The 72,089-nt window shown below is 40.5% G+C and overlaps 1 pseudogene; it reads left to right on the plus strand.

Annotated features, from left to right (window-relative positions):
• The first annotated feature begins 26,209 nt into the window (after positions 1-26,209).
• On the plus strand, positions 26,210-28,751 carry LOC110284713 (polyadenylate-binding protein 1 pseudogene; annotated as a pseudogene).
• Positions 28,752-72,089: the final 43,338 nt, after the last annotated feature.

A 72,089-nucleotide genomic window follows, 5' to 3' on the forward strand; every position in this document is an offset into this window, starting at 1 on the left:
TGGATAGATTATATGTGACTTTCTCTATAGAATGGTAAAGTAACTATTACTAATTTCTAATATATATAAAAGTTGATCTTTGAGGAGACAATGAATACAGACAGAAAACAACATCTAACTGATATTTTGACAAAAATATTTTTTCTCTTTGTGCACATAGAAGAGATTTCTTGTAAGTCCAGGTAAGAACAGAGACAGCAAGATTTTCAACAAATGTTATGGTACAAGAGGTTGCTAGGGGGTGTTCAACTTAATGGAAACTTAATTTAGCCAGCAATAAATCAGGGTATGCTTAGCTTGTATTTACTATATACTTCTTGAGAGCCTTCCAGATTCTTCACTTTCTAGACATAATGTGCCTTTAGGAACTTTGTACTAGGACCATCTAGAAGCATTCACAGTGCCCTCCCGGAGGTCAAGTTATAAATACGGGTGCTCCATAAACTTGACATTTACAGTATGGCACCCATCACATCCAATGTTGTTTCTTAGACTGAAGTTCTGACATGCCCCAGAAATATTCAACATCAACAAGGTGGTTGTCATTCAGCTCTGGGGTTACCTAACTAGTCTGGGTGCAGAAAGGAGAGAGGAAAGAGAGGGAAGGAGGAAGAGAGAGGGAGTGATCAGGATATAGTTGGGTCCACCCCTTGATTTCCCCCCCTTTCTGCCCATCTGCTTCTTGAGAAGGCAAGGTCCATTCTCTGTAAGATGGACATAAAATCATCTGCCATTCTGGACTGATTTGAGGATTTAGTGTGCTCACAAACAGAAAGCCCTGAGTAGAAAATCTGGAATCCAAAGAAGTCCAAGCCAAACTCCTCCATCACCTCTACCCTTTTTTCTATGTAAACATCCTTTGCTATTATTTAGTCTGAGTGTAGCAGGATATAGTTGATGAGGGGTGAATCTCAGGACTCAAGAATGGAAAGAGACTTGTAGATCATCCTGTTAGATGATGGTGTGCTGGGCTCCTGCTGAGAGCTTTTTATGTCTGTGATCTTGTCAGATCCTGGAGCCATGCATGTCTTCCTCTGCATACAGTCAATGGGAAACTACAAGCCACACTGGTTCTATAGTTTTTATTCTCTTTATCAGTTTGTGAGTTGAGTATCTTAAGTGTCACAAAAAGATAAGAAAACATCGGAAGATAATTTTTTAAAATTATAACTGCCCCTCCTGACTACAACCATCTCCATTTCACAAGCCAGGCAAATAAAAGGAAATCACAAAATCAATGGGTGGCCAGCTCAGCTATGATATCTGTTATTATGGATTTGCCTTTTATTATTTTAAAGCTCAGTACATTAGGAATGAATTGTTCTATAGAATGCCCTCTTAGTCTCTTTGTATCTGAGTTTAAAATAATGAAGAATAAAATAAAGTAGACTGATTTATTCTTTGCTGCCCATGCAAAATAATTTATGGTAAAATCCCTTTAAGATTTTTCAAAGATCACTAAAGAGGTCTGGATGGTATTGAATGTGGACATAAGCATCCTTCATCACGTTACCTTGATAGCAAGGGCAATAACTCCCTCCTGAAAGAGGTTCTGCCAACAGGTTAGTTCCTATTTCCCCTGATGAAAACATGTGGATTTTTGCCTTGAAGAAACAAAACAAAAGAGTTAGTTAGGCTTATGGATCTCATATGCTCTGCCTCCGATGTCCTTCTCTTTATGATTAATCTATGTTGTCTCTAAATGAAGCCTCCCTGAGAAATACAGTCATCAATAGAAGATATTCAATGGAGAAGTGGAAAGACAGTGCAAAGAAAGTCACTGGGCACATGAAAGCTGTAGGTGACTTCATGAAGCACTTTTGACCTAATGTATTTGGGGTAATAATCCATTTTTTCTGCTTAACTAGATCACTTCCAAAAATGAAGTAAATTCATTGCTTATCATGGGGATATGTAGAATGCCACAGTGTAGTTGCATGTTATCCAATCTGTATATACAGCAAAATATTATACATGACAGTAATAGGTTAGAGAAGTCCATGATACTTAGGAAAACCCAATGATATAGAGACATTGGTATGCCTTTTAGTATGGAGTCTTTTTTAGGGAGCCAGAAACTTGATAGCTACCAAACCTGCTCTGAGCTAGTGACTTTGGGGTTCTTATCTTGTGAATTTGAAGAATTAAATTCACAGATCAAGTGGGGTGAGATTTAGAGAGAGGAATATTATAGACTCATAGGCAGGAGGGATGGGGAGGGAGCCAAAGCTCCTATAGAGCAGCAGAGTGTTCCAGGGCATAGGGTACCATGTAGCTGATAATACAGCTTTGGGTGCTTGGCCACTGACTATAATAAAAATGGGGAGGGGATGAGTTGGTCAGTTCAGTTGGCCCACTCAGGTCCTCTTGGTTCCAGTCACATGGGACCTGCAGGCAGAGTACTCATAGAGGAGAGGACACAGAGACAGGGGGCAGAGCTCTCTTTGGATATGCTCAGAGCTGCTGCTGTGGGGTTGCTCTACCTGGCCAGTTTCTCTCTCCTGTTCTCAACAATGAAGCTCTTCTACACCACTTCTGAGTGACTTCCTCTAGTCTTCCTTTCAGTTAAGCCTTTGTCATTTTGTGATGTAGCTCCTTTAGCCTCATTATGCATACTGCTTGTATACTGAATCTTTGAATATCTGCAGGCTTTCAGCCCATGCCTGTCTTAAAGCATGTCTCTTATAGGTAGAATGGTATTGAGTTGTTTCATTATCCCCTTTTGAAGAAATCTGCCTTTTAATTGGACTTTTCATTCCTTCGGTACTTAATGGAATATGTTTTAATGGTTTGAAGCATTGAAGAAAATGGAGGCATCTTCTTTCTATTTCTATTTCTGTTCACTTATTTTTCCCTTCATGTATTTTTAAATTCTTTGAGTTATTTTTAGAAACCCATTGTTTTTATTTTTCTAGTCATGTTTTTTATATTGTTAAGGTTTTGTTTTTGTTTTGTTTTGCTTTTTGTTTGCCTGACAGGGATCACAACATAGGTCTTTGACACACTGTCTACATGCAGCTAGTATTTCACTCACTTATATAAGCAGTAGGTATGCTTGTATGTCAGCTGGTCTACCTTCACTGTTGCTTTAGCACTAGGATGCTTGTTTGCCTTACATCTAGATACACTACAGATGTATGACATTTGTGGTTTTTTTTTTTCTTTCATCTGCTGTATGATTTGTAAATTTGCTAAAAGGGACAGGCACTGACATTCAAGTAGTACATTTGTCTTCCCATATATGCATTAGTTAGAGTTGTTATCACTGTGATAATGCACCATTGTCCAAAAGAGCAACTTTGGAGGAAAAAGTTCGTCATCAAAGGAAGTTAGACCAGGAACGCAAGCAAGCAGGGCAGGGACCTGGAGGACAGAACTGAAGCAGAGGGGTGCATACTGGCTTGCTCTTCATAGCTTATTTAGATTTATTCTGTTGATAGCCCCTAGAACCATCAGCTCAAGGGTGGCATCAACGACAATGAGCTGAGCCCTCCCATATCAATCATCAATCAAGAAAAGGCACCACAGGTTTACCTAAAGACCAACCTAATAAGAACATGTTTTTAATTGAGGTCTTTGAAAACTACTGTAGCTTGTATGGAGTTATGGAGTGGACATAAAAATAGCCAACTTTTGATCATGTATTGGTCATTGATTCTTTAAATATTTGGGGGGGTCTATTTACTCATGCTTCAGTCCCTTTTATCATATCTAACAGCTCCATCTGATGTGCACTTCAGGCCATCGTAACAACACATGAAAGTTAAAGACTTTGTCTTTCCGCTTCTGCACTTGCTTCTTCTCACAATAGAATCAATAAGTTTTCTTTGATCTTCAAAACATGCCTGGCTTTTTAGGTGGGTGATTGTCTTTCCATGTTGAGAAATTTTGGGTTGTGTCCTAAGCTTTATGAATATTGATTATTATTTCAAGTCATGGAAATTCTACATGTTGCTTTTGTTCTTGGGTAGGAATTGCTTCTTCCATTGAAGCTGGCTCTTATTGCTTAAGGACAAATCGATTCCAAATTAGTTATTACTGAGGCTGACATCTTTGTTAAGATCTTTGTTTCAAGATCATCTTATCTGAGTCTGCATATATCATACTCACAACTGTACTTTTAGGAGGCAGAGGTATGAGCACATAGAATTTGGAGGCCCTCTCTCAGGATCTTTCATTTTGGTGGTTGCTTCATTAATTTCAGTGTATCTTGGTTCCTCTTGCTTCATCTTGAAATTTCTTATTACAATTAACCTTAGGCTATGTAATCTGTGGACCTGGGACACATGGGATTTGATTTCCACAGTATTCCCACCCCACCAGCACTCTCCTAAGTGTTGACTTGATGACAGATCAACTTTCTCTCCAGTAACTCCATCTTAAATCAAGGTAATTGGGTTTTTTTGTTTGTTTTTGGAAAACATATCTTACAAAAAATTACTCTCTGTGTCTGTCTCCTTCTGTCTGTCTCTTCTCCCCATTGCCCTGTCTGTGTGTCTGTGTGTCTGTGTGTCTCGCTGTGTGTGTGTGTGTGTGTGTTCATGGAAGCCAGAGGAGGATGGAGATGCTCTGCTCTAGCACCCTCTGCTCTATTCTCTTGAGACAGTGTTTAACATTGAACCCGGAGCTAGGCTAGCAGCAAGCTTGATTCTCCTACCAATGATTCCTGGCTTACAGGCTCATAATCAGCTATACCCATATTTTCTGTGGGTTTGGGGGGCTTAACTCCAGTCCTCATGTGTGTGCAGCAAGTGCTCTTTATCCATTGAGCATCTCCTCAGCCTCACGACTGAGGTCTTATTCCTTTATCTCCAGAAGCAGAAGAAGCTGCCACCTAGCATCTCATTACCCAGAAGTTGTGCAGAAAACTGTTTCAAGTCTGAGCTATTTTTTTTATGACTTTCATCTAATAGTCTTCTCTTCCCAGATCAATACTGCCACTTAAAGCTAACTTGCTCTCTTCTTCATTTCCTATCTCAATTTGATAGGACTTTGCTCATGGCAAAGTACTGGGTTCATGGGTCTATTTCCTAAAGCCATCCCGAGTTACTTCAAAGCTGGGGTGGGTGGTAGTTTGAAATTTCCAACTCTGTTTCCCATGAGTATCAGCCTATAGTTTGAGAAATACATATGAAAGAAGACTTAAATGAGTTCACATAGCCTAATCCCACCCATGCCTTCTTCTTAATTGGATTTAAAAAATAAATAAATAAAACCACTGGAACTTTTCGGCCCAAATTTCTATGCCTTTTGGTTATTTACTCCCTAAAGCCACAATCATCAATGACATATAATCATTTCCACAGTCGCTAACTTGTGTGTCACAGCTGAGAAGCAATACAGTTAGATGAAAAATATAGAACAGAAGATGGGCTGCTAGCTAACAACCTGTTTTTAATCACATAGATGTCATTTGTAATAAGACACAAAGGATAAGAAATATTAAAAATAGAAATAAAGGGGAACTTTTCTCTACTGGTTTTCCATTTGGCCTTAGTAGTCCTTTGAAAGTGATTGAATTGACTTTTGTATTAAAGTCTAACTTTGGAGGGTCACATAGATGATTGCTGAACATTTATAGAATGATGTCTATTTTATGACTTGGGCAGCAACATCAGTATCTATTTAGATTAGGGCAATTATTATGATTTGAAAATAAAGGTATTGAGAGAAGACTATGGACCTGTTGAGATGTGGAGCTGGCATCTCTGAAGCAGGTGGATAGAAGCAAGAGGCTGATGCTTTTATTTCTTCACTGTCAGGAAAACAGTTTTGTGCTCATGATCTTGACAGCAAAGTCAAGACTGGCATCCCCCTAACAAAAGGATAGTGTGTCAGAGTTAGGGTATAGGCTGCAGGGACTTGGTATGTCAAGACCCCGTTGGGCTAGAAAGAGAGGTACCAAACAGAAACTCGCCAGCACTAACAACTTTTTCCAGCATTCATCTTTAGCCCCATCTCTGTGCCCATCTCCCCTGTTCCTGCTCTGAAAAACCGGTAGCCTTATAAAATGTACAAGTGTTCTAGCAGAGTCTTAGGAATGAGGACAGGCCTGCTCAAGGCTCTAAGATAGAGTGATGAGAAGGACAGAGTCACCTTCCCTCAGAGCTTCTGCTCTGGAGGAGGACATTGTTAACACAGAAACATGGATAAGTAGAGACATAGGGCATTCCCCAAGAATAAAACAGAACACGGGGATGTGACAAAGTGTAACAGGGAGGGAGGGTTTGGGATGCTTTGGAAAGGTGAGCAGGATGGTTTATCTGAGGTGGTGTTAGTCAAGGCAAATGTCAGGCTCACAGGTTAAGACAGTGTTGTGTTTTTACAATAGAAGCAAGAAAAAACATTTTTTTAAAGGAAATTAACTCATGATGCTTACTCAGGGTACAGACTAAAACCTGGAAATCCATTTGTCTTTGGATACTCCTACACATTTTTGAAAATGAGAAAAAAATTTAAAGGAGAATCCAACACCTATCCAAAGGGGATGGTGGAGACCCCAGCAAAAGCAACAATACTATGTCACTGTAAGTGTCATCGAAGTACTGTAAACAATTGTGCATTGGAGGGATCACAGAGTGGAGCTGCAAGAGCCCTAAAGAAGAAGCTTCGTTAGCAGGAGCCCAGGCAGTACAGAAAGGGCTGCAGGGTCACCCAGGCCCAGCATGGCTGTCTCAGTGTTGAGACTAGCCCCTGTTCACATTTGTAAGGATGGCCACCCATACAGCAAGCCCCCACTCCCACCCCATGAGAAACACTGCTTTCTCATGGATCCTAGTTGCAGGAAATTCTGTTGTCAGTAGAGAGAGGAGGGAAGAGAAACAGAAGCTCAAAGGAAGCAAGTGGGAGAAACAGGCTTCCAGACAAAGAGCTTGGTCACATTCAAGTTTCATGACATGTGCTGAAATATTTTAACCATGAATCTTTAGTTTAACAAAACTCACTTGCCTTTAACTTAAACCATAGCTCTTTAAAGAAAATGAAATGAAAGAAAACACATTCTTTTCAACAAACAAAAGCTTGCGGTATGCAAACAATAGATTCTCTTTTGTCTTCATTTTTACTTTACAGTTGGCATTTCATTCCAGGAGTGCCCTAAGACTGAAACTTGGTGGTGGTGGGAAGCATCTGCTTGTAGTTCAGTTTTGACATAGGCCTAAGGATACATATGCCAGAGGTTTGAACTTAAGCCTAAATTTAAACAAAGAAGTCTTACTATCTTAACATAGGGCTAAAACAATTTTTTACTGATAAAATTCACATTTATTTTCCCCTTCACTTCCATAGTCAGGAAATTCGTTAGCCATATGGAAAATAAAGGCTGGCTATTTTTGTAGTTAAGCCATATACTTCTATCTATTCTGTGTGTCATAAGATAGAAAATGACCTGAACGGGAAACATGTTTGACTGCAGTAGAGGTTAAGAGCAGCAACTCAGAAGCCCCACTGGCTGTAGCTCTGCTCCAAATGTGGAAGCTATTAATGATGTTCTCTGAGGACATCCTATTGCACTGGCTTCCTTGACTGGACTCTTGTGACTATGACACAGTGGCCTTGGATGGATAACCCATAGGCCCATTCTGGCCTGGTAAACACATCAAACATGTTCTACCTACCCCCTCCCCACCCCTGACCTACCTTTAATTGCCCCAACATTTAAAACTTGGAAGAGTGGTCCAGACTTCTGTTTTTTTTGTTTTGTTTTGTTTTTAATTGGAAGATTTGGCCATTCTGGGCCTACATTGTTATATGGTCATAGTTGGCAAGAATAGCAGTGGCTGTCCTCAATTGCAAGCACCTCCCACCTTGCCCTGGCCTTCATTTAATGTTATTTTGTAAGCACTTTTGTTTGCTCCCTCTGCTGGAGCTAGGGCCAGACCAAAATAGCCTTTTTAACACTGGCTCACAATGCTTGTTATATAAGCAGAGAAGCCTTGGCGGTGGCCAGCTGAAATGACTGAAGTTCATGTGTGCATCAATTTGGTATCTGCTTTCTGAGCAGGAAAGACATTCTGCTTCCACATGAAAGCTGAGAGAGAGATTTTTAAAATGCTAGAGAACGATCTGGTAGCCAGGAAGGAGCTCCAGGTCAGGGGGAAGCATGAGTTAAGGAGTCGCTGTCCAAATTTCTTCCCTGTGACTCTTTCCTTTATTTAGGACACTTTTGTTTGTTTGTTTGTTTTCTAATGTATCCTAGGGAGAGGGGGAGTTAAAGAAATATTTGGGTGGGAGCTTTAGCAGTGTGCCCCTTCTTTCTTTCTCTCTCTCTCTCTCCTCTCTCTCTCTCTCTCTCTCTCTCTCTCTCTCTCTCTCTCTCTCTCTCTCTCTCTCTCCCTCCCTCCCTCCCTCCCTCCCTCCCTCCCTCCCTCCCTCCCTCCCTCCCTCCCTCCCTCCCTCCCTCCCTCCCTCCCTTCCTTCCTTCCTTCCTTCCTTCCTTCCTTCCTTCCTTCTTTCCTTCCTTCCTTCCTTCCTTCCTTCCTTCCTTCCTTTTTTTCTTCTAAATATTTTAGGCAAGTGCCAGATTATATTTTAACTACATTTCCTGGTCTGAAAAAGGCTGGGCAAGCGGCCAGCGCAAAGCAGGGGATTGTCAAGAGTGGAAATGACTCATACACTGAAGACTGCAGAGAAGATAATCCAAAAATTTAGGCAAGCTAGTATTAACGCACAGTAAGAATTAGTCCCAACCTACAATGTACCTGTAAGCTGTACACGGGACTTTCTAAGGTGGAAACAATGGAACACATTTCATAGAGTTGGTTAAATTCCTGCTTAAGAAACATCACATGTGAGTTAAAAACTCAGCACAAGCTGATCTTGCTTGGCTTCCAAGCCCTCAGCCAGATCTTTAAGTAGATGTGAACTCAGTTATTTGGCAAGGAGAGCAGGTAGGAATCTACTTTCTCCTGTTTAAACAGTTAAGTTACTGAGCTGGTTCCATTCAGAGTGGCAAATTGGCTGGAATTATTAGCAATTTTTGTTGGCAATCCAGTTACATATTTAAGTATAAACTTTACCCAACACTAACAAAATATGTTATCTCTGAAGTAAGTCATGAGTTATAGATAGAAGTAAGTTAGAAAGGAAGTCTTTGTGTATTAAGAGTCATATTTTAAAGTCCTATAAAACAATCCCTTAAGCCAATACTAAACCAAAAATGTTCCATACATTCATCAGTCAGCAAATAGCTCTTCTTTGTGTCCAGAGATAAGAAATATAGTGTACCAGAGTAGCTGAGGTCATGATGAAGCGTACTTTCTAGTGGGGCAGAGATTGATAGTGGAGAAGTAGAGAGGTAGACTGAAGAACCCAACGAAGGAAATAAAGCCAGAGAATGGATGTGGGTTCCCAAGGCAGATGAGGGACAGCAGAGCACTCCCTATACCCCGGACAGCTCTTAGAATGGCCTTTAGAACAGCTCTCAGGGAGCATGGTAAGAGTGAGACCACTCCCTACCCAAAGCAAGCCTACTGAACTCATAGAGACAAAGGCTACTTCATGATAAAGTCCGTTAGGCTTCTGTTTTCTCCAGCAGCTCTTTGGCTTCTCAGAAATCACATCATCGGCAGTCTGCTAATCTAGTTGATACACGTGCAAGGTCCTTGTCTCTGCTGTCACACCTCTCTCCTTGTCCTTTTTCCTTCCTTCTCCCTTGACTCAAGCTATAGAATCTAGCCCCTTTATATCAATAAATAAGCTGCCTTCCAACACAGTCTCTGGGTTTGTTTATACTTGTCACAGCCACCTGAGAAACTCTGCTTTCCAGCTCCTCCACACTGGGGTGGGGCCCACAAATAGACAAGATGAGTGTCTGGGAGAGACCAACGTGCTCAAGGCTAAAGTGCAGAAGGAAAATCTCCTTAAGACAATGGCAATTATATTTACTCATGAATCCCCAGACAAAGCTACCATGTCATGCCATGCCAAGAGAAACTATTGAAGGCAAAGATCTTAAAGTTTGGTTATGCACAGAGGTATAGGAAATCCAGGTTGTAAGTAAAAAGAAGGCCAGCATGGTTGACATCAAGAATGGTACAAATTAAAGGCTAAAAGGAGATAGGGCCCAAGTTATATGCGAATGCCATCAGAGGGCTTTAAAAATATTAAATTAATGCATTTGAGTACTCTAGACTAGGACTGGCAAACTATATCCTACAACTGTATCTGAGTCTCAGTTTATTAGTAAATAAAATTTTATTGGAAGAAAGTTATACCCATTCACTCATGTATCATGCCTGAGTGCTCTTTCACTATACAATGGTCATATAGCATGACACATAAAGCTGAAATGGTTGCAATCTGGTCCTTCAAGGAAAATGTTTGTCAGCCTTTGTGCTAGATGATGCATGTTTTCATGGATTTGGAGATGTTTTGTTTGAATTAGGCTGAATTGTCTCCTGTTTAGCTCCATTTTCTCAAAAGACAATTGGGCTTCATTACAAGAACCAGAATTTTTGTGAAAATACAAGTTGGTTTCAAAATAGGAGTCAGGCTCATATATATGAGACAATCAAGTAAATTATTTTTCCAAAAATTGCTTAATTGGAGCTAGATGTGACCAGACACAGTATGAGGCCTATAAGCAAGCTTAATTATTTCAATAGTATAACATGGCCACTAAAGACTCTGGTACTTTCTGTTTGTGCTCTCCTGCCCTCATGGTGTGGATGTCACTTCTCATTGTATCAAGAAGGTTGTGATAATTATAGATGCTAATGTTAACAAAATGCTAGGTGTGTAGCAATTGAGTTATGTCGAATAGTTTTTCCTTTGACCTCCTGACTACAAATGAGCACAATCTTCATAGTTTATAGCTTCTGTCTCCTCATATCTTGTTTGTTAGACTGTCCTACAATCATTCCGGTGTCTGGTAAGGAAAAGAGACTTACTAGAGTTGACTCAGACTGACATCTATCACCTGGGATCCTGAACTCAAAGTTATGGAGAATGAAGACCAAGCAGAAGTCAGGACTCTGTCCTCAAGAACAGACAGAGAAGACAAGATGTTCATTGTGGGACAGAAACAATGTGTGTAATAGAAACAACTTCATGTCTGTCTTAAGATATTCAAAGAATAAATATGAAAGGTGGCAGTCAGCAGACTAGGAACTGAGTGGCTCTGCCCCCCCCTCCCCCCCCCCCGCCTGGGATGTAGGATGGGAGGATATAGTTGATGACATGGGTGTCATTTTTTTTCTATTGCTCTTACAACAGGTTGAGTAATTCATTCCCACATGTTGATAAACTCTCTTAAGGCAACATGTACAACACATTTCGCCTCTCTAGTGAGTCATTTTCCAAAACAGCTGTCAACTGAGCTCGAAGAAACCACAATTGTTTGAACATGGACTTAGTTCCGTTGAGTTCAGCAAGTAGGGGCTTGATCCAGTGTTAGGCTCACCTAGGACTCTCAAAGAGGTTCATCCCAAGGCATCCCTAGTTATTTGCATTCTCTGCCTTCCTGCTGGCTGGAAACCACCACCTCCTCTAATTGTTTCATGGCCTATTATTTTGCTTTGAAGGGATGCCCCATTGAGAAAAATTGCACTTTAAAAAAAAATACTTTGTATGTATCTGCTCCATATGTTAAGGGACCAGTCCCTGACCCCGGAGGGTTTGAAGCCTAGTTCTCAGGAGGCTGAATTAGTTGTTGGGTTTATGGTATTTTCTGTGACATCTGTGAAATTCCTGCAGAGAGAAACATCCAAGGTCTGGTGAGTAAAAAAAACCTCAGTGAGTGCTGACTGAGAAAGGCTGGCCTCAGGACTGAATCTTACTGTACTAGGTAAACTTAACTGTGCACAAGCTTCAGTGTTTTTCTGTTTAGCAGCAAATTTTTATCATGATAAGTGAGTGATTGACATCTGTATTATGTGTAAAACCCTAGCCCAGGCCAGGTCATTTCAATTTCCAGACTGTCGCTTGGGTTGGATTGACTATTGCAAAGCATAGAGCTTAGGTTTGACCCCTGAGGGACTGTTTATGATTGCTAGTCTATGGAAATATGTGGTTCCTTTGGTGCCTGTAGAGTCTTCATATCCCTTTATTCTTTCCATTGTAAGAACACCTTCCACGTGTTAAAGTGCTATTGTACTTCAGAAAACAATTGAATGAGACATTCATTACCCGCCTTCTATGAACTAAAAGTTTGGGCCCAGCCCTCTCTTAGGATCAACAGCCTAGTGAGGATAACTGACCTCTAAGAAAGTGGCAGTAACTATAAGAAGAGAGTTAAAGGGTACAGGCAGTATTGTTTATGGGAAGTCAGGACCTTAAATACTAGACTCGGCTTACAGTGTATGACTTGGAGCATCTGTGCATCTCAGTTTACTTATGTGTAAAGTAGGGATACTGTTTAGAGGAGTTAGCATGGCATTGCAATGGGTGCAGAGAAACAATGGCTCTAGTGTAACACTTGATGCATGGAGAATGTTTGGTAAGTATTACCTATTATATACCACAAAGAGGGTGAGCCTTGGCAGGGAGCGGCACTATGATTCTGCATAGACATGGCTTAGAACCAAATGCTATCTATAACTTGTGTTCTGTTTCTGTGATAACTGGGTATGTTACCTATCTCCCCCATGCTCCAGAGTCCTAATTTGTAAAATCAAGGTAACGGCCACCACACAGAGTTAGCATAACACTCAAACAGTATAAAAGAAGGCAAAGCCCTTGGCATGACTACACTCCAGCTCAATAATGTCAAGTCTATTAATATAACTGCCACAGCTACTAACACAACAAAGACACTAATCAATAGAACCATAAAGCACTTTATGAGCATGTGTCACTGGTTGCCATGGGCAGGGGTCAAAGTTGTGAGCTGTCGTGACTGTGTCAACAATTCAGCACCTGTTTTCTAGGTAGTGCATCTGCTGACATCTTATTTATGTACAGAATATTAAATTATGGGAAATTTGAAAGTTGCTGTCTTTGTATTTCCATTGGCCAGTGCAGACTGTGGCACACCCAGGCTCCTGATTCCCTCCCAATAAATGACCAAAATCTCTTGGATGCTTAAGACTGCAGACCTGCAGCTTCTTATAGCATCAAGGCACTTTCTGAGAACCAGGCAGACTAGTGGGAGGCAAAGAAGAGAAAAGTGAAGAGAGGTTCCAGTGACTTTGTTCAAGCCTGTAAACGGTCTGCAACTTGGGCTTTCCACAGATATGACCTGACGAATTCACTTGGCTCTATAGTTCCTTTTTTTTTTTCAGAATTCTAATAAACTCAAAGACAGCATTGAAGACGTCCAAAAAGGAGTGGCGTGCCCTTTATTGTTCTACCAGTTGGTTGAAGCTTCTTGGCAAATGGAAGCTTACAGAATATAGTTGGAACACTGTCTGAAACCCCTTTGGCAGCTGGACTGGAAAATAAAAAAAGCTTAGAAGTAGTTAGTTCTCTGCTACCAATTATAGACCTAGACCTGAGGCCAGCCAGCGACTCGCCTTTATGTCCCTAGTGCTGTCCCCATAAATCCAGGCTCAGACATGGCAACCCTCCTAGGGATGATCCACAGAGCAAAGCAATTCAGGGACTTGCTTGGGTGGCTCAAGACAGTGTCCCTGGAAAGTGGTCTATACATGGAACTTTGTACCCAAAGAACAAATTGTTTTTGGGAAATATATTCTTGGCTCCTTTGAAAATGAGTAATTATCCTTAATTTTATTTATTATTATTATTTTTTTTACTTCAGATCACACTGAATTATTTCTTACCAGATTTTTCAGAAAATGGGGAGGGCAGGGAAACTGGCTTTAGGCTTATTTTAAAGCATACTGTCTTGTTTATTCCCAGTTATCATACCAAAGGTTGGCACTCAGTTATTCTTTGCTGTAGGGAATGCAGTCATAGTATGAAAACAGCAGTAGCCATGTGTGAAGTAGTTACTTTGGGTTGGTGTCTATGCACTCCATACATACCATATCCATTCATATGCATGACTTTGGTATATGGCATGCACTCTGAAAATATCACATGCATTCATGTGCATCATCTTCACTTCAAAGACAGGTATGATTTGTATCCTTGTCTAAGGGGGTGGAGGGAAAACTGAGCTCAAGTTGCATCTATTGTCTTTGGAGATGGAGGACATAGCTCCAAAACTCAAATGCAGTTTCCTAACATGTACCTTTACAAGGCATGTGAAAACACCTACTATTTGCATAATAATGATAGAGCAACTTAATATATACATATTTTAGGGGAATACCAAGACATCATATAAATGTTAGCTATAGGAAGCTGCAAAATACTTCATTGTTTAACCCTATTTGTTAATCACTATAGAAAATTAGAAAATAAAATGTTCTTGATGAGATATAAGGAGAGGGGGCTGTGAGTCTTGAATGTGTTTGGATCATCTAAAAAGCAGTTTCTCTGAGAGTTAAACAAAGAGAGATGTACTGTCTTGTTTTCTTTTCCCTTGAGTCTTATACAACTGACTGTGGATAACAAACAGACAAACAAACATAGATATATACTGGTGAGTCCACTAGGGCAATTAAATAACTTGTGGACTCATAAATGCAAAGACTGCTGACAATCAGGAAAAAAGAGAAAGAGATTCGAATAAGACTAAGCAGTTAATGGGTTCAATGGTCTGGATTCATGGTTTCCTATCTTTAAACATGTAGACCTATGGATGTGACGTCACTGAGTCATCATAGGACAAACAGGAATGGTCTGTGAATTTTGAGTGACATTTTGGGGATAGAGATTTTCTTTTTTTTCTTTTTAAATTTTGGTTTCATGATTATGGATTGCTTTAAAAGGGAGGCAAACTTGATCACTGTATCTGGTTTGCAGTCCAGCTACACCAAACTACCACCTTTGCTTTGAAGTTGTAGATGATAGCAAAATAACTCTTTTTGTAGACATCACTTCGTGTCACTCAACATCAACAGGGACACACACACATACAAACAAGGCAAAGTTGTGAAAAGAAACAGTAGGGTAGGCAGAGGACACGGCTCAACATTGTTATCTACAATAAAACTCACAAAGGCTCTAGAGAGTAGATGGGTGAACTTGCTCTCAAAGTAGACCCCTACCTACTTCCTCTGCAATCCAGTAATTACTCCAAAGTGTTCTCTCTCTCTCTCTCTCTCCCACCCCAAGAATTCACCTGTTAAGAAATAACTTTGTTTTAATAAGAAATCAGTTTAAACTGTGGTTGCAAGCTGTACAGTCTAGCTTGAGAGTTTCAGCTGGGTGCTGAGGATATCTACTGGAGGATATCTACTGGAGGATATCTATAGCCCATGTGTTTGTTTTGTATATTCAGGAGCTCATTCTGCTTATGTACGATGACTTGATCACAGATGCATTGTGCTGCCCAGCTGTCCTTCACAGGACATGTGATGAGCAGATAGAGACAAGTATTTGAAGAGATGATTTCATGGTTAAAGTTTTACCCTTGGCTCTAAGTTCTTAAGAATCTTGGTCTGTTATGTTTCATGCTGTTCTCTTGTCTTTTGGCATGTGCCTCCAGACTGACCAGTGATCCTTACTCAGACCTAGGTGGATAGACAGATGGAATTGGACAATTCTATTGATATGTCCAGATTCATTCAAATTACAAGGAGGATTAGGAGAGAGTATTTTATTTTTAAAAACGTCAACACATAATGTCATATTTTGGATAAGCATAATGGCTGTGCATTCTGGTGGTTGGCAGGCTAAGATCTGTAGACCAAGGCCCGTATTTTTTCATATTTTTATATTATGTATAACAAGAATATTTTTTACATTTTATGTTTTATTTTTGGTTTCACATTTTATATATTTTTCATAGATATATAAATCTGCAACTTTATGACTTGGCTATCCCTTTAAAAAGTTTTCCAAAACTCTTAGACCACTATTTTAACTTCAAGGTCTTGAACAATAACTGAAATAGGCACTAGTCTGAAATGAATATTTATAGAATTGAATGACCCACCATACTTTTCATTTACTATGGAATGGTAAACACTATATCACCTATTTCACTCTGGAATGAATATGGCTGACTTGGTCAGTTTAGTAAAACAGAATCCATGCATGCAGAGGTTACTTAGGGGTAGAAAGCCAATGTGCTTTATTCTATGTTGCTTAGTTAATTTGTCTTTCTTCTTTATTATAGATCTTAGCCAAGTTTCTTGCCATTAGGAGCTCCTGGAGTCAGTGTGTCTAATTGTTCTTGGTTGGTATTCAATTTTGCTATTGGAAGCAAGGGCTTGGGGCAGCATCCATGGGCATTTATTACAAATGTATAGTCCTAGTCTATACCTCTGAACTTCTGAATAGGAACTTGCATATGAGCAAATCTCTGGATGATCTGTATACACATTCAATTTGAAGGAGCACTTGCCATATTCTTAATAAGATTCCTTCCTAGCAGAACACTGATGTTCTTGAGTCATCCATCTTTCCCCACACAGTCAACACAACACGACTTGAGAAACTGACCTCAGTTGTACGTACACATGCCCTTAGCTGCCTTTGGAGTTTTGCCATGGAAGAAAAAAAACCCAACAATTCAAATTGGGAAGTGCTAATTTGGACTGATGACACATTTAGAAAGTGTTTTTTTTTTTTTTTTCTAGACAGATAGTAACATTCAGATGAACATCAGTGTCCGTGAATGAGATCTTTAGAATGTTTCATAGGAAGCAAGCACACAAAAACAGGATTGGAATTGAGAGAGTTGCAGGAAAAATGATGTCATTGAGCCAATTCACCCAAGCCTTTTTGTCAAATGAAGTGAGTCTCCATGATGTAATTACTTATCTGCTTATTAGATGACATGTATTAGGTATGAGTTGTATGAACCATTTCATGTTTTACCATTAAAACAACATGTAGGAAATTTGTACTTTATTACACATAAGAAAAAATAGGATTGATACAGATTTCAAAACCAAACCAAACCACTAACAAAAAAGGTACATTACAGATTTTAGTTATCGACTATCACATAACACTTGATATTTGGCATGGCCCGAAGTAAAGGCCTTTTCTGGCCATTTACTTGTACTTTAAGTATGTGTGAAATCATAGAATACCCTTTTATCACACTGGGTCATTATTAATTTTTTAAACACCAAGTTAAAAGAAAGAGCTTTTTGGATTATTTTTTAAGACAGGGTCTATGTTGCCCTGGATGTCCTGGGACTTTCTATGAAGACAGGCTAAATCTCAATTCCACAGAGATCTGGTGGCCTCTGCCTCCTGAATAGTGGGACTTACGAAGTATACCATTATATCCTGCAAGAAAAACATTTTTAAAATACAGGGGGTGGCATTGATCTCTAATTATATTAGCAGTCATAGTAACAAAACAGGAAGGAACTGACATAATAACAAACATGTAGATCAAAGGAATTATCTAGAGGACCCAGATATAAACCACAGTTACAACTACCTAATTTTTGGCAAATCTCTGAAAAATATACATGAGAGAAAAGTTGCTCTCTTGAATATAAAGTGGTTTCCAGTTATAGAATGAAGCTAGTTCCTTATCTCTTCCTCTGCACAAAAATCAACTGAAAAAATGAATCAAAGACCTGAATGCAAAATGTGAAAAATATGAAGCTGCTGGAGGAAAATACAGGCAGAACATCTCAGGAACCAGGCACAGTCAAGTACTTTCCAAACAGAACTCCAATAACACAGGAAGTAATCCCAAGGTTTGACAAACATGAATCTATGGCATCAAAAAGCCAGCCTACACAATGGGAAAAACTTTCCCAATTAAACATTAGAAAGGGGAGTAACACTTTGGATGTATGAATAACCTCAAAAGGTGAACCTCTAAACCCCAGACTCATCAACTGGTAAATGTGCACTAATGAATTGAATAGATGGTACTCAAAAGAAGAAAAATACAAATAAATACTTGAAGGATTATTCAATGGTCTTTGCCATCATGGGAAGAGAAATTAAATCAGCTTTGAGATTACAACTCATCCCACTCAAATTGACTATCCTCAAGAAACCATGACAACTGCTAAGGATCAGCCTCCTCTTGGAGAGTAGTTCTGAGGAAGGGGTGTTTGGGAGACGTAAAAAGAACAACTCAAAGTCAAATTGTGGGTACAAGCTGACAGTCTTGTAGTCTGATCAAAATGGCTCCCTAAACACCTCTCTGTGGGGAGTCTGCTTCGGATCACTCTCTCTTGTTAGAAAAAAATTATAAAAGCTCTCTCGATAGTTCATGGATTTTCCGACCAAGACCAGAAATCCTGGTAGAAAATATTCTAAAAGAGTAATGTTCATTCTCCAGAGAGATCTGCAGACAGCTCAGCTCTTACAAGAAAAATTTCTAAAATGGAACTGCTATTGCTGTCTGTTAGTCATCTCATGCAGGACAAATGCCCAGTCTTTTATCTACAGATCAATTCAGTCATTTACTCCAGGTTCCCTTTTGATTATCCCATGAATCAGCATTACAGGACCCTAGCCCCTTCATCCTTAGAAAGAGCCAATAAGCTCCTTCCTTTTTCATTTTTCTTTTAACATTGCAAATGAATTCAGAGATCTTCCTGTCTTTGTAAATACAAAGAATAAGCTAGCTGGGTGTGATCTTGCTCTGAGATCACTATTCCCACCAGGCCTGGGCCTAACCTGGCTGATCTTGAACTCAAGAATCTGCCTGCCTTTGTATCTGTCTGCCTTAGTACCTTTCTGAGAAGCTGGTTCACAGGGAGGGCATCTGCCTCTGCTCTTCTAGGTCCATTATATAATTCAATATTGCCCTTATATTTTGCATAGTTGAGAAACTATTATATATTTTGAACTCATGTTTTCAGTGTTCCTTCCCACAGCCTTAAGGGCTGTCCTGAAGGTCTCAGGGTTCACCATTTTCCTGAGACATTAGATACAATCTTGACTCCCGGACTCATGCTGTCTCTGATTATCATGGAGTCATTAACCTTGGTAGAGAGGACATTCCCTGATAACCTTGGCAGGGAGAATATTTCCCAATAACCTTGACAGGGAGAATATTTCTTGAAGGAGGAATGTGAAGATTACATATATACAATCAAGGCACATGCCCATCACCCTTTAACACTTGTGGAGGTCCACGCCCTGCTGACTCTGTTCCAGGGGCAGGAAGCCATGTCATAGTTACACCATTCCTTCCACATGGCCAAGCAGGACTCTGTAGACAACAAATGCTGGGGAAGAGATGGAGAGTGAGGAATCCTACACAGTCAAGGGCAAATGTAACCATGTACAGTCATCATGGAATGAGTATGAAGGGTCCTCAAAAACCTTAAAGAGAACTGCCATACAACCTAGCTATACCACTTGGAAATATGCCTAAAAGGACTCTAAGTCAATGTATGTCAGAGATGCTTGCATATTCATGTTTATGCTGCATGGTTCCCAATGGTAAAATAAGGTATGTGAGTAAGTATGTGTGTGTGTGTGTGTGTGTGTGTGTGTGCATGTATAGACATATGCATATTCATATATAGATCACAGACTAGAAAGAGGAATATGAGAGGGATAGAGGAAGATTGCATAGGGGAAGTGGGAAATAGAGAGGGCAGTAGAAGACATAATATGAAAGCAGAAGGAAGACGGGCTGTGTGAAAAGGAATCAGCTGGGGGAAATGAGTGGGGATAAGAAAGGGTAGTGAGGGAGGAAATAAAGGAAAGTAGTATAATAGTATGTGTGAAAATGTCACAATGAGCAAGCTTGTACAACCACTCTGGAAATCAGTCTGGCGGTTCCTCAAAAAAATTGGACATAGTAATACCGGAGGATCCTGCAATACCTCTCCTGGGCATATATCCAGAAGATGTTCCAACCAGTAAGAAGGACACATGCTCCACTATGTTCATAGCAGCCTTATAATAGCCAGAAGCTGGAAAGAACCCAGATGCCCCTCAACAGAGGAATGGATACAGAAAATGTGGTACATTTACACAATGGAGTACTACTCAGCTATTAAAAAGAATGAATTTATGAAATTCCTAGGCAAATGGATGAACCTGGAGAGCATCATCCTGAGTGAGGTAACTCAGTCACAAAAGAACTCACATGATATGTACTCACTGATAAGTGGATATTAACCCAGAAACTTAGAATACCCAAGATATAAGATACAATTTTCGAAACACATGAAGCTCAGGAAGAACGAAGACCAAGGTGTGGATAGTTTGCCCCTTCTTGGAATTGGGAGCAAGGCACCCATGGAAGCTACAGAGACAGAGTTTTTGGAGCTGTGAAGAAAGGATGGACCATCTAGAGGCTGCCATACCTGGGGATCCATCCCATAATCAGCCTCCAAACACTGACAGCATTGCATACACTAGCAAGATTTTGCTGAAAGGACCCTGATATAGCTGTCTCTTGTGAGACTATGCTGGGGCCTAGCAAACACATAAGTGGATGCTCATAGTCAGCTATTGGATGGATCACAGGGCCCCCAATGGAGGAGCTAGAGAAAGTACCCAAGCAGCTAAAGGGATCTGCAACCCTATAGGTGGAACAACAATATGAACTAACCAGTATTCCCGCCCCCCCCCCTGCCCCCGGAACTCATGTCTCTAGCTGCCATCATCAGCCCTGGTTGGCCATCAGTGGAAAGAGAGGCCCATTGGTCTTGCAGACTTTATATGCCTCAGTACAGGGAAATGCCAGGGCCAAGAGGTAGGAGTAGGTGGGTGGGTCGGGGAGTGGGTGTGGGAGGGTGTGGGGGACTTTTGGGATAGCATTGGAAATGTAAATGAAATAATACCCAATAATAAAAAAAAGAAAATGTCACAATGAAATATACTACATTGTATGCTCATTTAAATATTAATTTAAAAAGAAGACAAATATAGAGAATTAAGTAGAATTAAATGACTCATAAGGTTTCATATATATCTATGCTTCTTAGTATACTGTAAAAGGTTAATTAAAATATTAAACCACTTAGGCATACATAGTGTTAAATGATGGAAGCAATGCTATATTAATGTACTTTGTTAAAAACAACTGTCAGCTTTTCGATGTTTTTATACTGTTGATAATTACTGTTACTAGAGATAACAGTGTGTAAAACTGGTTCCCGAAAAGTTCTCTGACACTTTTACAATCTTGTTCAAGTCATGAGGGTGCTGTTTGGTAGTTACTCTTGAAGAAGACATGGAGTGCCATTCTAGGGATGAAAAGAAGGATGTTTTCCTCTGGGAGAATCTGGCAAAGGAAATGTATCTTGTAAACTACTAGGGAGAGGATAAAAACATGGTTGTCACAACAGAATGACTACTCAGTGGCACCCAACACCAAATGCTTTGACTCTGCAGAACAGACCCAGGAGATGGCTAAATCTGAAGTCTGCTAACCAGAGACAGAATCTGTCTTTTGTTTTCTTATTAAAATGAGACTCCCATAGACAAATAGTACTGTAATGTCATCTGGCATCTTTCTGGCTGGCTCTGGGAAGAGTTGGTGGTTTTCTCCTAGTTCCCTGGTGGGAGCACATGGCTTCCCAACCCAGAACTCTTGTGTGTTAGGCTACATTTTGCCAAACACATTAAATAAGCCCTGTTTAGAATACATTAACCTTAAGAGGCAAGTAAATCCATCAATGGCATTTATTTGCCACCCACCACGCTCAGTTCCTGAGGAGGATGGAAAGTCACAATTAAAAGGGAACAACACATGGATTGAAGGTATAGAACACTCATCAGTGAAAATGTCAACTACCAAGTTTTAAAGCTAAAAGAGAATTTGGAAAAATCATTTTCCAAGTTATTTCCAGAGAACATGAGCTCTGTGGGACACGACTAAGTGCTACAAGGTCAGGCAAGTTAAAATGGCTCCACTAAAGGGTTTCTGTACACAGAGTCTCCTGTGCTTGGACATCTCTCTTATTTTTCTATCCCTGTGATGAGACTCTCTAACAAAAACATGATACCAAGGTACAGTACATCCAGTGGAGAGGCAATGGCTATAGGAGCTGGAGGGATCTGCTCACAGTGTGTCCACAGCCTGGAAGCAGATAATGATGAATTCTTGTCCTCAAGTCTTTCTATTCTTATATAGTCCAGGTTCCCAGCTTAGAGAATGGTACTGCCCATAGCAGGCAGTTCTTCTCACCTCAATCTAATCACTATAATCTCCCACAGATGTCCCCAGAGGACTGCTGGTCTGCCAATTTTCCAAGTGATTCTATACAGCATCAAGTTGGTGATGGAGATTAACCATTATAACTTCTAAATGCACTGGAGAGCTCCTATAACATCTTATATCCCCATTTAGGAAACCAGTGTCTTCAAGTTGTGACTCAACTCTCATCACGTTGTACCTAAAGAAGGTGAGATGAAGTGACCTGTTCAAGGTCATGAAGCTCATAGCAGAGCCAAGATCAGGCTTTAGCTCTTTTTCTATTGAATCTAGTAGCTTGAAGCTGAGGTTATGATGGGCCTGCATTCCCAACGTGTGCATTTTTGAGTGACCCTACCATTTTTTTTTCACAAGTTGGTTGGTTAAATGATTCTATATGCAAAGTTCAGGAAAATGAAAGAAGACTCAGGATTTAGGAGACCAGGGTTCCACCCTGGATTTGCCTTCTCCTCTGTGGTTATTATTGGTAAGCTGGCATAAGCTTTTTGAGACCAGTTTTTTTTTCCTATAGCTATCATCTGAGCACACAGCAGTGACCTGTATTGCCTTGGGCCTCTGACTAGAAGTTTAATCCCATTCCTTGGGTAGTTGGAGTCCTCTGGGGGAGGATTTAAGAAGGGTGATGTCATAGAATGATGCAGATTGGAACCTTTTTAGAGAAAATGGAGGATTTCTTTTCTTCTCCACTGTATCTGCCTTAATCCTTCTCATGGATTAGATGCTAAATCAACAGAAAATGGCAATACCAGAAAATAGGAACAGGTGGATAGTTAATAACAATGAGTATGCTACATGCACAAAATAGCCTACGAGGTGTTCGATGTGCTACTGCTTATGTTTTTTTTTTTTTTTTGGTTTGGTTTGGTTTTGAGTGTGTGCGTGGGCATGTGTGTGTGTGTGTGTGTGTGTGCATGTGTGTGTGTGTGCATTATGAAAACCATGGTTTTTAATAATAAGACTTCTCTCACATTGTGTGTGATATTAGAAATGGAAACATAATCATGTTGGAAAATAATTGTGAATGCTTAACATACTGGGCCCAAGAGAGTGATTTGTAGTACTTAATAATACAGTTAGAACTAATTCCATTTTCCTAACGTGGATTGTTTTTCCAGTCCCCTGGAAGGTACCACGCTGAAGCTTTTAGTGTGTTGGCTTCCTCTGGACAGAGTATAGAATTGGGCTGTTACTTCATGTGAAAGATGAGAAAACTACATTAAAATGTCAGGAAATTTGTTAGGTCATTAACTTGACTCTGCCCTTCAAAGTAAATATGTCAGCCTTAATTTCCACTGGAGGTGGCTCACCTATATCTCAAAGTTCATAGAGCCCTTCTTGAGAGCTGTGCTGGTTATAAATCACAATGAGTGGGGACAGGGATGTGGGACTTGACCTTGACAATCCCCTCGGGCTGGATCCCTAGTACAGTGAATGAAAATGCACATACAGGAAAAGGGTGCAGAAGAGAGACTTGTATTTACTCTTTTGTTCCTCTCCGTATAATTTCCACAGGCAGTAATAACCATTATAGCTAGAAACTGTAATGGCTCTATAACCATCCTGCAGCTTCTAAAACACTCTTGAAGATGAAAACAAATGATGCAATAAGCACAATAAGCATTTGGGAAAGCTGATCATAAAGGAGAGCCAGGCGAGAACACAAACACAGGCAGCCCTATAGTTACCCAGCGCCCAGGATCTTATACCTCAACAACCCAACCGCCACCCACAGGCCTCAAAGCTGTGAGCTGCTTTGTTGTCAAACTGCAACCTCCCATTGTCCCTTCAAGGCTTCCTGAAACGTCATCTTAACATCTGTAAAATGTACCCCATTAAGGATAACAGAACGAATAAACATGCCCCAAGAGCAACATTATTAAAAATAAGTGTGTTATGCTGCAACTCTGCTAGCTCTAATTAAAAGGAAAGACTCAGGGGCAGGAAATTGATTTTTTCCCCCTTAATGTTTAAATGGCTTGAACCTAACTAGTGTATCTGTACAATTTGCTAACACCCTCATTAGAGTTATGCTAAATAGCCAAACACAACAGTGCTGAGGAAAACGCCACGGAATGATTTTATATGAAGGGACTTAATTAAAAGTGACTTAATCTCCATCCTCTGGGACTCTAGATGTTCGAGGTAGCAGGACCAGTGACATGTATATCTTTGAGATTAAAGTAAAGCTTTGGTCAAAGAAGGGATTGTAGTATTTGGCAAAGTGATAGTCCATGAGGTATTTTTAAAAAAATGTAACTGCTTTTCCCACAGTTCATCTATCTTTCCCTTAGAACGCACGGCCTAAGCGAACAGATAGTTTCTTTCCTATCTTCTGGTCCACGTTGTCGTTTTCTATAGATTCTCAAGACTTTCTCTTGAATATGGCGATAAGTTAGCTTCTTTCCCTACCTGGTTTGTTCAAACTGTGAGTAAATCTGTTTTATTTTTAAAAATAACTATTTTCTTTTCATCAAAGATGCTTCTATCAAACTGAATTTATGTCATTCAGGTTATCTACTAATGCTACTCCTGTTGACCCTATACATCTGTGTCCTCATAGCTTTGAGGCCACTTTGAGGTGGCCTCAGGACTCTCTTCCTTTCTTTGGTTCATGTCTGTACAATCCCACTGTTCAAGGTGGATGCGACCTTGGCTTGCTTCTAATTAATGGGATAGGTTCCAGTATATACATTACAGGATATTTCTGATGACAATCCCAGTAGTTGTAATGCCGGTCTAGTAAGGGAATTTTCCTTTGCTGGGTTTGAAGAAGCAGCTATTATGCTTGCTCTGCCTGCACAGAGGGCAGAGAACTCAGGGAGGCCTCCTGTTGCTGTCTAGTAGGAAAATGAGGCCATGTTGCAAAGAACTGATCCTGCCAACAACCTGCTGCCCAGGAGGTCTGGAGGTCTGGATCATCAGCAGAGTCCAACCCAGGCACCAACTCCATGAAGCTCCATCACTTTGGTTGTCTCTTATCCTTCTTTCCAGTCTGTTAGTCTCTGATCCACAGGGACCATGAGGCGATCAACTAATCTGTAATTCTCTAAAGATTTTTTTTTTAGTATTAATGTAGCTGTATTTATGATGTGTGTGTGTGTGAGTGTGCGTGTCTGTGTGTGTGTGCCACAGTTTATATGGGGGGATTAGAGGATAACTTTTAGGAGTTGTTTCTCCCTTTCAGCAGTTGGTTCTAGGGACTGAACTCAAGTTGTTAGGCTAGCCTCGGCAAATGCATTTACCTGATTAGTTACCTTGATGACCTCTCATTTATGTATGGTGATTGATTCGGGCTATTAAATTACTTGTGTCTCTGTGACACAATCAGCACAGTTGGTGGTGATTCGCTATCTTTTTGGGAAACCAGAATCAGTCCAAGTGACATTTACCAGGGTGCTTTACAGATTCAAGTGATCTACCTCCCGGTCTCCAATCTGTCTTTACCAGCAACAGTCAAAATGAATTGCATCTGTCTCCTAACAAAGGATGCTCTTGGACAATACATTGCTCTAAGCCCATGCTAGGAAAAAAAAATGAAAATAGAAACATTATGGTTCAATAAACATTTTATTTTAAAAAAAAATACAGAAAGTATCCCTTTCTCCCTGATGCTTAGTGCTGAGACTACAGATTGCCCTTTGGCTTTGGAACACACATTCATTATCTAAAAATATCTCCAGCTCTTAGCAGTTAAGGCAGGCAGATCACCATGAGTTCAAGGATGGTTTGGTCTATATGGTGAGTTCCAGGACACCCTGGATTACATATTGAGAAACTGTCTTTAAAAATAAGCCTCAATACACACACGCAAAAAGGCAAAAATAAAAATAAATTTTTCTTAATTCTACAAAGACTTAAAAAAAAATTCAGTGTTTCCCCTGAGGTTGACTTTCAACTTTATGTTCTTCTTTTATAAAAATAATGAGGTGAAACATCTGAGCTCCACCTGTCCATCCTCTCCTAGCAGGGTCCAGAAGAGACCCCACTGGCCCAGACCTTCAAGCAGACAGTCCTTGCTCTCTGACCAGCCAGCCTCGCTCCCAAGGCAGCATGCATCTTGTACCGCGCATGCGCCCAGCGCGGGCTCTGTGGTCCTGGGGCTCTGTGGCCAGCCGTTGGGGAGGTTCTCATCCCCTTGGTTTTGATCCTCTGCGCTTGCCCGTTCTGCCCTTGCCTCCGCCCCAGCCCAGCGCTGGCCCTGCTCTTCTCGAAGGAAGGTGGGGGCCTGAGGCCCCACGGGCTGCAGTGCCCAGATGAATTCTAGCGACCCAGGCTGTCCCATGGCCTCGCTCTATGTGGGGGACCTGCACCCTGACGTGACCGAGGCGATGCTCTATGAGAAGTTTAGCTCTGCCGGGCCCATCCTTTCCATCCGGGTATACAGGGACGTGATCACACGCCGATCCCTGGGTTATGCTTCTGTGAACTTTGAGCAGCCTGCTGATGCAGAGCGAGCTTTGGACACCATGAATTTTGATGTCATCAAGGGCAAGCCGGTCCGCATCATGTGGTCTCAGCGTGATCCATCACTTCGCAGGAGTGGAGTAGGCAATGTGTTCATTAAAAATTTGAACAAGACCATTGATAATAAAGCACTGTATGATACATTCTCTGCTTTTGGCAATATCCTTTCCTGCAAGGTGGTTAGCGATGAGAATGGCTCCAAGGGCCACGGATTTGTACATTTTGAGACAGAGGAGGCAGCAGAAAGAGCCATTGAGAAAATGAACGGGATGCTTCTGAATGACCGCAAAGTGTTTGTTGGACGGTTTAAGTCTCAGAAAGAACGAGAAGCCGAGCTTGGAACGGGGTCCAAGGAGTTTACCAACGTTTACATCAAGAACTTTGGGGACCGCATGGATGACGAGACCCTGAATGGCCTCTTTGGCAGGTTTGGACAGGTCTTAAGTGTGAAAGTCATGACCGATGAAGGTGGGAAATCGAAAGGATTCGGGTTCGTCAGCTTTGAAAGGCACGAAGATGCACAGAAAGCGGTGGATGAGATGAATGGAAAAGAACTCAATGGAAAACACATTTATGTTGGTCGAGCTCAGAAAAAAGTGGACCGTCACATAGAACTTAAGCGCAAATTTGAACAGGTGACGCAAGATAAGAGCATCAGATACCAGGGCATTAACCTTTATGTGAAAAATCTTGATGATGGTATTGATGATGAACGTCTCCAGAAAGAATTTTCTCCATTTGGAACAATCACCAGTACAAAGGTTATGACAGAGGGTGGTCGCAGTAAAGGATTCGGTTTTGTGTGTTTCTCCTCCCCGGAAGAAGCCACAAAAGCTGTTTCAGAAATGAATGGGAGAATTGTGGCCACGAAACCACTTTATGTAGCTTTAGCCCAGCGCAAAGAAGAACGTCAGGCTCACCTCACTAACCAATATATTCAAAGAATGGCAAGTGTACGATCTGGGCCGAACCCTGTTATCAACCCCTACCAACCAGCATCTTCCAGTTACTCCGTAGCCGCTGTCCCACAGACTCAGAACTGCGTTCCATGCTGCCCTAGCCAAATTGCTCAACCAAGGCCAAGTGCTCGTTGGATTGGTCAGGGTTCCCGGCCTCATCCATTCCCCAATGTGCCTGGTGCTGTCCACCCAGCTGCTCCTAGATCATCGTTGACTACTGTAAGACCAAGTTCTTCACACGTTCAAGTCATGACAGCACATCGCATTACTAACACACCAGCACAGATAACAGGTCAGCGTCCTGCCCCAGCCTCTTCAGCTACAGAGACTCCAGTTCACTCGATTCCACAGTGCAAGTATGCCGCAGGAGTCCAGAACTCCCAGCAACATCTTAATGCCCAGCTGGCGCAACAGCCCGCTGTTCGCGTACAGGGTCAGGAACCTTGGACTGCTTCCATGTTAGTAACTGCTCCTCAAGAGCCGAAGCAAATGCTGGGTGAAAGGCTATTCCCTCTCATCCAAGCCATGCACCCGACTCTGGCTGGTAAAATCACGGGCATGTTGCTGGAGATTGATAACTCGGAACCACTTCGTATGCTTGAATCTCCAGAGTCTCGGTGTTCTAGGGCTGAGGAAGCTGTGGCCATACTCCAAGCCCACCAAGTTAAAGAGGCTGCCCAGAAAGCTGTTGGCAGTACCTCTGGTGTCCCAACTGTTTAAACTGATCAGAGACCTCAAAAAAGAAACTCACACTTTGCAGAAGAAAAAAAAATCTAAACATTGAAAAAATATTATTTAAAAAAATAGTAAAATATAAAATAAATAAAAAAGGAAAGGAAACTTTGAACTTTATGTACTGAGCCAATGTCAGGTATGGTATCTTAAGCCTAGCCTGATTTAAAAACAGCAACCTCCCAACAGAAATAGGAGAATCTACAAACCAATGTTTTGTAGACCCCAGGAAAAGCATTTTCAGCAAGTAGAAGCATCTAGAGCATCCTTTTAATTTTGTAATTCTATATTGTTGAATAGCTCAAAATATTAGTTCTAATAGCAGAATTGATAACTGAGCAAGGAAACATTTGAATTATAAAATTCTTGCTTTAATAAGAACTCACACAGTGGAAAAAATATCAGATATTATTTAGGTAGGGATAATGTGCTCTATCATTTTCTTTGTATTACTCTATATTAAATTATATATTAGAATAAAGAACAACTAGATGACTTAGTCTTGTGCCAAATAATATGCATTAGGGTGGGGGAGAGTTAATTTGCACCCTGATGGTATAAGGTCCCAAGTTGGCTGGAAATGGTCTTAAAACAGCATGCAATCTTTCAAGGAATGCCACCCAGTGATTTTTCTGACTACCCCTCCCCCAGGGCCCCAGGCTTGCCTCCTGTTAGGTAGAAAATCCGATCATGGAAACTGAGACAACAGGAGATAAAGACACAGGAAGACATAGCCTAGATCCCTCTACCTCTTTAAGTTCCACTGGTGGGAGGAGGAAGGGACAGAAGAACCCCTCTCTTTTTATCCAGCCAGCAGTGAGGCTGGAACAGATGCTTAAATGGCAGGCATAGGGAGGATTTTTAAATGAGGTTAAGAAAACACAAGAAAAAGAACAGTTTTGAGTAGCAGATCACAGATATAGAAGCTGTTTAGAACTGGCTGGAGATACACGAATAAAACCATGTTCATATACACATTCACCAATCCACTAACTCAGTCACCATTTGCCTGGAACCAACACTGTTGCTGGGGACAAACAACAGCAAAATGGTTGCTGTAGAAGAAATCACCCAGGTGTAGTATATGCAAAGATCCAAAGAAATAGGGTGAGCTGAGGATCTAGGCTAGAGGCTCTTTATGGGAGTAGAGGCAGAGAAGAAGGAAAGAAAAGAGGGAGGGAGGTAGGGAGAGTAATTGTGTGTGTGTGTGTGTGTGTGTGTGTGAGAGAGAGAGAGAGAGAGAGAGAGAGAGAGAGAGAGAGAGAGAGAGAGAGAGAGAGAGAGAAAGAGGGAGAGAGAGAGGGAGAGAGAGAGAGAAAGAGAGAGAGAGTCCAAGTGAAGCAAGAATGTCAGGAAATGAAGGGATGAAGGCAAGGCATTCCCCTGAACTGCTGACTTTCCATTTTGCATTTCCCAAGAAACCCTGGACTTTGTGGGTGTTTTCCAAGGGTCTGTCTTCTGATACTCTTGCTTGAAACCCTACTAAGGTCATAGAACATAGTAACAGGATATTAGCTGTGTATCAGAAGGCGACTCTGTTGTACCTCATAGCAATCCTGTTATGATACAATGAAATATCAAACTGGCTTCTTTTCTGGGCCATAGTGGGTGCTCAGTATACAATAGCTACCATTCTGCTTTGGAGAGCCTTCCTCACTTATCTTTTAATGCTGAAACGTCCATATACAGATGATACTCAGACATTATTCTTCAGGATACTGTTTTAAAATGAGAGTGGTGTTTTCACTGAAGGTTGCTAAGGGGCAGATTTGCAAGGTGACTCCTTTTTAAAAAGAAGACATCCAACTAGCCCCTGGCTGTCCCTGAGACATTGATCTGCCAATGAGATCCTGTTTACCATTTCACTGGGTCTTTCTGCCTTTGCCTATACTGTCTTATCACTCCACAGTGGCCTTACTGTCTCCCAAGTTTATCTCCAAAGTTGTCCTCTGGACTCAAGAAATGTTTTGTCATTAACTAAGACTTAAACAGACTTGAAATTCGCAACCACATATTGAAAAAATGCTACTCATCAAAACAAAACCCAAACTAGATTTAAAAAATATAAGAATCCTGGCTAGGAAAGGGGTCTAGGATCTGGTTCCTAGCAAAAATAGTCAAAAGACCAGAACTGTCCCCAGGTATCATGGGGTTGGACTTGGGTGCTAGTAGAGAAATGACTGGCATATTTTAGAACTGAGATGCGTTTTTGAGTATAAAATAATGACCCCACATCAACTGCTGAAGCTGAAAGTAATTGACAACCTCAGAGGTGAACATAAGCATGGTTCCTTCAAGGCAGCCAGTGATTTTAGAGGAGAACGTAGACAACTCTGACTCAGGGAGGAGAGATGCTGAGAGCAAGTGGGTAGGGAGGAGGCTAAACACAAACGCAAAAGATATTCGTTCAGTCTACAAGTATCTGGCCCCATTACAGTAACAATGGCTAAATGCATAGCCTCTGGTGCTCATCAGCTGGGGGGGCTGCTCTTCCAACTGCATGCAAGATGGGGATAATGCACACATCTCAGAAGCACTCACCTTTTAGGGGAGCTGGCTGGAGACATTGCTGTATCTATGGGAAACAGCATCCTCTAATTGTTGCTGTTATTTACATTCTTACATGCTAACTAAAAGTGATAAGAATTCAGCTCTTATCTTACAACCCACTGGAGGAGCAAACTGCCTTTAATTGAGGATTTAAATATTTTAAAAGTTACAAGAATAAATGGGGCTATTTAAATTTGCCTAGAAATCAGAATTCCAGAAAGACCCTCACAGGTATTACTGTTTTACAAAAAAATGCTGGGTAGATAGTTCTCTTGTATATAGTGTACTCTGGTGGGTGGATTGTCTTCCTCAACTAGACTGTTCGAGAAGGCAAGAGATGCTGAGCAGAGAAGGCTGCAGAGCACAGAACTCCCCACTTGGTCATTTGCGGACAATGTCTAGATTTGTGAACTTTCATTGGTGTCTGTTTCTGGAACTGACTTAGGGTGGACAGAATTAAGTACTCAGGCTCAGAACGACAAAGGTCTGTTTCCCGTCTGTTATATTAGCTTCCCGAGCGACAAACAAGCTGTTCTGGTCAGACACATCTTAGTAGCCCATTGAATTCCCTCACACTATTGCTAGGAAACAGTTTACAAAATCCAATCTAATGAGCTAAGATGCAAGCCTACAGAAAAGCCTTGTCTATGCTACGATCCCAGGCTATCTCGAGGTGGTGGCGAGCCAAATTTTTATCAGGAATCAGAAGGTTGCTAAGGGGCAGATTTGCAAGGTGACTCCTGCCTAGAGCACCTGGTTAGAGGCTGATAAGTGACAAGGGACTTTGGCCACATCCCCTACCAGAACACCTGGAGCATAGCCCAAGGGAAATCCTATCACTCCTTTTCCAGTGTTCCAGAGGATGCTGCACCTGTTGTTGACACATCTGGAGCACCCGCTTTCCTATCCTCTCCCACACTCTGGGAAGAGTTGTGACATTTTAAAGCCAAAGGAAGGATAGGCCTAACAGGCAAACAAAGATATTTCGGACATGATTAATCTCAAACTCAGTCAGAGTGGTCAGACATATTACAATAGCCCCAGGTAGTACCAGCTACTGATGTACACTGCCAGATATGAGTGAAGGGCCAAGGCGAAAGTTAAAAAAAAAAAAGTGTCTCTTTTCTCATTGCATGTGTGGGTTGCATTTCTTGGCTTTCTTTTTGAAAGGGCCCTGAAGCTAGAATAACATAGCTTTCCACATCCCTACTAATTCAAATCTGTTTTGGAGAATTTCTTTCCTCAATTTGACCTTGACTTTGAGAGCCTAACAGAGCATACTGGCTAAGAAGAGGATGTTGAGCATGACCCAGGTTCCATCTCTGTCTCAACACCTGGATGACAGAGCATCTGGGAGCCTCAGCTCCTTGTGTTTTAAGGCACAGAAGGCAGCTCTCTGGTCTTGGGATGGGTGCGGGGCATATGCAGAGAGAATATGGTGGCATGTTCCTTAAAGTCCATCAACACCAGAATCTAAATGCTCACCAAGTGCTTGCAATTTTGGCCTTACTATTATAAATGATATCCATAAAAAAATGAGCCACACAGTCTCATCTGTAGAGCAGTTGGAACATTTGTTTAACGTGATAGGCATTCATTTCTGCTGTTTGGGAATGTGATAACTGGACATGCATACATTTCTTCTTTGGAATGCTTGGTAGAGTTTGCACAATGAGTTACGGAAAGTGCTTCTCACAAGGGAAATGAAAGTCTACAAAATTCAGAACATCATTCGGATTTGGACAAACTTTTTTTTTCAGAAAACTGGTATTTGAAAAGGCAGGTTGAAATAATTGGCAGGCAGAAAAATCATAATTTCTGATATCCTGTGTCATCTCACAAACATGAACCATCAGATCAGAGATGACGGCTGACCCTTGATTTCCTCTTTCTGTTTAGAAGATCAACAGTTATAATGATCAAAAGAGGCTGCTTCTTAGCATTTCACTCTGGAGAGAGACCCAGCAGCTTACTGGCATACTCTGTGAATGACACTGCTAAGCACTGCCCACATCTGGAAGGAAGGGATTAACAGGCATCTCTGAGATAGGTATTAGCTCCTTCTCCTTCATGAAGACTCAGAGTGTGCCAGAAATGACTGAGGCATAGCAGCAGCCCAGAAAACACAGTGCTAAGATGACACTGAAATGTATTGCCAAGCCTTTGCTTGCAAACTCTTAAATTATGGAGGACTCCAAGGGCTTTCATTTACACATAGTTTTTGATAGACAGTCATCACTAAGAAACTCATGGAAAAAAATTTAAAAACTTTGTATAATAATTCATCTTAAAAATCACAGCAGACATTGCCAATATAAGTAGTATTTTAACAATATTTTAAGAACAAATCATAAGGAATAACAAATTTGGTATTGCTTTACACTTTTCAGCTTTATTATTATTATTATTATTATTATTACTACTACTACTACTACTACTACTATTATAGAGATGGAACCCAAGGTCTGTGCATACTAAGCAAATATACTATTCCTAGAATTAATTGTTCAAATTTTTATTTGATACATATATTAGTAGAAAATAGGGGAGATTTTATATTTGCTTCTGAAATAGTGTGTTGCAAGCACATATATCATAGTTTCTGGAAGACTCCAACACATAGAAGTTAGGGAATAGTGAAGAAAAACCAATAGTATCACAGCATTATAAAAATAGTCTTGATCTCAAAGATTCTCTGGAAAGGGTGTCTTTGTCTCTCCCAGTTTGAAACAATTTAAAACAATGATCTCTTGAACTCCCTACTGTGGCAAGTGACCTGAAACAGTGATGTAGAAAAAGCACCAAGCTGGAATATGGGAGCATCAGGACCCAGAGTTGTGCATGTGTGCAACACTGAGAAAACATTGGTTTGCATAATAAAACTCTACTCAAAGAGGGAAGAGGAAGGCATCTGGGGACCAGACATCCTGTGGGGCAAGTATGAGTTGTGTTCTCAGGAGAAACTGAACAAATGCCTGTGACTTGAGACATTACAGGTCATGGCTTTTTTTCCTCTCTCATCTTCCTTCTTCAGGACAGCATGTCATACTCAGTGATGCTAGGATGACGTAGTTCCATCTCTTCTTGAAGCATCAAGCCTTGGAGGTTCGGGACATGAGCTTTTTAGTTATCCAGACCTGGGTTCAAATCTGAGATCTGCCACTTAGGAGCTATGCGGTTGGGAAAAGATTAAATCATTAAGCTTGTTGACTCTCAGAATACTAACAGGTATGATTGGTTTAGAGCTGCTTTAAATGGCTATTTTCTCAAGCTCTTTTAGAGCAGTGGTTCTCAACCTTCTTAATGCTATGACCCTTTCATACAGTTTCTCATTTCGTGGTAAATCCCCAACTATAAAATTATTTTTGTTGCTATTTCACAACTGTAATTTTGCTACTATTATAAATTGTAATGGAAACATCTGTGTTTTCTAATAGTCTTGGGTGACCCCTGCAAAAGGGTCATTCAACCCTTAAATGGGTTGCATCCCACATGTTGAGAAGCACTGCTCTACAGAAAGGTGAGATCTGTTTCCTCATGCCTCCCATTGGACTGGTCCCATACTTTGATCACTGTGGTGTCAGAAGTAGCTCTGTGTGGCTTCTGAGCAGTTTTGGAGCCCTGATGCTTCTACTTGCCTTTGTGGTCCCCTGTGATCCAAGGGGTAGAAAATATTGAAGTAAAAGACCTAATGGATTGAGTGGCTCAGCTGTCTCTTCCAGGCCCAGGCAGGCCTTCTTAGCCTATCTGGCTAAGCCTCGAAGGAAAGAGCTTCGGTAAGGAGGACAGTAGAACCTAACTCTCACAGAGCTGGGAAAAATAACCAAAGCCTCAGACAACTCAGGTGACTAATTTGTTCTCATTTGTCCAGTTGATATTCCTGTTTGTCACCCAGCCATCATCAGTTGACATAGTGCTAGGGAATGACTGAGAGCTTGGAGAAATTAGGTGGGGTGCCAGAGGCAAAGCACAGAACCCATACTAGAAAAGTAGTTTTGTACATTGAGGACAGTAAAGAATCTTTACTGTCCTCAATGTACAAAACTACTCAAGATTTCCCAGCTAATGACAAGGTGATGTGTTAGCTCCCTCTATAACTGAGCCTCTTTTTCGGATTCCCTTAATGGTTCAAATACACCACCTAGCATTTGTTGGCAAAAGGATTCTGTGTTTTAAGCTAAGCAAGAAAGTAGGGAGCCTCTGGGAAATTAGAACCAAGAAGTAAAGGAAACACTGGACTTAACTAAACTCAAACCTGCTGTGAGTTCTCAAAACAGCATCACTAGCCAATATTGAGAATGCTTAATATTATGTCATTCTGGGTGGGTCTAGAATAGGACTACATTTTTGACAATATTTTTCCCGGGGTCATATCCAGCAAAAATAGCCCAAGGATGGGACCTGCAAGTTATATCTACATAATACATCCATAAAAGTGCAGCAGCATTATGGATGGGGAAGGGGGAAGCACAGAGTCTGCTCAATGTGAGGCTTAGTCTTTTAAAGTTGTTTTGGTTCTGCTCTTTGGGAAGAGGAGGACCGGAGCAAACCATCCGTGAAAATCTGAAATTCATTCAGTGATGGTATGATTTTTCCCCTCAGGTCAGAATTATTTGACCCAAAATATATTTTAAACAACCAAGTAGTAACACATTTCCCTCCCCAACGGTATTTGCTTGCTATTCACACAGTTAGAATAACATCTCTACCCTGGTGGCAAAAAAGAACGTCATACTGCCAGAAAATAGTCATCCTGTCGATCACTAGAGAATTCTGACTCTGCAAAAAAGCACATGTGAAATCACTCACCAGGCTGAGAGGCAAAAAATGTCAGCCTGGGAGAATTTAATCATGAAGGTATTTCCTCCTGCAGATTTCCAACAGCCAGCATGCAGAGGATGGGCCGAGACACATCTGCATGGCATGTGTAGTCCTTCACAGAGTGACATCATAAGGAAGATCCAAAACACATTTCTATAGCTCTGCAGATAAGTGACAAGACTTCTAAATAGGATCAAAGTTGGGTTCAAGCAGCTAATTGTGTATAATGTAATACTTACTTATTGCTCCTTGGAGAAAGAAAGGACAAATGTCAAAAGAGTTGGGTTTTTTTTGTTTGTTTGTTTGGTTGGTTTGATTTTTTAGAAAGCAAAGACAAATATGAAAACACAGGTGTTCAGTTTTGACGAATGAGAGGTGAACAGAAGACTAGTGCTTCATGGCCTCTTTGCATGAGTCTCTATATCTGACAGTATGTATGTGTGGAATAGTGTGTGTGTGTGTGTGTGTGTGTGTGTGTACAGTCACATCATTGTTTCTGTCCATATTTACATCCACCTGACACATATTATTTTTCCAGCTTGAAGACTATAATTCTTTTTTTTTTGAAGTGCCTTGTTACTTATTTCAAAATTCCATACCATATTCATTGTGTTCAGAATCAGAAAGTTACTTCATGTGTCACCATGGACAGAGTTAAACACTGAGAGATACAGGTTTAAATTTGTCTTGGCTACTTTCCTATTGCTGTGAACACACCATGACCAAAGCACATTCTAAAAGAAAATGTTGATCCATCATCATTGTGGCAGGGAACACGGCAGCAGGCAGGTAGAAATGGCATTGGAACAGTAGCAAAAAGCTTGCATCGTGATCTTCAAATGTGAAGCTGAAGTGGAAACTTCCGGTTTCTTTGGGAAGTCGGTTAACTCAAATGATATTTTGCTGGGGCACGTGGGTATTTTGCTAAGGCAGATATGTAAGAAAATGTTTTTTGCTGAAGCAGACACAGATGAAAGAATGTTTTGCTGAAGCAGACACATGAAAGGATGCATGAAGGAATATAAATATGACCCTACAGATAGTGGGCACTCAAGCATTGGTCTGTTTTGCTCTACCTTGATTTTTTTTGCTAATGACACACATGTATTGGTTTGGCTTACATTGCATTGCTGAGGTGTTTGTTGAAATGTCATTGAGAGAAATTCACCAAAGAACTCATGAGGCTGCTGTAGCGTCTTGCTGCTTCTGCAGCCTTGGGCTGGTTAGAGAGGGTTGTAGTTTCTTCAGAATTGAACTGTGACTGCTGTTTTGTGTGTGGTGTCTGCATGTGGAGAGGACTGGACTGCAGCTGTTGGTTCATATTTGGTGTTTGCTACAGGACTGAACTGAGAATATTCTGACAATGAAGACTGGACTCACCTCCCAAAGAACTATTTCTAAACAGGTCTACTTTTCCCATGTTCTAATAACTTTTCTCTTCTACTACCTCTGGTGGGTAGTGGGCTAGATGAGAGGTTGACTGCTTATTAAAGTAGGCTTGAAAAAATATATGCCTACAGGAAGCAGAGAAAAAGAGAGAGCTAACTCGGAATGGCATGGGCTTTTGAAACCTCAACATGCACCCTAGTGACATACCTCCTTCAGCAAGGCTACACCTCCCCCCGTGTAGCAATCTTCCATGCCTCCTATTCTGCTTCCAAATGGGTCCTCTCTAAGGATGCTCCATGCTCCTCTTCCATAGCCTGCAATGCTTTTTCTCTGGTCATTAATATGACAATCTCACCTTATCATCCCAACCTAGCCCAACCTCATTTCCCCAGAGTTCCTCTGGGAAGCTGTCTCTTCTCTACAGCTTCTTGTTCTGTCACTATTCTTGTTTACTTACATTGAGGCTATGGCCTGAAAATATTATGTATGAGGTTTCTTATATACTTCCCATCTTCTCTGCTGGAAATTGAGGACCTCAGATTAATGATACTGACTTCCTCATTCAACGCTGGGAACCTTGTGCATGGAAGTGTCTGGTTTGCATTTCACAAGAATTATTCTCCCTGACCTCTAGATAACTGATTGGAGGAGGGTGGTGCAAAGACTGAGGAGAAGGATGATGGTATTTGCTGTGACCAAGTTGAAGGTGATGGAGCTAGAGCAATGAGAGAGGAGCGAGGAAGCACAACCAACAACACTTGACACTTGTTGGAACATGAAATGTCTTCAAGCTAGTTGCAAACTTTCCCTGTTCAAGGTAAATTCCTCACACAGGCTCTTTCCTCCAAAATATTATATGACCAAGAACCTCAGTTTCCTATGCAACTAACCTGCTGCTGGTCTCAGACGATGAGTGATGGAGTGATGCTTGGCACATACAACTTACAAATGGTTAATAAGTATGTTTCTGGTTCCTAGGGCGATGCTTAGCACTATTTCTATTCACTCTCCAAAATGTTCTAGTAGAGATGATAAATCATATGATCTCCCCAGGTGCTTATGGAAGTCAGTAACCCTTGAAATGATAGGCATTCTGACCAGCAGGAGTGCCTAGTGCTGAGTGGTAGCCAAGCTGATGGACACCTAAGCTCTATACATGCAGAGAGCCATCAGAGAGCAGGCAATGCCCCACATGGCAGAGTCTGTCTTTCAGGAAGGCTTTTTGCTTCCTGCAGAGTCAGAAGGCACTCTTTGGGGTCATGAAATAGAAAGGCCCCAGTTATTCCTGCTGGCTTCTTCACTGAAAGCCACTGAGCTCGTCTTCCTCATCATCCATGAGGTTACATGACAAAAATGGCACCTCCACTGACAGAAATATCACATGTGTCATACAAAGGCTTTGCAAAGACTTATTTGTTAAATGGCATCTACAATAAGTAGCAATGGAGTTCTAACTGTCACAGCATCTTAACATAATTGGAATGTCTCAAAGAAGTCACCAAGAAAGTGAACAACTTGATCTCATGCTGAATTCATGAGCACCGAGCTGGGGACCATGACATGTCATGCTCCTCATAACTTGGAACAGGAATACTAAACCATCAAAGTGTCTCTCATGCCACCACCCCAGCCCAACCACATGAATCCTTTATGTTGAAGACACTTCAACCTTAGAAATTAGAGAGTGATTATTATGGGTTATTTTAATTTTAAATCCTAGTGGCTCAATAATGTTTTGGAAATCACCACCAATGTCCATGTTTTTAAATGTTTCTTTCAATGAACTATTAAATCACACACTGTACAACCATTTCTGTGCCTCCCCTAATCTCTGTTGAAAAGGCGGTATTAATCCTATTTAATGGCTGTATCGATTGTTTATGCCTCAGAGAAGCACAATGAAAAGATTTTGACAATGTTCAAAGAGAAGTTGGTCTTCTGAAAGGACTTAATTTAACAGGTTACTGATTATGACTCCATCAGGCAGATCTTTAGTAGAAAAGATAAGTGGTTTTGCAATTCAACTGATGCTAAAGAACAGGGTCTAAGGTTTTAGTTAATGACACATTGTTTTAATTAATTGGAAAAATGCAAGTTAGGTCTCCCAACTCTAGTGTAGAATTTATTACATGTGGTTAGCTTCCTACAAAATGTTGCTATTTCTTTCCATTTTGTTAACCACTGGCTACTGAGAGAAAGAGGCTCTCAGAACTGACTGGGATGAAAAGCTGTAGTTCTTTTAGAGAAATCTCACAGCATGTTTTTTCCCAAAGCATCCCTAGTATAAGGGGATTTTCTGACCAAGAGTTGATTCTGTGGAATGCAGGAAATCTGAATGAGAACCAAGTTTAAAACTTGCCAGCTCAATGATTCAGCTTTAGATACCAAGAAAAGCAGTTTAATTATGTCCCTACTGAAGACTATGCAACTTCTATTAAAAATATAAAATGGAACACATAGACATTATCTCTGTAAAAACGTCACACACATACATACAAAGGAAACAGGAGACAAAAATGAAAGCAGGCCTTACAGAGGCTCCCAGTTGTAGAAAACCAAGAAAAATACTGCACTCTGTGGTAGGTTTAGCAAATTATCATTGGAAGGAGCAATACTGATGCTTTCTGCTCTCTCTCTCTCTGTCCCTTCCCTACCCTCAGCCCTTAAATTAAAACTCAAAGCAGAACAAGACTTCCTGGCTGGGCTATGAGAAAAGCTATTTGCTATTCTTCATTTTTCCCCTGACCTGATTAGTTAGACTGTCTTTCTTTCGAAAGATTAGTTTTCAATCTGTCCACGGCCAGAGAGGAAGGACTCCAAATTAAAGCTACATTGATTGTTTGTGGTTCCAAGAGAGGCCCATTTAAAGAAAAAAATTCAGTGATGCTAAAATAAAAAATGCTGGTCTTCTGAAAAGATTTAATTTAATGGATTTTTTGGTAAAGCTTGTAATTTGGAAACTTGTCAATAATATGCTCAAAATTCTGCATGCAAGGTTGGCTGCCTCAATATTTTCAGTGGTCAGGGCTTCATCAACTGGTCTTGGTGCAAAACAGCTTAGACTCTAGATTTTGAAATTGTTGGACCAGTCATGGGAAATCTCAATAGAAGTGTGGTTCTGGCTTAAATATAGAGTTAGTTGTTTATTTCCCTGGCTTAGCCTTAAAACAAGTGGTGTCCTTCACAGCTTCCTCAAGTGCCCTTCTCTTGTAGTTTCTTCTCTCTGCCTCTGCTTTGAAAGCCACACTGAAAAATTAAGAGGTTTCCACAGGCATTGGCTAAAAAAGAAAGAAATAGAAGAGAAGAAAAGAGAAGAGGAGACAAGGAAAGGAAAGGAGAGGAGAGGAGAGGAGAGGAGAGGAGAGGAGAGGAGAGGAGAGGAGAGGAGAGGAGAGGAGAGGAGAGGAGAGGAGAGGAAAGGAAAGGAAAGGAAAGGAAAGGAAAGGAAAGGAAAGGAAAGGAAAGGAAAGGAAAGAAGAGAAAAGGAGAGAAAAGGAGAGAAAAGGAGAGAAAAGGAGAGAAAAGGAGAGAAAAGAAAAATCTATTTGGCTGACATCAAAGAGATTAGTCTGTGCAGAGCTTTTGATGGCCAAACTTTTCTTCATTCATTGCCAGTAGAGTTCTAATGTTGTAGCTCAGGTAGAAAACAGGGAACAGATTAGATACCTATTCATTCCATATTTATTTTATCTATTTATTTATTTATTTATTTATTTATTTATTTATTTATTTATTATTTAGGTTTTTTGAGACAGGGTTTCTCTGTGTAGCCCTGGCTGTCCTGGAACTCACTTTGTAGACTGCCTGCCTCTGCCTCCCGAGTGCTGGGATTAAAGGTGTGGGCCACCATGCCCGGCTCCATATTACATTTATATACTATGTCTTTAGAAGACCTTCCTGCATTTAAAGCAGAAGAAGGATCATTTTAGAAGATTTATGTTTGAAGCCTTTTTGCATTTTGAACATGGCCAGTATAATCACGTGCTGTCTTACCATTAACTGCAGCATGCACAGAGGTCATACCTCACTGAGAAGCAGTGTTCAACAAGAAGTAGAGTAACTCTGATGTTTGTGACACTGTTTATACCAGGGCAGCAGAGGCTTCGTTAGATGTTGACATGCTCCTACTATGTAAAGTGCTGATTTCTCATTTTTCTCAAGCCCATGTCTTTTTTTTCTCTCACTTGCTTCCTGTTTCGTTTTGTTCATGTTTTCATGAATTTCCCACAGAGCATTGTATCTACATTACTTCTTCCCTTACTTCTCCAACCCCTCTCATGTCCCTTCCTTTTCCTTCCAAATCCATGACCTGTTTTACTATTGTCACGCTCACACACACACACACACACACACACACACACACACACACGACTTACTGAGTCCATTTCGTGTCACATGTATGTACATATACATCCAGGGCTGGCCACTTGGGATTTGACAACATATGTAAGAGCTCACTCACATATCTGTTGTATCATTTCTTAAACATATCTGGATGAGTTTGAACCTGGAGGCCATATCTTCTCTCAAATTTCCAGGTGAATCACTGTAAATTCCTAGACCTAGGCTAGCCCACAGAAGTGGTTTCCATTTTGAATGATAACTCATTTCATTTCCTGAAAGAAAGTGGTTAAAACAATAGCTGAGACCTATCAGAGATGATAGAAATGAACAACTTGGAGAAAACTAAACTGATCAAGGTGGTCAGTGTGATCACTGGTGACATATGGAGCCTATAGTCAGCCCACTTTTTCATTGCTGTGACTATATAATTCACAAAAGACAACTTAAGGAGGAAAGATTTATTTTAGGTTACAGTTCAGAGGAAGACAGTCCACCGAGGGGAAGGCGTGGTAGCAGGACAGGAAGGGATTGTTCAGGTTGTGTTATCGGTCAGGAAGCAGAGAGAAATACATGCTGCTGTTCAGCTTGTATTGTTCTTTCTCCTTTGTCTTCAGTCTGAACTGCAAGCCCACCAGACAGCTCTGACCACATTCAGGATAAGTCTTCCCAACCCGGGTTAAACATGTCTAGAAGCATTCCCTCAGACACAGCCAGAGGTAATTCTAAATCTGGTCAAGTTGACAATGAAGAATAGCTACCAAGTATCTTCCTGTTGTCATGATGAGCAGAGAGCTATTAACTGGTCAGTAATAGTTCTGTGAGGGGAGCTGAAGGAGTGCTGAATGAGTGTGGAAAGAGTAGATGAAGTTCTGAGTGTATGTGGTGCCATGGTCATGTGAAGGATCCTCAGATCCATGGAAATGACAAACCCCCCTACTCAGGGCAAGGCTCAGAGGAATGGCAAGCATTCCTTTGGTCAGAATTATTTAAAATTGATAAAGTTTTGGGTTTGGGGCATAGAAAAAGCTTGTGGTATTTCACTTTAATTCACCTTGAACATGTGGTCAAGTGCTATAACTGGGGTTTGTAGTCTATGACAGTCCTATCTAGAACTTTAGTGTGTTTACAGCACGGGGGTAGAGTTAGGTAGTTCTAGGTTGCCTGTTGGTGCCACTCCATCATAGTGTGCATAGCCCACCTGAGCCTAGTCCTTCTGTGTATAATCTTGTGCTTTGTCCTTTCCCTTACCACTCTAGATAGATTTCTGGGATCTCCCCAAGTAGGGCAGTCATAGACCAAAACAAAACAAAACAATCTGTGACAGGATAGAACTAGGAGAACAATTACTTCCTTTTTCATAACTCATGTTCATTTTCTACATTCCTGTATTTTGTGTATGTGTGGAAGCAGGTGGGTTTGTACATGTTCAGAACAATGCTTGACACACTGGAGATTCTTGGTCAATTCTTGCTGACCTGGCATATGATAACTACTGTACGACTATGAAAGAAAAAATAAACTTAATCATGTAGTAACTGTTAAAGTCCTTAAGCAAGACTTACATCTACGAGAGAATCACCAATGTGCTGGGAACCTGAGAGGAGACTCAGCAAATTCAAGGCATGGTGAGAAACTTTGCTCATTTACCTAAAATTCCCAAAGCTGAGGTGATTTATAACAGTCCACTAACGACTTGTGGGGATTTGGAGGTCAACCTTGTGAAGGAAAAAGTGGGATGGAGAGGGAGGCGCCACAGGCTCTTGGGACTCCTAGAAGATCTAATGCATTACAGCATTATATTTAAGATGGCTTCTGGAACACTGGTAATACAGCAAGAAGGAACTGAGGCCAAAGTGGTGCCCTGCCTCCATCTACATGGAAGTCATCACAAGTATGGGGGAGGGGGAGGAGTACTGCCCCCCCCCCCCCCCGCGACTCACTCCTTCTGAGCTACTCCATTAGACAGGGCTTTCACTGGAACACAGTGTGGTGAGATAGGATTGACCAAGGACTTAAGAGCTTGGGATTGACTCAAACATTGTATATAAGCTCATGGGATGGGCAATAAATTCAGATCTGTACCCTAAGATTGAACTCTGGATTTGGACTTTTTGGGATTTGTCAAGTGATTCCACTGCCTCTTACCCCACATTCTCAGTCCTAATCCCACAAAACTTATTGTAGTTTTTGTTAAAGTTCTAAATCATCCACTTATATACAAATGTATCATGATGGCATAATAAAGTTGTACATATAAATATGTATATACAAATATTTACCCTTATGTGGTTTTTTAGGAACCAAAAATAGGACATGTAAACATTTATAGTGAATAGAGTCTAATTCAATATCTTAGTACAATGAACTGGAATAAATGAGAAAATATCCTCTATGCTTTACATTTCCCTTGAAGCATCTTTCTATATTGCACACAGCCCAGAAGGCTAGCGGCCAATTTATGAGCTTGTACAAATCAATCACTGGGAAGTAGCAGTCCACATTGTGCTCAGATTCTAAGCATTTCTACTTGCCTCAGAAAGGAACACCAATATAGAGGCTTTGGAGAGACGGCTAATTCTCTCAGGTACAATATGAGAACAAAGAGCCCTAATGGGGCACATTCTTGAGATCACACAAGAACAACTGCATATTAACAAGAAAAGGGCAATTACTCCAAAATAACAGGCATTAGTGAACCATAGCACTGCAGAGATGGCTTGCCCCTGAACCACAGAAATTGATGAAATCATTTCCCTGACTATGCTTGAAGGGAGATGAAGGGACAAGTCCTTTGTATTCAGGAGTACTTTGCTTTATCCTTGGACAGGTCTTAGTGTATCGAGGTATTAGAGCTAAGCTGTGATGCATAAAATCACCATTGACACAGAATACTTAAAAACCATCTAAGCCCACACTGTACAACAAAACGTGTGTAATTAGTGAGCAATAAAATGAACAAGTAAATGAATAACTACTCACGAAGGCCCTTCTCTTACCAGCAGAATGTTCATGGGTCCTGTCTGTTGACAGTTCTAGGTGACTATATCTCTCCCATGATCTTGGTTCCTAATTGCTTAATTCTCATCTGCTGTTCATGGGTTTCATTACACTTGGAAATGAAGTAGTTTAATACTCATAATTATGTGGAATATAAAAGAAGAATGTCAAGTTTAAAACTGCCCAAACCCATGGCCTAGACAGTAGATCTGATGAGAAATCAATGATTCCCAAACTTTAGAATCATCTTGATGTTGGTTCAAACAGAGCCATTTTAGGAGCATCCAGACCCACCATGAGGTGAGAACAGGTTGCTTTATAACAAACAAATTAGCTGAAGCTCCATCTTCCCCATAGCCTTTATGTGGGGCTCACTGAGATTCTCATGGGTACCTGAAAGAACATCCATATGGTCAAGCAAGCATCAAAACCCTATAAAGTTTTTAAAGTATGTGATGGCAATTCTCTTCGTGTACTAAGCCAGTACCCTAAACCCATGGTTGAAAGTGCTTAGTGTCTTTGTTCTGGGTTAGTACATTGCATGTATTCTATATATCACTAGTAAGAAATCCAGGGGGCTGGCGAGATGGCTCAGTGGGTAAGAGCACTGACTTCTCTTCCAAAGGTCCTGAGTTTAAATCCCAGCAACCACATGGTGGCTCACAACCACCCATAATGAGATCTGACACCCTCTTCCAGTGTATCTGAAGTCAGCTACAGTGTACTTATGTATAATAATAAATACATCTTTAAAAAAAAAAGAAATCCATAGCTGAGGGCCACTTTTTAGGACCCTAATTAAAATTTAATTTGATAGATTAGATTTTGAATGAATGTACTTCAACTCAGTGTCTATCAGCTAGGAACTGAAACAAAAACAACTGTAAAACCGTGGCTTCTTAGAAGCATTCTACTGAAGTTTTGGAGCTGATCCATAGGGTAATGAAGCACAAGGCCTGGGTGTAAAACTTACTGCCTCACTGTCTCAAATCAAATGTAGCCAAGCAATGCAAGGTCAAGTAACATGAGAAATATCCATATTACTGTCACAGATGGAAGGTATGAGAGAGTATAGAGCATCATATATGAAAATTCCTGGAATGTCCGGAAACTCAGGAAATATTAGTGCAGTTGAGTACTGTCAAACACGTCTCTTCATTTCTCTAAATTTTTTCACTGTGGGAAAGCTTGTGAGATGGTAATACAATCTTATTCATGATCTATTGAGGTTTAGAGTGTGTCTATAGAAGTTCATGCTAACAGTTCTGAGATGTGTATACATCTTTGTTTTGTTACACATTAGAAGTATGGCCTAGGCAAACTTTCTCTAATTTCCTGATTTTCAGTGCAAGAACTTTTTTTGTTTTTGTTTTGTTTTTTGTTTTTGTTGTTGTTGTTGTTGTCATTGTTGTTTTGTCTTTTTCGAGACAGGGTTTCTCTGTGTAACCCTGGCTGTCCTGGAACTCACTCTGTAGACCAGGAGCTGGCCTTGAACTCACAAATCCACCTGCCTCTGCCTCCTGAGTGCTGGGATTAAAGGCACTTGCCACCATGCCTGGCAACTTGTTTTTTTTTTTTTTTAATTAAGCTTTTATGAGCATATAATAATTGTAAAACGAGCTCATAGTATACTAATAACCAGAAAAAGAAAAACAAACAAATAAACAAACAAGCAAACAACAACAAAATAACCCCCAAGTAGTAGTTTCGTTTATCAGTAATTGTAGTGATACTTTTGAAGAGGCTAGGCTGATTCTATGACAGGCTTCAAACTGGCAGTTAAGGAAACTAGGCCTGAATCTCTGTTTTCAAGAACTGGGTAATTCCAGGCAAGCCCAGGCCTCAGAAGCTGCCCAGCCACCTGGCCTGAGGCAAGGACAGCAGCAGTTTCCAGACCTCCTCAGCTACTTATTCAGTAACAGTTTCCAGACCTTCCCAGCAAGTTTTTAGCCCCCTACACCCTGGTAATGGAATATCCTAGAGATGGACCCAACAGATTAACATAGAGGTCACATATCCTGAAATTCCCTAATATGCTTTAAATCAGGCCTGCAAACTCACTTGGTTGTCTCTCTAGTCTCTCTATCTGGTAATGGGAAACTCCAGTATGGTGGACTTCTGCAGAATAAAACACTTTTTGCATTTGCATACTATTTGAGTCTAGGGTATCATTGTTCCTCAAATCATGGATCCTTACATTTTTGAATTCTGGAATTTTGGTTTCTTTAAAAGACACAAAAATATTATAATAGTATATTCTCATTGTAATCCCAGGTATAAGGCTATGGAACGGCTTCGGACTGTCCACAGCTGAATATGATTTACCTCATGCTTTAGCAGAGGCATGATTTTTCCAGCTGCAAATAGTTTCTGTGATTGTGTGATGCTTGGAATTCTGGGAACTTTTCAGAGAGTATACAAATGCTAGAGCTCCAGTAGGAGGGTTGCGTGGTTGTTGGTCATTTAGGAAGTTTGATTGCAGTTTGTGAATAGCCATCCTCAAAGAAAAACCAAAAGGAAAGAGATTAGATTCCTTTCTTTCTCCCTCCCCCTCTCCCTCCCTCTTCCCCTTCCTCTCTCCTCTTTTTCTCTCCTATTTAGTGATAGGGGATGATACTAGGGTGGGGAATAAAGGGTGGAAAAAAGAAGAACCCTCAAAGTAGCAAAGACCAGCTATAAGTGATGGCCAAATGTGGAGCTCCAAAGTTAAGGATAAAAATGAAAACTTTTATTTAAATGGTGGAGAGGAAAGAGCTGGGTTTCCTCAGGGAAAAAGCAAATGTTTCTTTTTTGTTTGTTTGTTTTGGTTTTGGTTTTGTCTTTTTAGCAAAACATTATTATGGCTGCTACAGGTGAGATATCCCCCAATTTGCTCCCAGAGAGGATATTCTGTTTCAAAAAAGGTTGAAAAAAAATGGCAAAACAGCTGGAAAAACAGCAGATGGAAATGAAGGGGTTGGAGGAAAAAAAAAAGGCTGAAATGGGAAAACAGAAGGGATCACTTTGTCTTTTCTGAAAGGGTTTCAGAGTTGGCTGTGCAACTGGAAATATTGAGGGTGGAGGTAGAAACACTTGGGAAATGAGGAGCACTGAAAAAGCAAGAGTATGAAGGCCCAGTCCCAGTGACTGAACAAGAGAATGGGAGTTTCCCACAGGAGGGAAGAAAGAAATAAACTGTGCTGGAGGGCAGTCAGGTCAGAGAAAAGCTGCAAAAACTTGGAGGACAAGCTGATGAAACAACCTTTTTCAACAAAGTGTTAATCTTGAACCAACTAAGGCACCAGAGTGGGAGGAGGGGCAGCCTGGGGTTGCAAGATCACCATCATAATTCCCAGTAGTCATACAGCATTCATGACTACCAGTGGTATGGAACAAGGTTATGATGAGATAGGATGGTATCCTATAGAAATGATAGATCTAAGACATTTTAAAGAGCTTGTAATTTCATATGAGATGCACTTGCCTTGTGTGATCCAAATTTTAGATACCTGAGTGTGATGGTTTGTATATTCTTGGACTAGGGAGTGGCACCATCTGGAGGTGTGGCCTGGTTGGAATAGGTGTGTCATTTTGTGTGTGGGCTTAAGACTCTCACCCCAGTTGCCTGGAAGTCAGTATTTCACTAGCAGCCTTTGGATGAAGACGTAGAACTCTCAGCTCCCACCTTGATGATAATGGACTGAACCTCTGAACCTGTAAGCCAGCCCCAATTAAATGTTGTTTTTATCAGACTTGTCTTGGTCATGGTGTCTGTTCACAGCAGTAAAACCCTGACTAAGACAGAAGTTGGTACCAGGAGTGGGGTTTTAATGCTGCAGCTGTCCACTTCTGGGTGGTACCTGCGTAACGTGCAGAGCCATCAGTAAACCAGGCCCTAGTCTTCTCCTTTTCGGTCAGCCAATCATAGGGAACACCCTATGAGGCTATAGGCACATGCTTGGCAGCAGATGGCATTGTAACAGGAGTAGAAACCATAGGCATTTGAGCAACTTCTTCATGTAACTTGCTTGTGCCTTCAAGACCTGCTCTGGCCTGATCACGTATATACCACTTCCATTTGATAATAGACTGCTGCTGTGCGTGTCCCACTTTATGACTTGCAGGGTCTGATAGTACCCAGCTCATAATGGGTAGTTCAGGTCGCATAGTAACTTGGTGTCCTATTGTCAAGCATTCAGTTTCCACTAAGACCCAATAACAGGCCAAGAGCTGTTTTTCAAAGGGAGAATAGTTGTCTGCAGATGATGGTAGAAGTTTGCTCCAAAATCCCAAAGGTCTTTTCTGTGATTCACCTACAGGGGCCTGCCAGAGGCTCCAAACAGCATCTCTATCAGCCACAGATACCTCAAGTACCATTGGGTCTGCTGGGTCATATGGTCCAAGTGGTAGAGCAGCCTGCACAGCAGCCTGGACCTGTTGAAGGGCCTTCTCCTGTTCCAGGCCCCACACAAAGCTAGCAGCTTTTTGAGTCACTTGGTAAATAGGCCTAAGTAACACACCCAAGTGAGGGATGTGCTGTCTCCAGAATCCAATTAGACCCACTAAATGTTGTGCTTCTTTCTTGGTTGTAGGAGGGGCCAGGTGCAATAACTTATCTTTCACCTTAGAAGGAATATCTCTACATGCCCCACACCACTGGACTCATAAGAATTTCACTGAGGTAGATGGTCTTTGAATTTTAGTTGGATTTATTTCCCATCCTCTGATACGCATATGTGTTACCAATGAGTCCAAAGTGGTTGCTACTTCCTGCTCACTTGGTCCAATCAGCATAATGTCATCAATATAGTGTACCAATGTGATATTTTGTGGAAGAGCCAAATGATCAAGATCCCTTCTAACTAAATTATGACACAGGGCAGGAGAGTTAATATATCCTTGAGGCAAAACTGTGAAGGTATACTGTTGGCCTTGCCAACTGAAAGCAAATTGCTTCTCGTGGTCCTTATGGACAGGTACTGAGAAGAAGGCATTTGCCAGATCAATAGCCGTATACCAGGTGCCAGGAGATGTGTTATAGAGTTATTCCCCAAGACTGGAAGGGCTTGGAAACAGCTGAACTAGAAGCTTGTTTGCAGTTGCAATGGTAAACATGGTTGAGGGAAGAAGCTCAGGTATTAAACAGTAGAATGGTCATATATAAATATACTAATATAATGAATATAGTAAAAGATCAGATGCTGGATGAAGGGAAGTATTCTGATAGACAAAAACAGATTCAAGTTGATATGATTATAGAATAATATTGTTTAGTGGCTTAAAAATTTGGGACAAAGTTGAGGAACCCTGGAAAAAGTCTACCTCATGTACAAAGATTATACAAGGCTCTGGAGAGGCTTTTACTGTTTTGTTTGTTTGTTTGTTTACAAAGATTAGTCTTGACTATGAGCAAAGCCATATTAGACCCTGATGCAAGGCAGGTGTTGATAGGTGTTTTAAACCTTGGCATTTAAAATTTCGAATACTAAATGTAAAGATAGTATTATTAAAGATTATATTAAATTATTAAAGTAAGTATTATTAAAGATAGTATATTAAAGATGCAAGCAGTGCCTATGGATAAGTGAATAAGGGATACGACTGATATTGGTTCTAACATGTTCCATGCTAATATAACAAGTCAAGCTATAGCCAGAGGTCTTTGATATCAAAATGCTCTTCAATTGAGGGCATATGGTCATTTGCAAAGAGACTATGATCAAGCCCTTAAAAGTCTCAGATCTCAAAATACCTGATGCTTTAAGTGTGGGAAGAGAGAGATACAATTTAATGCCAGTGATAGAATTTTTCAGTTCTATTGTTTTCACACATCAAAGACAAAGCCTCTCCAGTAGAAAGAGCAGAAGTCTCCTGAAAACCTTGGCCACTGGTCCAAAAAGTGCTTACTTCACTGAAAGTGTCTCTATGTATAATTTCCTGCCACATCCAGCACAATTAATGGCTTAAAACAGAAGGGGGTGGGAAATGTAGTAAGAATTCTGGAATTTTAGTTTCTTTAAAAAACACAGAAATATTTTAAGAATGTGTTTTCTTGTTAGTCCCATGTGTATGCATGTGGGGATGCTTTGGACTGCATGTGTATGCATGTGGGGATCCCTTGGACTGTCTGCAGCAACTGCCTATGATTTGCCTTATGCTCCAGCAGAGAAATGTTTTTTCCAGCTGCAGATAATTTCTGCGTAACATCTGGAATTCCCAGGATCTTTTCAGAGAGTACATAAATGCTAGAACCTCAATGAAAGTTTTGGGTATTGGTTGGTCATTTAGAGAGGTTGGTAGTAGTTGTGCTCAAAGAAGAAACCAAGGAAAGAAATTAGATTCAGATTTCTCTCTCTCTTTTTCTTTCTCTCTCTTCTTTCTCTTCTATCTAATGATAGGAGGTGAAATAGGGGGTAGGGAGATAATGGGTAGGAAAATGAAAGACTCCCAAAGTAGAAAGATCAGCTACAAGCAATAAAGAAACAAGAAGAAAGAAATTTTAGTTTCAGAAATTTCCTGATTTCATTCTCCTCTCTATCCTTCTTTCCCTCCTATCTAGTGATAAGGGGTGAACCCAGAGGAAGGGGGGATAAAGAGTGGCATAAAGGAGAACCCACAACATAGCAAAGACCAGATACAGGTGACTATTTGCTTTTCAGGAATTTTGTGAATGATTTGTTGTTTATATACAGGCTCTCACTATGCATCTCAGGGCTGGCCTCAGGCTGGCTGGGCTGATGTCGAGCAATCCTCAGCTTCAGCTTTCTGAGTGCTTGGATTATGGGTGTATTCTACCATACCTGGGTAGGTTAGGAGTTTCCTTCATAAATATTCAGATATATCTAATTATATTTTCATAATATTTTGTGTGTAACTTCAGGGAATCTCCTGATAACCTTATCTATGCATATGTAGGAGCCCTGAGCTTATAGTAAATATTACACAAACTATTTTCTATGGACAATGTTACTGCTCCACTATAAAGTGGGTTGGACTTTGCAGAGTGTTTTGTTTTGTTTGTTTGTTCTAACCTCATATGATGAGCTAATGGACCAATTAAATTTAAAATTCCCATAGAATGGAGAAGACCTTTGGTCAGTGCCCAGAGCTGATCCTGTGCCAACAGAGCTCCATACCCAAATACCACTTGGAGAGAGCTGGCCTTCCAGGAATGCAGGCAAGCCTGTGACTGCAGGTAAGACCACCACTTCTGCTCAGAGGGACCCGCCCAGAATTCTCAGGACAAAGGAACTGAGGAGTGGCCTGGGACAGGAGCCTTCTGATTTCCCTCTGCTCCAGGAGCTGATCCTGTGCCATAGTATTCCATACCCAAATACCACCAGGAGAGAGCTGGTCTCCCAGGAGTGCTGACACACCTGTGAGCACAGGTAAGACCACCACTTCTGATCAAATTCCTGGCCCAAATGGGGTCCTCCCAGAGCCATCAGGACCCAGGATCCAAGGAACATCCGGGGACAGGATCCTTCTAGTTTCTGTCTGCAACCCAGAGCTGACCCTGTGCTACAGCTCTCCATACCCAAATTTTTCCCAGAGAGAACTGGTCTCCCAGGCTTGCAGGAGGGACAGGCCACAGTCAGAGATAAGACCAGCTAACATCAGAGATAACCAGATGGCGAGAGGCAAGGGCAAGAACATAAGCAACAGAAACCCTGGATACCCCAACACAACAGAAAAGCAAGACTGTGATTTAAAATCACATCTCATGATGATGATAGCGGACTTTAAGAAGGACATAAATAAGTCCCTTAAATAAATACGGGAAAACATAGGTAAACAAGTAGAAGCCCTAAAAGAGGAAACACAAAAATCCTTTAAAGAATTATAGGAAAACACAACCAAAGAGGTGAAGGAATTAAACAAAATCTTCCAGGATCTAAAAATGGAAATAGAAACAATAAAGAAATCACAAAAGGAGACAACCCTGGAGATAGAAAACTTAGGAAAGAGATCAGGAGTCATAGATGCAAGCATCACCAACAGAATACCAGAGATAGAAGAGAGAATCTTAGGTGCAGAAGATGCCATATAAAACAGTGACTTTGATTGTTGTAATCAAAGAAAATGCAATGAGTTCCTAAATCAAAATATTCAGGAAGTACAGGACATAATGAGAAGACCAAACCTAGGGATATTAGATATAGAAAAAAGTGAAGATTCCTAAGTTGAAGGACCAAGAAATATCTTCAATAAAATTATTGAAGAAAACTTCCCTAACCTAAAGAAATAGTTGCCCATAAACATACAAGAAGCTTACAGAATTCCAAATAGATAAAGAAATAGATAAAGCTAGAAAAGAAATTCCTTTAGTCACATAATGGTCAAAACACCAAATGCATAAATTTGAAAGAAAGAATATTAAAAGCAGTAAGGGATAAGGTCAAATAACATATAAAGGCAGATCTATCAGAATTACATCAGACTTCTCACCAGAGAATATTAAAGCTAAAAGATCCTGGGCAGATGTCATACAGACACTAAAAGAATGCAAATGCTAGCCCAGACTACTATACCCAGCAAATCTCTCAATTACCACAGATGGAAAAACCAAGATATTCTATGACAAAACCAAATTTATACAATATCTTTCTACAAATCCAGCCCTAAAAAGGATAATAGATGGAAAATGCCAACACAAGGAGGGAAACTATACACTGGAAAAATCAAGAAAATAATCTTCTTTTAACAAACCCAAAAGAAGATAACCACATAAACATAAAATAACATAAAAAATAACAGGAAGCAACAGTCACTATTCCTTAATATCTAACATCAATGGACTCAATTCCACAATAAAAAGACATAGACTAACAGGACCCAGCATTTTGCTGCATACAGGAAATACACCTTAGTGTCAAAGACAGATACTACCTCAGAGTAAAGGGCTGGAAAACAATTTTCCAAGCAAATGGTCCCAAGAAGCAAACTGGAGTAACCATTCTGATATTGGATAAAATTGACTTTCAACCAAAAGTTATCAAAAAGGATGAGGAAGGATACTTCGTATTCATCAGAGGAAAAATCTACCAAGAAGAACTCTCAATTCTGAACATTTATGTTCCAAATGCAAGGGCACCCACATTCTCTGTTTCTCTTATACTTTGGGATGCCTAATACACACAATTCAACTCCTTTGCTAGTTCCCATGACAAACCTACATTGGACATTTCGTGACTTTAATAATGAGTGACATTGTGAGGTTAAGCTTTTCTCTGTCTTGATATTACTATATTACCTCCCTTCTTCCTTCCTGGTACATCACAGTTTCTGATGGAGTTTAGTGAATGTGACCTTCATATATGAGATCCTGGTATCCTGATTTTAAAGGTACTTTGGAGTCAGAAGTTGGGGGCTGGGAAGCAAGGAGAAAGGAAGAGAGAAATCTGTGACTTGTACTGTGTCCAGCTGTGAGGGAAGTAGCCATCTCAAAGGTTGTTATTTTAAGTAGGTTTTCTCTAGTACTGTCAAGAATAACATCCTTTATATTTACGAAATTTCCAATATTGCAGCAATTTCTCTACAAAGCCAATTTCTAACTCTCAAAAATAGATTCACTCTATGGTTCTTCCTAGTTTTTTTCATTGAGAAGTTCACAGCTCAGTTCAGAATCCCAGGCATGTAATTAATTAACTCAGGGGGGGTATCCTCATTAAGCCAGGAGCGTGTTGGCTTTCATTTCCCTGTCTAAAATTTTCTTCCCTCTATTAATATCACCTTTCCTTAGCCAGGGCGAAAATTAATCTGTGTTTCTCCCTTTTTTGGACATAATTTGTCCCTTTCCTAGATCAGTTTTTAGAATAATAATTTCCTCATTTCCTTTCAACTATAGTCCTGTGTGACTTTTTGCTTTTTAGAAAGAATTTACTAGGATTTGGGAATGAACCTTTCCCGATACACAATATAAATATAAATGCAAGATTCTCCAATTTTTAGGTGACTTCTGGGATTCTGGGAGACCAAGGCTTAGGATGACTCAGCAAGAGCAATCTCTGGTGAATGGAATTTAGAAAAAGGAAAGGGAAGTTAGAGGAAGCCATAGACAACTTCTTTTTCCAGAATGACGAAGCCCAATTTCAGGTTCCTACAGTTACTCTTAGACCCACAGTGGCACCAAAAAAGAGAAGCTAGGGTGTTCCCCTTGCAAAGTTAAAGGAATGTATTCAGTCAGCCAAGACTGGGTGACTCAGCTGCTAAACTTGTAACCTAATCACAGATGCAAAACATACACATCAAGGCTGTGGGGCTGTGGTGTGAGTTTGAGGGATGCCACCTTCAATTCCCCATCTCGGCCCTTGGCCCAGTGCGAGTCACAGGGTGAAATGTCCAAGTGTTCTTTGGCTTGATGGAACTGAGTGCTGTTGTGGAGCTCAGTGAACATAGAGGTGAGGATATCACACTGGCAGACTATTTTAAAGAAATAAATAAGAAAGGTGTCTCTCTATAATATTCATATAATTGAAGATGATCTTCAAAAACTCTTGTGAGATTTTGATGGGGAATATCTATTTTACTTTCTATTTATTTCATGTTCTGTATTACATAAAGATTAAGTGAAATGAAGACCCAGTCCTTGACTCCATGGATTTAATAATCTACAAGGTCAGAGGAGAAAGTAAATGCTCATTGAAAGTGCATGATAAAAAAATAAGAATTGCATATCAATCTTAATAGTGGTTGAAGATGAAGGTGAATTTACTGAGTGGATTAGAACTAAACTTGTCTGTTAATGAGAAAAATATTTATGAGATAATGCTATGTTTTTTTTTTTAGGATGAAATGCTAAGCCTCACAGGTGGGAGCACAGAGCAACACTACTTCTTAAACTCAGCTCTGTCAATAAAAGCATCTTCTACCATTTGTCCTCCTCCACACATTCCATGCCAGCATCCCCACCCACCTTCCAGAAATCTCTGACAGATAGGCTTTTTCGGCAGCATTATTTCCAGCACAGTAAGGGGGAGTAGAGTTATAGGCCGCAATAACTACAATAGCAAGAGTCAAGTTTTCAGTTTTTTCATGACTCACATGACTCCTGCCCTTCCTCATTTATGCTACTCTGCTTTTGAAACTTTCCTAATTTGAAAATGAAAGTGAGGCTGGAGCACTTTAAGGGCAGTTTCATTTTCCCCCTTATCTTGGGCATTACTTTGTAATGCTGTTTGCTGTTTCTTTCCGTAGCTTCCTACATCAAGAATTAGAAATAGACATGGGTTTAATCCAGGTCTGATTTTGTGATGGAAGACATAGAGGCAAGCTCTAAGTTGTTTGGATGAAACTTGCATTTTTTTTTTCAAACCAGACTTTGCCATACAAACTGAAATACAGGATTATATTAAAACTTGGCTATGATGTGAATGTATCAGCAAGGAGCCCCCACTGCCTTTCAAAATTAGCTGAACCCACTGAGCAATTTGAAACATGAGTAACACTTGACCCAACATACTAGACATCAATTTTCTTAAAGTGAAAGTAGCTTGTAATATTGCTGTTATTTAAACAAGGAAGTTTATCAAATTACAATGTCCAGCATAATTTGGAAAAGTGAATCTAGAAGCCTGGGAAACTTATCTTTCTATTGCCAGCATATAGCCAATAGCCACCAAGAAAGAAATAAGCCAATGGGGCAGCTACAGAATTCCTTTTTCAGAACAAAAAAATTGATTAGGATTTGGGTGTGAATATTTTATTTCAGAATATTGCAGAATAGAGATGGGCATAGTAGATCTTGCCTACAATCTCAAAATATGGGGTGCAAATAGAGGAGGATTAATACAAATTTCAAAAAGCCAACCTGGTCTACAAGGTAAGTTTTAGGCCAGCCATGACCACATAGTGAGAGTCTGTCTCAAAAATGAAAAACAAAATAAAGAAAAATATTTTTTTGAGAGATTCCTTCATGGGGTTCTGGGAGAGCCCAGTGTTGATGCAGCCTGGACTTCTGGGTGGGGACAAGTAAAAAGGTCACTAAATGTCACGACACATGCAACAACATGAGTCACGGGTTCACAGTACAGTGGATGAATGGACAGTCTAATGAGACACATGGGGATGGCACGTGGCAGGGAAGGAGTGCTTGCAGAGCATGTTCAATCACACTGAGTACTAAAATGGCCTTCTAAAATGAAAGCCCTCCATTCTCTACAGGTTCTCAGCTTTTCAGCAGGAGAAGGCAAGTTCACCCGAGGGCAGATTTAAATCCCATGTGATGATAACACAGAGGTGAAGGCTTAGCTCAAGGTCTCTTTTCCCTTCATGCAGTTGCCTATTCTCTGGTGAATAAAAGCAGGACAAATAGTTGAGAGTATTATTATTTAAATGTATGCTAATTACCAACCTCTGTTACATTCCAGCATCCAGATCCCATCATGAATCTGAAACTTGGTGTGGAGCCTGAACTTGGGATGTGCCAACTCCATGCAATGACATCATATATACTGAGAGAAATGCTCATTAATTCATCCCAGCAGTGGGAAGCCAGCCACTGAAATGTTTGAGTTACAAGAGCCATAAAGACATAGGTTTGATTATTTTCACATTCTCACCAGCAAGAACTGCAGTAGTGGCAGGAGATTAAAAAACTGCCACATGTCTAAGAGAACCACATGGATATCTTTATAGATAGGAATGACTTTTACTTAGCATTTTCAGTATTGAAAAGCACCTAGGGGGGCTGGAGAGATGGCTCAGTGGTTAAGAGGACTGATTGTTCTTCCAGAGGACACAGGGTTGATCCCCGGTATGGACATGGCAGCTCACAGCTGTCTGTAACTTAAGTTCTAATGCCTTCAGACATACATACAAGCAAAACACAAATGCACATAAAATAAAAATAAACAATCATTTTAAAAATGCAAAGCAAAGCAATTAGGAACGAAGTGGGCTTTGAGAAGCCTTTGATATATCCTAAGTCCTGATGAATTCATTTCAGGATCTTCAGAGAAGGGGGGGCAATACAGTGTGATTTTTCTCCAAAGACTTCACTATAACACACAGTAAGCATCCCTGTGTTGCTGTCTTATTGCATGAGGAACTTATCATGAAGTTGTAAATTGGTATTAGTGACTGGAGTCATATAGTTTCTGTCATTTTTTTTTGTATTTTTTTTTGGAATTTCTATACACCACCTAGGCATTAGTTTCTAATTTCATACTCATAATATTTAGGGACTATTACTTTGCAAATAATGTAAGCAAAGAATTTGAGAGATCAAAGAAACAACAAAATAATTTAAAATTAGCTAGAAAGTACCATGCAATATTGTGTACTGTATGCAGTTTTTGCTCTTTTGTGTGCTCTTCTCTTTCCCATCCTTTATCCTCACCTCTGCCCCTCACTTCACCCCCTATCACTAGATAGGAGAGCAAGAGTATAGTGAAAAAAAAAAAAACAGAATAATCAGTAGTAGAATAATTACAAAAAAATATGTTATAATAAACACATAGATGTGATCTCTCAAAATACCTTACATTATCTGAATTTGCTGTCTTGCTGGGATGTTGTAAAATACCCTAATGTTTACAGATGAGATGGCATCAGAGAGTGACTAAGAGGTTATCATTCCTTGGTGATGCCAATTGACTGTGGGCAACTTCAACATCAAACAAGGTGTTGTCCAAGGTTATCCTCCAAGCAAAACTGCTACCCTCCTCAGGAGCTTGGCAGCTACTGCTCTCTAAGGATCATCACAGCTGTTTTTGCTGACCATTGACATTCCCTCTTGGAAGGAAGGAGTGTCAAAGGATATGGGATGCTCACTTAAGTATCCAGCTATCCCTCCCAAACAGTTGTATGCAATTCCGTCCTAATTATAGATAGATCTTTGAGAAGGCTTAGCATAGAGGTTGGGAAGGACTAAAGAAGGGCACGTCTATAGCCATGTGGAAGTCATTATTTATGCTGGGTACAGAACTTTGAGTGTGGCTGTTTTAAGGTGAGCCATGCACCTACCTGTAACCTCTCTCCCATTGTTCTGTAAGTAATCGTAGGAAAATTTTTCTGGAGTGAACTTTGGTGTAATCACATGGTTGGTTTGTTGTTGGAACCCTGAATGAGGAGGAGTAGGTGTTGTTTACCCTTTCCTGCATGGAAGGAATTGTAGCAATATGAGGGTGGACTGCTGTAATTGGTTCTTTGACATCAGCCATTGCTATGGCAATTTGGGACTTTTAGAACCAGGGTTTCTCGTTTCTCTCTCTCTCTCTCTCTCTCTCTCTCTCTCTCTCTCTCTCTCTCTCTCTCTCTCTCTCTCTCTCTCTCTCTGGGACAAGAATATCCAGAGAAGAATGGAAAAGAGATAGAAAGGAGAGGTGAAAGAAGGAGAGTGGGGAAGAGGGAGAAAGGGAGAGGAGCAACAGATGTGGGCAGAGGGAAGAAAAGAGGAGGAGAGGTTCAGATAGGAGAAGAAGAAAGAGACACTAGGGTTTTGCATTCTCTTGAATTTCTTTATTGGTAGATAATTCATTTTGTAAAAATGATCAAATAAAATATTGCAATATTGGCTCAGATTTTATCTTTTAGACAATTATTCCATAGCTTATGTCGTCAACTCCAGAAGACAGCCATTAGCAGTCTGGACAAGCTTGTCACTGGCCTCTGTCCTCAACCTTGTTGTAATGAAGAGTGAGGAGACACAGGACTTCTTCTCCGGTGGATTCATCTGAGGTGAGAGCTTTGGCTGAAGCTCAGGGGTTCATTTCTGGAAGCCAGAACTCTGCCTCTGTTCGTGTCTTGGCTATTAATAAATGTAAATTAAACTGTGTAAGAGCAAATTAAAATGGGTCAAGGACCAGCTCTAGGGCTTTGCAAGCCCTTCCTTCTAAAGTGAATCTGGAATTGAAATCCATTCTCTTTCCTGCCTTTTATCTAAAAGTTTTAGGTCAGGAAAAGGCTGCATATATAATGGTATTTTATCCTTCCATCAGAACCTGTGATCTAGTCTGGGCAGCTACTAAATGACACACAATGGTGAAAAGTACTCGCTCATTTCTTGTTTGACACATTTATGAAGTCCCTGAGGAAGACATGCTTCACTTTTCACCCTCGTCACTAATTTATCAATTCCTTTCTCCATGAAATAATATTACAGGATCTCTAAAGAATCTTAGATTGTACTGGATGATGTTTTAGTTGTTAGAAATGCTGAGGGGACTTGAAAAGACAATTTCCCTACAATCCTATGTGTGGCTCTAATAATACATTTGATGCATCTGATATATATTTTTTACTGTACAAGTAGGGAGATTTCCTCTAACAGCTGATAGAGCAGGTTCAGAGATGCACAGCCAGGCATTATGCAGACACAGAGAGAAGCTAAACTGGATGTCTTCATTGGGTCCCTCCCCTTGAAACTTAAGAGGAATCAAAGGGATGGAAGACACCAGGAGAACATGACCCACTGAATCAACTAAGCCCACAAGTATGGGCTTACAGAGACTAAAGTGGCAGGCACAGGGCTTGCATGGGTCTGTACCAGGTCCTCTTTGTATATGCTATGGCTGTTAGCTTGTTGTTTTTGTAGGACTCCTAACTGTAGAGGCATGTGTATCTCTAACTCATTTGCTTGCTCTTTGAACTCTTTTCCTCCTATTGGGTTGCCTTGTCCTGTCTCAATATGAGGGCTTTTGCCCATTTTTATTATATTTTGTTTTGCCATGCTTGGTTATTGTCTCTTGGCAGCCTGCTCTTTAATGACGGGAAACAGAGGGGAAATGGATCTGGAGGAGAAGGGAAGTAAGAAGAGCTTGGAGGAGTGGAGGGAGTGTGAACTGTGGTCAGGATATTCTATATTGTATGAGAAAAGAATCAATTTACAATTATGTATATATGTGATATATATGCTATTATATATATGCTTTGATTATACACACACATGCGCACACATATATATATATATATATATGTATATATATATATAAAAATGCAGATGGAACTTGTGGTTCTAGATGCATATGTAGCAGAGGATGGCCTATTTGGTCATCACTGGGAGAAGAGGCCCTTGGTCCTGTGAAGGTTCTATGCCCCAGTATAGGGGAATGCCTGGGCCAGGAAGCAGGGGTGGGCATGTTGGGAAACAGAGGGAGGAGACAGGGGATTTTTGGAGGGGAAACTAGAAAAGGGGATAACATTTGCAATGTAAATAAAGAAAATATCTAATAAAAAAAGAAAAAAAGAAATATTTGTTCTTAATTTCATCTTTTGTATTGAGTCTTTTAAGGATAATATTCTTGACAAAAAAAATGTCAATACGTTGGTTTTTATCATCTAAGCAAAATGACAGATCACCTCTCTATATGATCTAGCATTTCTGAAGGCAAAGTGTGACATTTGTCTCCATGAACATCAAATTAAACGGTTCCTGGTCATTTCTGGAGGCAAAGCTGGAAACTATAAAAGTCAGCATTCAGCTTATAAAAACAAGTTGTGTATGTGTGTGTGTGTGTGTGTGTGTGTGCATGTGAATGTTCATGTACATATTTGTGTATGTGGGGGGCATAAATCAATGTTTAGTGTTTTTCCTTAGAAGATATCTACCTTGTTATGTGAGACAGAGACTCTCACCAGGACCTAGGTCTCTTCAGTAGGCTAGGCTGGCCTGCCAGTGAGCCCCAGTCATGCTCCTATCTCTGCTTTCCTAATTAAGGCATCATAAGCAAGAACACCCATGCCCAGCTTTGTTTGTGGATGCTGGGATCAAACTCTGGTTCTCAAGCATCTCTGGAAAAAACTATGGCTTGAGCTAGCCCCAAGGACCACAGGGACATACAATTTTAACTATAGCTGTTCTTGTTCTCTTGAAATAATTTCTGCTGGTAGGGCAAATTAGGTTATTAAAAAACTAACTTTATCAAGTGCACCTATTTGTTTTCCTGTTTAGATAGCCAACCAAATTAATTGATCACTAACCTAAGGAGTTTTACACATGATATCTGTACCTTCATAAACCAATTTTATTTGTAATTTGTAATTTAGAATAGAGAGATATGTACTATTGTTGGGACACCCTGGTAGTATTCCATTCTTTTCTTTTGGTTTGTGAAGGTCTGTTTTCAAGAACCTAGAAAACAGAAAACCATAACCAATCAAAACACAGTGTTGTAGAGCCCAGTCTCAACAGATACATACATCTACAACACAACTGGTACCTAAGGCTCAGGGATTGTTGCTGTGAGACTGTATCTTGTAGGAATGTCAGAATTTATACCTCAAAAATAGCCTCCTAAACAAAAGCTCCACAAGGGCAGTAGCTACACTAATGTGGAAGGGGGAAGCCTGGAGGCCTCAGCCCTAAACAAAGAACTACAGGCAACTAAGGAATGTTGAGAGCAGAGAAACAGTCTTCCCCAGGGAAGAGCACACATGTTCATATAGCATAGTTAATGTAAAAAGAGGGCATGGATTTGAAAAAGACCAAGGAAGGGCATATGGGAGGGTTTGGGGGAGAAAAGGAAAGAGAAAATCATGTGGTTTTAGTATAACCTCAAAAATTGAAAGAGATTCTTTTAAAAAGCACCTAGAAAACATACAAGACATTTGGGATTGGTAGACTCTGAACATTCAAAATGGCTTTGATGTGGCCACTTACTCATGGAAGTATAGGGGACACATTATAAGGAGAGTGTGTCTATTTTACAGAATATAGTGATTCCGTGTGTTGACTGGTCTGGGCTTCATAGTTTAGCTTGGTTATGGTTGGGGTTTGTTTTATTTTCATTTTTTCTTACTGATCCTTGTGTTGGTTCTCTGGGATTGGAGCCACCCTTATGACATTCATAACTTGTGAGCGAAATGAACAACAAACCAGATAAAGGTTATAATAATAAGTTTCAGAGTATAAAGGGACAGACCTGGGCTAGGAATCAGATATCTCTCCTAGCAGGAAATGACACTTCTGCAGAGACTTGGAGGGAAACAAGGGAAGCGGAACAGGGGAGTGGATGAAATCATCCTCCATGAGGCAGCCTGGTACCTATCTTCCTATGAATGAATAAGAGAACCAACACAGGATCAGGCATATATGAGAAAAAAAATAAAAATAAAACAAACCCCAACCATAACCAAGGTAAACCATGAAGCCAAGACCAGTCAACACACGGAATTGTGACCAACACTCAGTTACTATAACCCTCTGCCATTAGTTTGGTGGATGGTGAGCAAAAAAAGTCACTGGCCTGTGATGGTTACCTTCCATTTTGCAAGTAAGCATGGTTGTGAGCTTTTCTCATGAGGGTTTGGATGCTGTAGGGCTCTCTGTAATCAGCAGAAACTAAGAAGACCCTCCTCTACTCCATAGCAGAAGAGGTTGGCTGGTTTATGTGTAGAGGCCTGTATCTTTAAGGGTGGAATATTTTTGTGTTTTTTCCCACAATTAGAACTTGCAGAGTGAGTTTTGGTCTTAGACTATTTTCCTCATGACACAGGATTCTGGGCAAGAAAACACAGTGGAAAGAAAGATGGTGCCAATTTGGAAATTCTTTGAGGATTCTATGGCTTCTGCCACTACCATCCAAATGTTGCTTTGTGGGAAGGGAGGAGTGTTAGGGAAAAGGACTTGAAGCCTCATTCTGAAGGCAGTCTGAGTATCGAACAATCTGGAGTGGAGGACTGTAGGTGCCACCCAAGTGAGGACTTAAGGTACATCCTGGGTCACCCTGAGACAGCTATGGAAAACAGGAAGAGAGTACTGTGGTTCCCAGCCCAGGGAGGTAAAATCCCCATATGCCTGAGTTTTCCTTCACTCCTAGTAAGGCTTCTAGACTGCTCATTTTGCGTTTTACCCTTTCCATTCTGGGTAAATTCTTTCTTCTAGGACAATTAATGTAACCTCTGTAAATCCCAATGTCAGCTTTCTTAAATCTGGGGACATGATAATATCTAGTCTCAGCATGAAGTCATGGTGGTTTGTACCATCTACATCTTCAGACATGTAGTTAGCATCTAGTGTTTGCTATTCTACTTGGGAACACTTCTAGCTGATTTGAAAGCAGTTGGTTCTGGTTGGCTTAAAAAAAAAAAAAGAACTCACGATTAGTTAGGCATGGGATTAAAATCGCAGAGATCTGCAAGCAATAGATATGGAATTTGTCTGTCTGTGCATCAATTGGCTTAGACCGTACAAGAACTAATGAGAGACACTGAGCACATGATACAACTGAAGCATATTTCCTGAACTCTTCCTATGTGCTACACACTGAGAATGCAAGGATGGACCCCCCCTCCCAATATCTTACTCATGGAATTCTTGAGAAAACAGGAAAACAAGTATTAAAACAAAAACAAGTCAAAAATTCTTCATTTACAAGTTCTACTAAACATAACAAGATGCCTCGTGCCTAGAGACACATTTGGGTTCCATTTTGCTTCTTCCAAGATCACTACCTAGAGAACAATATTTAATTTTATTTAACTTGGATTCAGATTTAAGATACTTGTTATAAATTATTTAACATATATTTTTGTCTGAGCTGGTCTTCTCATTCATAAAATGAAGATGGTACCACGCCAGGGGTCATTGAATGAATGTGTACGTGGACAGATTGTCCATAATCCCTGTTCTCAGAGGACCCATGGGATGCTCAACATCTTTTTCCCCCTGCATTTTAAGTGGGCTACTGTGAGCATCAAACCTGAAGACAGAGTTGAACAAATACATACCTCCCTTCAGATTGAACAAATTCATACCATCCTTCAGATAATTGGCTACATCAGCTACCATGTTTGCTTTTCCTTTTTTCTACAACCTTTCCCTTTTTTTCCTTCTAAATTGTTCTTTCTTCATTCAATTTTAAATAAGCCACGAGGAAACACCAAACTCAAACCATTCCATTTAACCAGTAGCAGACTGGAAATTGTCTTAGTAACATCATGCATATTGTGATGGTTTGTATATGCTTGGTCCAGGGAGTGGCACTGTTGGGAGGTGTGGCCTTGTTGAAGTAGGTGTGGCCTTGTTGCAGTTAGGTGTGTCATTGTGGGTGTGGGCTTTAATATCCTTGTTTTAGTGCCTGGAAGCCAGTATTCTGCTAGCAGTTTCATATGAAGATGTGGAACTCTCAGTTCCTTCTGTACCATGCCTTCCTGGATGCTGCGATGCTCCCACCTTGATGATACTGGACTGAACCTCTGAACCTGTAAGCTAACCCCAATTAAATGCTGTCCTTTATAAGATTTGCCTTGGTCATGGTGTCTGTTCACAGCAGTAAAACCCTAACTGAGACACATACCAAAGGGCTGAGCCCCAGTGATGGAGGGCATTGGGTCTGTATGACTGAGTGTGTGTGGTAGGTAGTAAGTAGTTGGAGTTTGGGCTCAAGTACACTTATGTGGCAATTTGACCCAAAGTGGAAGCTCAGGGATTATCACATTATGAAACTGGCAATTTGATTTTTTTCTTTTCATAAAAAGTGGTTTAGGGAGACAGCATCTTCTTGTGAAATAATTTGTTTACCTAATCTGAAAGTTTCTAATTGACAACTTCAGAACAAATGTGTGATTTTGTAAACAATGTCACACCATTACACAATAACAGGCAATTAGAGTGAGGAGGCTAATGAATATTTTCCCCAACCCTTTCCAACAATGGGCCTTATTCACTCTGTAAATACCCTTACTTACAACTGTAGCCTAATGAACTTTATTAGACTCTAAAGAACAGTTATTTTAATAACTGGTAATTTTAGGGATCTAACTTTTGATATCTTAAAGTTGTTTCTATTACAAATGAGAACAAAAGGGAAGGGCCATGCTTATTATGACTTTTGTATTTAATTTATTAAAGTTGGCAGAATCCTTCCAAGTGTTTTTTTTTGTTTTTTTTTGTTTTTTTTTTTTTTAAGAAAGTCAATAAGTATAGTCTACTTGATGGTTACTACTTCACTTTCTGATGAAGGGAGTTGATGGATAACTCTGAAGGGTCATTGGGAAGAGCACGAACGAACGTCTTTTAGCAAATACATGCTTAAGATGACTGACAGGAGGAAAAAGGAATAAATGGCTGATGCCAGGCATTCACTCGCTCTTTCTCTGGGGAAATGGTTTAAGGTGAGAATAATAATTGGGTTTATTGTTCTCATCTAGCTAAATATTAAAATTTAGTTGGAAAACCGAGTAATGTGTGGACTATAGATTTCATAACTCGTGCCAGCACAATGGAACAAAGAAGACCTCCAAGGAGATTTTTAAGAGCCAATTAACTCTCAGTATTCATTAGCCTACTTGAGATTTTATAACCCAATGCTTAACCAAATGAAAGCGCACTTATGATGCACATTTCATCTGGAGACCAGTATGGAAAGGGTGTGGTATAGGATAAAGTCACCTGTACCACCTGGCTGTGTCCAGATCTTTATAAATCTTTGTGCACAGTTTCAGTTGACAGTGTGTAGATTCTTAATCTTTGAAGACTATTACTTTAGCACTTGGTATTCAGAGAGATGAACACCAGAATTGCAATTTGTTTTTATTATTTTATGTTTCTACGCTTTGTCCATAGGGAAACAGAAGCCTAGAGTGCCAAGAAGATAGATTAAAATATTTACTTTGCTTGAGTATGGATACATTTTTGGATATCATACCTCAGCCACAGTGATATTTATTGAATCATGTACTTCCACTGGGAATACTAATAAAGAATTCATAAGAGAGAGATTTGTAGCTTATTAGGAATATCTATATGTATCTCTATCTCTACATCTGTCTGTCTGTCTATCTATCTATCTATCTATCTATCTATCTATCTATCTATCTATCTATCTATGTTCTCAGAAGGTAGATTCAAGCAGACATCTGTGAGTTAGCAGCCTGCCTAGTCTACATTGGAAGTCCCAGGATAGCCAGATTTACTTAGTGAGACTCTGTCTCAAAACAAACAAATGAGATTTCTTTTTAATTGAAAAACTCCCCAGAAAATCAATCCAAGACAGCAGTCTTTTATACTTAGAAGTTCTGACTGGAAATCCCCAACACTTCAAGGCTCTGAGCAAACATCTGCCCAAACTGTGTGACTCTTCTGAATGTGAGTAATAACTTGGGGACAAGTCCAAGAGGGATGGAAATAAATGCATAGTGGCTTCACATATGCATCAGCAGAGAAGGCTCTATAATGTTCTAAACTAATTCTCTTGTTCATTTTTCAATAAATATTTTGTTATATGTGTTGTCATAGGAAACTTATTGAAAAGTGGAGTAGATTCTTTCATTCTCCATGTCACTCATGTTTCAAATGGAGTGTTTAAACTCCAGACTATAAAACATATTGGTGTTGTAATAGTAAGGCCTGCCTAGGGTCTGTACTGTTCTCCGGATGAAATGTGTATCGGAAGTGGGCTAAGCCCCTGGTAATCTTTAATTGAAAGACTCCTGCCAATGTCACTACAGTTTCAGAAACTGCTAGTACTTTCCAGGAATTATGGTTTATTTCCCAATAAAAGGAGTGCAGAGAGTTCCTTGTATGGCCCTATTTAAGCAGACCAATTACTGTTTTAAATATGAGGACATCTCAGGATAAAATTTACAGTTAGATTAGGCAAGTTGTGTGTCCTCAATTTAATATGGTTCCCAGCTTTCTGCCTTTTGTAGCTTCTGGCCACAGCACTCATTTTTTTTTTTTTTTCTCAATGGATTCAGCACCATCTTTCTTAGGCTGATGCCAGTTTCTGAGAATTCCCTTAGGTACTACATACAAAGTGTCTCAAGTAGATTTTCCTCTCCAGCATCAAAGTCCTTAAATGCCACACCCTGCATCTGCTTTCAAAGCCATTTTAAATGGATGCACCAAAAGAGCTTGAGGACTTAACCTCTCTTCACTCGAGTCACTGTCTTTTCAAGTCCTGGTTCAACTCTTTCAAGCTTCAAGTTTCAACTCAAATATTTACTATGTATTTCTTACAATAGCGAGTTACCACATTGAACATTTAGAGCCACACGAAGCCTTGGTCTCTGCTTTCTTGGTCTGAGGGGAGCTTCTGTGAAGCTGAATACCTATTCCTTCAGAATGATGAGTTATGCTAGCTGACTAAAAGAATCAAAGATGAGAACCAGGAGCAGACTTGAATCTCGTGCCCTCTGGCTTATTTGCTTCCTACCTCGTGTAGGCCATGACATTTCCCTGTACCTCAGTTTTTGCCTCTGTAAGGCCAGGGTGACTGTACCATAGGTCTCAGAGGACTGTTGTGACCAGTGAATGAGGGAACCATAATAAATTTCTCCCCATGGTATGTAGTGTGTAGACCTTCATCATGTGTTGATCATAATCATCCCAATTGTGCTGCACATCTGATTTTTCAAAGTGTTCTCATGAAAGCTCTCAGGACTTCAGAGATCATATCAATAAACAATAGACACCTATATCATTCAAGGTCCCAGGAAAACAGAAAACCACTATGTATTTGAGGTAAAAAATAACAGCACAAAGAATTGTTAAGTAGGCCTAAAGTTGCCAAGTTCCTAACCAAAATATGAGAGGAGAAAACGTCAAAGCGGTGGCTCTCTCTTGAGAGCAGTCGTCTCTCTTAAGGGCTGGATGATCCACAGGAAGAGCTGGACTTACCAAGTACATCTTGGAACCTTGCTAGGTTATCTCTAGGGCTGACTCTCAGACTTCTGAGCCATGATTTTGTCAGTCTTCCCTGTGCTCTGGGGAAGGATTCTGTTAGTAAGACGTCTGAGAAGGCATCAGGCAGTATGCCTGGGATGATATGTTGATGAGGATGCAACAAAGCTCTTTTTACATGTGTTAGAAAAATATACATGTGATTCAGCTGTTGCTACGGTTAAAACAAAGATGCTGTTGCTGGGGCAACTGGGTCAGGAAGAAATAATTCATTGCTTCTGGGTCCTGTTCTTTTAGGGCTAGGTACACGCAACCTGAGGGTCAAAACAACTCTGAACTCTAATCCTTCATTCTTAATTATTCCAACTTAAGTTTCTATTTCTTTGGGAAGAACAGTCTTCTTAAAATATTTATTTATTTATTTATTTATTTATTTATTTATTTATTTTACTTTTATTTATGTTATCTGTGTGCAGGTACCTGAAGAGTCCGGAAGAAGGTGTGAGGATATTTGGAGCTTGAGTTACAGGGGGTTGCATGCCCCAGTTAGGACTGCTTGGAACAGAACTCAGGTCCTCTGGAATAGCAGCAAGTGCTTATTGGCCACTTCTCCCTCCAGCTTGTGAATAGATTTGGCAGGGGAAAGCCAATGAACTTCTTGTCATTAGTCCTAATGTGGCCAGACTGAATTAAGGTTTTTTTTTACTTCTTGCCATTATTTGTTTGTTTAATTATCCTAGGAAAGATAAGTGGCCAATTCCATCTTGTTAGGTCTACCTAAATAATCTGGTAATACTTCTATGTGAGAAACATGGCTCTGAACCCCAAGATATGCAGAGCATCCTGGGTTAGGAAGTTTCTTGACGGCTTTAAATTCCCTTCCCAGGGAATAACCTAGACAAGGAAAATTAAACTTAATTAAAAACTACTTGTAGGGCTTGCCCAAAGAAATCTTGAATTCCTTTAAAAACATTTTATTGATTTTATTTTACATGTGTGTATGTGTGTTTGCTTGTATGTGGTGAAAGTGTACTACAGGTGTGCAGTTCCCACAGAAGCCAAGAGAGGAGGGAGTTAAAGCTCCCCTTGAACTGGAGTTGCCAAGAGTAGTGAACTGTGTGGATCTTCTGCAAGATTAGAGAGAATTATTGACTGCTGAATCTCTAATTTCTTAAAAAGAATTTCAGCTCTCCTGAAGTGAGTGAGCTAATAAATTATGTTTCTTTTGCATGTCAAGTCTGGTGGGGTGGTTAATTTCAGCTGATGCTACAATGCGTTTGACAGGCTCAACATCATTTTTGTCTACTCTCTGGTGCCAGAAAATGCCTGGGAAAGCCTGTCACACAGCACCATACGCAAGTCAGGAGTGTTCATCTGGAAACTGTTTTGAACAGAAAAACAGTGATACTTCCCTGTCCCAGCAAGAATAATCATTTGGGATCACACAGGAAGGAAGATTTGCTATGCAACAGAAAACGTCTGTTAGAGGTAACAGACAAGAAGGCAGAAACCCACACAAGAGGGGGGAAGCCAGCAATTTAGCAGCCTTAGCTCATACCCGAGCTTCTGTTTCTCCTGGTGTCTTAGTTAGGGTTACTATTGGATTGATTAAACACCATGACCGAAAAGCAAGTTGGGGAGGAAAGGGTTTATTCAGATTTTACTTCTACATTGCTATTGATCACTAAAAGAAATCAGGGAACCTGGAGACAGGAGCTGAAGCTAAGGCAATGGAAGGGTGCTGTTTACTTGATTCCCATGCCTTGCTCAGCCAGCATCCTTATAGAATCCAGGGCCAGCTCATGGATAGCACCACCCAGAATTGGATGGGCCTTCTACCAACAATAACTAATTGAGAAAATGGCCTATCACTGGGTCTTATGGAGGCATTTTTCTCAGTTAAGTTCCCTCCTTTCAGATACCTCTAGTTTGTGTGTCAAATTGACGTAAGACCAGCCAACATGTCCCGGATAGTAACTACTTGTCCAAAGTGCAAGGGCAGCAGAGCTGACAGAGTAAAAGCAAGAGAAGGGCAATTGACTCAATTCAAATCATGCACACCTGCTCAGTGTGACGACAAGTTGTGCTAGCTTGGATTTGTCACTTCTAACTGTTCTTCTGTTAGTGCGTTTTATTCTTGCACCTGCAGTCACAGGTACCAACTCTAGATTATTGAACAGGTGTTGTCCTGTGGGTTAGGAGATGCCGTTTACCACTATGTTACTTACACGGTACCAATAGTGAATACACATCCACCTAGTTTGAGTCTGGTCTTTTTGAAATACATCTCCGTTCATCAGTGTAGATGAAAATATTCCCAACTAATCCCTTTGTTTTGTTTTCTGTGCCTACCCTACTGCATTTTATCATGCTTACAGAGAAGCACAATGGTGTTAGGAAAAGAAGCCTTTCACTGGGTCTGGATGGTCCTGGTCTGTTAGAGGTTAAGTTGTTTATGAATTATATGACTCTGAAGGTGAAGAATTTGTGATGTTTGTATTCCTGAGCTTGTGTGACAGAAAAGTTTCTCTAAGGACCACCTCACTATACTTCCTTCTCTACCTTTCCAAAAGCCCTCAGCTCTAGATGTTAATCTTGTGTGTCATCTTAAAATTGCATTCTGAGAAGGTAGCTTCATAGGTCATTCGGTTAACAATGCAGGGCACAGAATTCATACTTCTCATTAGCTACAGCTAGGACTTAGAGTGATGGGTTGACCTAGCTAGTTTAGAATCCAAAAGTGTACTTACCAAGCAGAGAGACTCAAAACATGGTATCTAGTTTCTGCTGAGCACATACCATGGGCCCAACATCTCTCTGAATATAGTGCATGTCTTAGCACATTAGTAATCTATTCCCAGACTACCACTATGGAAACTGAGAGTCAATTAGGTAAGGGAGTTACATACCAAGACCTATGCTTACTCCTCACAGTTTATATCTACCACATAAGGATGCATCCATTCCTACAAGTCTGTTCAGTTCTGCTATAGCAAATGTTAATCTTCGTATTGCCCCACTGCTTCTTATCATATGCCATATCATCATTGCAATTAAGTAATTAGGCACACAATTGCTTATTTAATATTCTTTTAGGGGGACGAGACTAGTTAGCATAAGAGCAGGTACCAAAATTATCCTTGTATCTGGAAACAGGTCCATATCCAACATACCAAATACATCCAAGAAATTCTTTTTTTTCTTATCTTTTTTTAATTAGGTATTTTCTTCATTTACATTTCCAATGCTATCCCAAAAGTCTCCCATACCCTCCATACCCCCCACCCCGACTCCCCTACCCACCCACTCCCACTTCTTGGCCCTGGTGTTCCCCTGTACTGAGGCATATAAAGTTTGCAAGACCAATGGGCCTTTCTTTCCAATGATGGCCGACTAGGCCATCTTCTGCTACATTTGCAGCTAGAGACATGAGCTCTGGGGGTGGGGGGTACCGGTTAGTTCATATTGTTATTCCACCTATATGGTTGCAGACCCCTTTAGCTCCTTGAGTACTTTCTCTAGCTCCTCCATTGGGGGCCCTGTGATCCATCCAATAGCAGACTGTGAGCATCCACTTTTGTGTTTGCTAGGCCCCGGCATAGCCTCACAAGAGACAGCTATATCTGGGTCCTTTCAGCAAAATCTTGCTAGTATATGCAATGGTGTCAGCATTTGGAGGCTGATTATGGGATGGAGCCCCAGGTATGGCAGTCTCTAGATGGTCCATCCTTTCGTCTCAGCTCCAAACTAAGTCTCTGTACTCCTTTCAAGGGTGTTTTGTTCCCAATTCTGAGAAGGGGCAAAGTGTCCACATTTTGGTCTTCGTTCTTCTTGAGTTTCATGTGCTTTGCAGATTGTATCTTGTATATTGCGTATTCTAAGTTTCTGGGCTAATATCCACTTACAGTGAGTATATATCATGTGAGTTCTTTTGTGATTGGGTTACCTCACTCAGATTAATGCCTTCCAGGTCCATCCATTTGCCTAGGAATTTCATAAATTCATTCTTTTTAATAGCTGAGTAGTACTCCATTGTGTAAATGTACCACATTTTCTGAATCCATTCCTCTGTTGAGGGACATCTGGGTTCTTTCCAGCTTCTAGCTATTATAAATAAGGCTGCTATGAACATAGTGGAGCATGTGTCCTTCTTACCAGTTGGAACATCTTCTGGATA

Source organism: Mus caroli, unplaced genomic scaffold (genome assembly GCF_978045245.1).
Source record: "Mus caroli unplaced genomic scaffold, Mus_caroli_1 scaffold_19, whole genome shotgun sequence".
NCBI classification, from domain to species: domain Eukaryota; kingdom Metazoa; phylum Chordata; class Mammalia; order Rodentia; family Muridae; genus Mus; species Mus caroli.